Source organism: Procambarus clarkii, chromosome 14 (assembly GCF_040958095.1).
Source record: "Procambarus clarkii isolate CNS0578487 chromosome 14, FALCON_Pclarkii_2.0, whole genome shotgun sequence".
Taxonomy (NCBI): Eukaryota; Metazoa; Arthropoda; class Malacostraca; order Decapoda; family Cambaridae; genus Procambarus; species Procambarus clarkii.
In genome coordinates, this window is record NC_091163.1 from 43836063 (window position 1) to 43908151 (window position 72089).

General features: G+C 46.6%; 1 protein-coding gene across 1 annotated transcript; it reads right to left on the bottom strand.

Annotated features, from left to right (window-relative positions):
• Positions 1 to 44439: 44439 nt before the first annotated feature.
• Positions 44440 to 48718, bottom strand: LOC138364619 (baculoviral IAP repeat-containing protein 8-like). Its single transcript, XM_069324568.1, has 3 exons — positions 45686 to 48718; positions 45393 to 45557; positions 44440 to 45281 (listed from the first exon to the last, which is right to left on the bottom strand). Exons 1-3 carry the CDS (start codon positions 46050 to 46052, stop codon positions 44596 to 44598), a joined length of 1218 nt encoding a protein of 405 aa, XP_069180669.1. The 5' UTR covers positions 46053 to 48718; the 3' UTR covers positions 44440 to 44595.
• Positions 48719 to 72089: the final 23371 nt, after the last annotated feature.

Sequence of the window (72089 nt, forward strand, 5' to 3'; positions counted from 1 at the left end):
ACAACCACCACACACACACAACCACCACACACACACAACCACCACACACACAACCACCACACACACAACCACCACACACACACAACCATCACACACACAACCACCACACACACACAACCATCACACTCACAACCACCACACACACAACCATCACACACACAACCACCACACACACACAACCACCACACACACAACCACCACACACACACAACCACCACACACACAACCACCACACACACAACCACCACACACACAACCACCACACACACAACCACCACACTCACAACCACCACACACACAACCACCACACACACACAACCACCACACACAACCACCACACACACACAACCACCACACACACAACCACCACACACACAATCATCACACACACAACCACCACACACACAACCACCACACACACAACCACCACACACACAACCATCACACACACAACCATCACACACACAACCATCACACACACAACCATCACACACACAACCATCACACACACAACCACCACACACAACCACCACACACACACAACCACCACACACACAACCACCACACACACAATCATCACACACACAACCACCACACACACAACCACCACACACACAACCATCACACACACAACCATCACACACACAACCATCACACACACATCCACCACACACACAACCATCACACACACAACCACCACACACACACAACCACCACACACACACAACCACCACACACACACAACCACCACACACACACAACCACCACACACACAACCACCACACACACAATCATCACACACACAACCACCACACACACAACCACCACACACACAACCACCACACACACAACCATCACACATACAACCACCACACTCACAACCACCACACACACACAACCATCACACACACAACCACCACACACACAACCATCACACACAACCACCACACTCACAACCATCACACACACACAACCACCACACACACAACCATCACACACACAACCATCACACACACAACCACCACACACACAACCACCACACACACACAACCACCACACACACACAACCACCACACACACAACCATCACACACACAACCACCACACTCACAACCACCACACTCACAACCATCACACACACAACCACCACACACACCACCACCACACTCACAACCACCACACACACCATCACACACACCACCACACTCACAACCATCACACACACAACCACCACACTCACAACCACCACACACACAACCACCACACTCACAACCACCACACTCACAACCACCACACACACAACCACCACACTCACAACCATCACACACACAACCACCACACACACCACCACCACACTCACAACCACCACACACACCATCACACACACAACCACCACACTCACAACCATCACACACACAACCACCACACACACAACCATCACACACACAACCACCACACTCACAACCACCACACTCACAACCACCACACACACAACCACCACACTCACAACCATCACACACACAACCACGACACTCACAACCACGACACTCACAACCACCACACACACCACTACCACACACACCACCACACCACAACCACCACACACACAACCACTACCACACACACCACCACACCACAACCACCACACACACAACCACCACACACACACAACCACCACACTCACAACCACCACACACACACAACCTCCACACACACAACCTCCACACACACAACCTCCACACACACAACCACCACACTCACAACCACCACACTCACAACCTACACACTCACAACCACCACACAAAACCACCACACACACAACCACCACACTCACAACCACCACACTCACAACCACCACACACACAACCACCACACACACAACCACCACACACACAACCACCACACTCACAACCACCACACTCACAACCACCACACACACACACACACAACCACCACACACACAACCACCACACACACAACCACCACACTCACAACCACCACACTCACAACCAACACACACACCATACACACCACCACCGCACACACAACCTTCACACTCACAACCACCACACACACAACCACCACACACACACAACCACCACACACACACAACCACTACACTCACAACCACCACACACACAACCATCACATACACCACCACCACCACACACACCACCACCACCACACACACCACCACCACACACACCACCACCACACACACCACCACCACACTCACAACCATCACACTCACAACCACCACACACACCACCACCACACACACCACCACCACACTCACAACCACCACACTCACAACCACCACACACACCACTACCACACACACCCCCTTCCCCTTCATCCCATACCCTCCCTATCCCTCCTCCCCCCTCACCCCGTATCCTCCATGTCCCCCCTATCTCCTTAACCCACACCCTACCTGTCCCCCCTTCCATGAAACCCCCACCCCTCACCCCAAACTCCCCTGAAACCCTGCAAACCACCTCACAGATCATCTCACCCACTGAAAAGCTTCCCACACCAGCAGAATGCTCGCCAAGAAAGGGACAAGAAAATGAACTGAAGAAAGTGAGCTTCAAGGCTAACACTAACATAGATGGAATTACTAATAAAACAAGTGAACTCGGAGAATGGGCACTAGAAGAAAACCCAGACATAATAGCACTCACAGAAACAAAGCTAACAAACACCATAACAAACGCAGTGTTTCCACATTGCTACTATGTAGTGAGGAAAGAGAGAGAAGGGAGAGGAGGAGGTGGTGTAGCTTTGCTACTAAGAGAAGGTTGGAGTTTCGAAGAGATGGTAATTCAGAACTGTGAAGGTTTCAGTGACTACATATCAGGCACCATAGCAACTGGAGGACAGAAAATTATAGTAGTAGTCATATATAACCCCTCACCGAATGTCAGAAGACCCAGACAGGAATATGATAGAAACAACTTGGCCACCATCAATATAATAGAGAGAGCAGCTTCTGTGGCTAGCAGGAACGGATCCAGGCTACTAATCATGGGAGACTTCAACCATGGAAAGATAGATTGGGGGAACAGAGACCCACATGGAGGCCCAGACACATGGAGAGCTAAGATGCTGGATGTGGCAACAAGAAACTTTCTAAGTCAACACGTCAAGGGACCGACAAGAATGAGAGGAGGGGATGAACCAGCCTTGCTTGATCTGATATTTACCCTAAATGAGTCGGATATAAGGGAAGTTAAGTTGGAAGCCCCCTTGGGAATGAGTGATCATAGTGTATTGAGCTTTGAGTACCTGGTTGAGCTAGGAATTATCACCCCCAAAAAAGAACTGGGAAACAAAGGGCTGGCGTACCGAAAGGGAAACTATGAGATGAATAAATTCCTATGGGATATACATTGGGACACAGAACTCGGAACCAAGTCCATACAAGACATGATGGACTATGTCACCCAAAAATGTCAGGAGGCTGTAAGCAGGTTTGTCCCAGCCCAACAGGAAAAAACAGAGAAGCAAAGGAAGAATCCGTGGTTTAATAGGGAATGTATGAAAGCAAAGGAGCTGAACAAAAGGGCATGGAGGAACTTCCGTAATAACAGAACACCAGAAAGTAGAGAGAGATACCAGAGAACCAGGAACGAGTATGTTAGTGTGAGAAGAGCAGCTGAGAAAAGGTATGAAAATGATATAGCTAATAAAGCCAAGACCGAACCAAAGCTACTACACAGTCACATCAGGAGGAAGACAACAGTGAAGGAACAGGTGATGAAACTTAGGGTGGGCGAGGACAGGTACACAGAGAATGACAAAGAGGTGTGTGAAGAACTCAACAAAAGGTTCCAGGAAGTCTTTACAATAGAACAGGGAGAAGTCACGGTGCTAGGAGACGTGGCAGCAAACCAGGTGACCTTGGAAAGGTTCGAAATTACAAGAGATGAGGTCAAGAAGCACCTATTGGAGCTGGATGTGAGAAAAGCTGTTGGGCCGGATGGAATCTCACCATGGGTATTGAAAGAGTGTGCAGGAGCACTTAGCTTGCCACTCTCCATAGTGTATAGTAGGTCACTGGAAACGGGAGACCTACCAGAAGTATGGAAGACTGCTAATGTAGTACCAATATTTAAAAAGGGTGACAGACAAGAGGCACTGAACTACAGGCCAGTGTCCTTAACTTGTATACCATGCAAGGTGATGGAGAAGATTGTAAGAAAAAACCTAGTAACACATCTGGAGAGAAGAGACTTCGTGACAACCCATCAACATGGGTTCAGGGAAGGTAAATCTTGCCTTACAGGCTTGATAGAATTCTATGATCAGGTGACAAAGATTAAGCAAGAAAGAGAAGGATGGGCGGACTGCATTTTTTTGGACTGTCGGAAAGCCTTTGACACAGTACCCCATAAAAGGTTGATGCATAAGGTGGAGAAACAGGCAGGAGTAACTGGTAGGGCGCTCCAGTGGATAAGGAAGTACCTAAGCAATAGGAAGCAGAGAGTTCTAGTGAGGGGTGAGACCTCAGAATGGCGTGAAGTCACCAGTGGAGTACCACAGGGCTCTGTGCTTGGACCTATCCTGTTTCTGATATACGTAAATGATCTCCCAGAGGGTATAGACTCATTCCTCTCAATGTTTGCTGACGACGCCAAAATTATGAGAAGGATTAAGACAGAGGAGGACAGCTTGAGGCTTCAAGAAGACCTGGACAAGCTGCAGGAATGGTCGAACAAATGGATGTTAGAGTTTAACCCAAGCAAATGTAATGTAATGATGATAGGGGTAGGAAGCAGGAGACCAGATACAAGGTATCACTTGGGAGATGAAATACTTCAAGAGTCAGAGAGAGAGAAAGACCTGGGGGTTGATATCACGCCAGACCTGTCCCCTGAAGCTCATATCAAGAGGATAACATCAGCAGCATATGCCAGGTTGGCTAACATAAGAACGGCCTTTAGAAACTTGTGTAAGGAATCTTTCAGAACATTATATACCACATATGTCAGATCAATCCTGGAGTATGCGGCTCCAGCATGGAGTCCATATCTAGTCAAGCATAAGACTAAACTGGAAAAGATTTAAAGGTTTGCCACCAGACTAGTACACGAGCTGAGAGGTATGAGCTACGAGGAGAGACTACGGGAATTGAACCTCACTTCGTTGAAAGACAGAAGAGTTAGGGGGGACATGATCACCACATTCAAGATTCTCAAGGGAATCGACAGGGTTGAAAAAGATAGGCTATTTAACACAAGGGGCACACGCACTAGGGGACACAGGTGGAAACTGAGTGCCCAAATGAGCCACAGAGATATTAGAAAGAACTTTTTTAGTGTCGGATTGGTTGACAAATGGAATGCATTAGGAAGCAATGTGGTGGAGGCTGACTCCATACAGAGCTTCAAGTGTAGATATGATAGAGCCCAATAGGCTCAGGAACCTGTACACCTGTTGATTGACGGTTGAGAGGCGGGACCAAAGAGCCAGAGCTCAACCCCCGCAAGCACAACTAGGTGAGTACAACTAGGTGAGTACACACAACCACCCCACACACAACCACCACACTCACAACCACCACACACACACAACCACCACACTCACAACCACCACCACACACAACCACCACACACACACAACCACCACACACACACACAACCACCACCCACACAACTACCACACACACACAACCACCACACTCACAACCACCACACACACACAACCACCACACACACACACAACCACCACACACACACACACACACACACACACACAACCACCACACACACACACACACACAACCACCACACTCACAACCACCACACACACAACTACCACACACACAACCACCACACTCACAACCACCACACACACACAACCACCACACACACACACAACCACCTCACACACACACAAACACCACACTCACAACCACCACACCCAACCACCACACTCACAATCACTACACCCACCACCACCACACACACAACCACCACACACACACACAACCACCACACACACAACCATCACACACACAACCATCACACACGCACATCCACCACACACACAACCACCACACACATAATCACCACACACACAACCACCACACACTCAACCACCACACACACAACCACCACACACACACAACCACCACACACACAACCACCACACACACAACCATCACACACACAACCACCACACACACACATAACCACCACACACATACACACACAACCACCAAACACACATATAACCACCACACACACACACAACCACCACAGACAACCACACACTCACACAACCACCACACTCACACAACCACCACACACACACACAACCACCACACACACACAACCACCACACTCACACAACCACCACACTCACACAACCACCACACACACAACCACCAAACACACACAACCACCACACACACACACAACCACCACACACACAACCACCACACACACAACCACCATACACACAACCAACACACACACAACCACCACACACACACAACCACCACACTCACAACCACCATACACACAACCAACACACACACAACCACCACACACAACCACCACACACAACCACCACACAACCACCACACACACACAACCACCACATACACAACCACCACACACACAACCAACACACACACAACCACCACACACAACCACCACCACACACACAACCACCACACACACTACCACCACACTCAAAACCACCATACACACAACCACCACACACACAACCACCACACACACACAACCACCACACACACAACCAACACACACACAACCACCACACACAACCACCACACACACAACCACCACACACAACCACCACACACACAACCAACACACACACAACCACCACACACACACAACCACCACACACACAACCATCACACACAACCACCACACACACAACCACCATACACACAACCAACACACACACAACCACCACACAACCACCACACACACAACCACCACACACAACCACCACTGTCGTGACGCTGAACCCCGGTTCATTCCGAACACAGCGATTACACAACACATAACACCTTGCCTCAGCACCCGTTACTACCACCGTGTACTCCTACACACACCAGACCCTTGAGGCGTACCAATAGGTTTGTACTGGAACACAATGAATGAACATACGGAAGGTATTTAAAGTATTTACGGAAGGTATTTAAAGTATTAAAGGTATTTATAGCTGTCTGCTACACTTCGCTGCTGCCACAACCGGGGATCCAAAAGGACTTGCTCGTTCAACTTCCACAATCAGACTGCCTCCAGTCAGCCATCTCCCTCAACCATTTCACCCCACCTCTCAAGGAAGGTATAATCCGATTAACCTTATCCCTAGAGAGGTAATCTTGTTCCTAGAAGCCTGACGAAGAATAATTCCTCTTTCCAGGAATTAATCATTTGGCTAAACAGCTTCGGTCTTAATCCATTGACCTTTCTTAGATATGTGATCCATAGTCTGTCTACTTACATGTACTTCCAATCATCATTCGTTAAGTGTTGTAGTAATAATCCTCTAGCTAATAATTCCTACTAACTTGTGGATTACAACACCACTCCCCTCCTTAAACACGCATATGTCCCCATATGCATCCTTGCAATGGTTCCATTAGTGTAAGGACCTGGAGGATGCACCCACCATATGTGTACAACTAAAAAATCATCCAATAAGTTCATCATACACACGATGAACTAAATTAAAATTTTCCCCGACATGACTCACAACACTTCTCCAACATATACATTATATTCACATCATAGCACAGGTAAAATAGTCTGTAATAATTTTTCCCATCTCCAACAATGCACATATACCTAAACTGCCGACATATAATTACATACAAACATAACCATAAAATTACATGGACCAGAATGCTGGCACTTAAACAGAAATGACACTAGTCATTAATATATACACAACACATATATATCTAAGGTTCTTCATCCTTAGTAATTATAATTTAACATCTTGCCCTGTACTGTTGACATAAGGGCTTACAATGATCACACAATGTTTCACTGGCCTCCTCCACAATTGGCAGCATCACTTCTCTTGTCTTCGTGTCCCATGGTTGCTAGGTCATAGATCCTCCATGACCCAGACAAAACCCAGGCTGTCCAGCCTGGTGAATGTTGTCAATGTCCCATCGTTGCTCTGAGCTAACGTGATCCTGGCCTCCAGAGCAACGGAGATTCCTACCCCAGGGTCATGTTCCCTTGGGTCTGTGCTGACGTCTCGTTCCAGGGCACCAATCCCAGAACGCTGTAGATACCTCACAGCTCTCTGGTCTAGGCCCATCCGCCCAGAGTGTGTCCACCTGTATTCACACCTTCCCGACCGCTGTACCTGCAAAATATTCCCTCGGAGCCCCCTGGCTCGATCCCATTATTACATAACCCCCTCGGCTCCTTACTCTCTCCCCGTATATAGCCTGAGCGCAGCTGCAAAACCATTGCAGCTGGCCCTTATCCCTGCTTTGATGTCAGGGGGCGAATTTCGCCTATAACGTCACGTTGGCTTCACTTCCACCCCCCTTTTTTTTCTAGAATAACTGAGTGTAGCCTCATAGCTTCCCTTCTACTCTACCTGAAGCTCTGTGACATGATCCCGGGGGACCTTCTCAAGCCTAACACTCAGTAATGGTGCCGCTGAGGTAATATACAGTATATACATACACATACATTATCACAATAAATACCTCATTAAAATAATTTCACACTTATGTCACTAAAACATCATACTGCCACTGGCTCGCCTCTAGCGAGATTCCTGTAACAACTTAATAAGAAATTAGTATATCTACTTCGCTCGTCCACTGCAACCACCAACACCTGAAATTTTGAAATTCTACATTATAATCTTATCCATAAGACTTACCCACTCCGACACACCATCACCTCTGGTCAACCCAACCACTGATGACCTCATTATAACACCACACTCCATACCAGGCGTCCAAACGCCACAACACTACACCACCCACTACACATGCTACTCTACACCACACTCTACACACTACCCCACACTCTACAAAACTACCATGCCCATGCACCACTACTCACCACACTCTACACACTACCCCACACTCTACAAAAACTACCATGCCCATGCACCACTCAACACCACACTCTACACACTACCCCACACTCTACACACTACCCCACACTCTACAAAACTACCATGCCCATGCACCACTACTCACCACACTCTACACACTACCCCACACTCTACAAAAACTACCATGCCCATGCACCACTCAACACCACACTCTACACACTACCCCACACTCTACACACTACCCCACACTCTACACACTACCCCACACTCTACAAAAACTACCATGGCCATGCACTACTCTACAGTACATACTATGCTCCTTCTGTGTTCATGACCCCACGAGAGCGGGTCGGATAGCGATGTGTCACCGTCGCCTGTGGACCTTGTCCTCGGTCCTGCGAAGGCTGCTCTGTGTTATCTACCCTTGATTGCCAACTCCTCGTACCCCTACCTATGTTCTCAGCCGCTGGTGTGCTCTCCCCTGGCACACTCCCCGTAGGGTATGGCTCCTCACTTGCCTGACCGGTCAGTGTATAGACGCGGTCTGGGTGACAGGAGAACACGTGCCCTGTGTTTAGCACCTTAACCTTCACTTCTGCATTCTTTTTGCTAATTACCCGACATGGCCCCACAAACTTGGGTGCCAACTTACCTTCTGCCTGAGCGTGCATCTGCTTCACGAATACCCTATCACCTTCATTGATCACCTTTGCTTGGACCTTGTTCCGCGCATTATAATATGCCTCTGCTACCTCTGTCGACTTTCTTAAATGTAGTTTCACCAAGTCAAAGGCCTTGGTTGCTCGCCTACAGACAACACTTTTGAAGTCTAACGCATAGCATGGCGGTTGCTTGCTTGTGAACGTCGTGAACGGAAGTCGGGGATCGAACCCATGCAACAAAAAATGCGGGGTTTCTCCCACCGACCTATTGAACGCCGTGTTGAGCGCCGACTCCACCATCGACAAACTCTGATCCCATGCAAGCACATCATCAGCAGCCAAATGCCGCAGAATACTGATTACTTCAGCATTGTGTCTTTCAACCTAACCATTCGCCGATGGTCGATATGCCAGCACTGGAGTATGTTTGAATTGATACACACTCGCGATGCTTTGAAATACTTGATTGATAAACTCTGACCCTTGGTCTGACACAACTTGTTGAGGAGCCCCAAACCTGGTTAATACACTTTCCACCATGGCCTGGGTCACATCCTCTGCCGACTTAGAACGGAGTGCACTCACCACAGTGAACCGTGTGAGTGCATCCACTGCTACAAATATGTACCTCGCCCCTGAATGAGCTTGTGGTAGCGGCCCAATGAGATCTATGTGTACTCTCTCGAAGGGAGTACTCACCTCCGGCCACCTACGCAAAGGTTCCGCCCCCAACCTATGTGCCTTGTACCTCAGACAACTGTCACAAGAGGCTACATAGACCTTGATATCTTTACCCATGGATGGCCAATAGAACCTTTGACGTGCCCTCTGCAACGTCTTGGACTCCCCTCCATGGCCTGCTGCTGGGATGTTATGACACAGATACATTGCAGTCCTCTGGAACTCCGGTGTCAAGACTGCCTGGTATACTGGTTCAGACCGTATACCCGAAACCCTACCAAGATGATACAACACCTCATCTTCAACCACAAACTCATCCACTGGGGCTGGAAGTGACTTCCTCAACTCCGCACGCTGACCCCTCAAAAACTTCCTTACCTCCCCCCACAGGGGGTGACCTTCCTGACTCCGTATCAACTCCCTCACATTCCACGACACATCTTCCTCCCCCCTTTCACTCACCACTGCTACATTGTGACACCTTGACAACGCGTCAGCGACCACATTGCTTTTCCCTGGTACATGTTCAAAGTTTGTAATGTTAAACTCTGAGAGCGAGGTAACCCACCGTGCCAGCCGCTGACAAGGCTCTTTGGACTCGAACACATACTTAAGGGGTTTGTGATCGCTTCTGAGCCAAATTTCATGTCCAAGCAAGATGTACCGGTTTCGTTGTAATATGAATGTGATCGCTAGCGCTTCCCTCTCAATCGTACTATAGTTCCTTTCTGCAGGACATAGTACTCGTGAACAAAATGCAATGGGACGCTCCCGTCCTCGCTCATCCACCTGAGCTACCACACCACCTATCGCTGCGCCAGAAGCATCCGCATACACCAGAAACGGTTTGCTAAAATCTGGGTGCGCCAAGATACTGCGAGAGCTGACAGCAGCCCTCAGTACCTGGAACGCCTGCTGTTGTTCCTTCCCCCACACGAACTCTGCAAGTCCACTGATCTGATGTAATGGTCTTGCAATTTTTGAAAAATCTTTAATAAATCGCCGATAATAGCTAACCAACCCCAGGAAAGATTTGCACTCTTTCTTGTTCTGTGGAACTGGGAACTCTTGAATATCCCTGGTTTTATCTGGCAATGGACTGATACCCATCCGGCCCACTGTATGACCCAGGAATGTTACCGATTCTCCAAAAAAACTGCATTTTTCGAAATTCACTTTGAGGTTGTGTGACCTCAACCTTAGCAAGAGTTTCCTCAAATTATGCATGTGCTCCTCTAATGACTTTCCCAGCACGATTACGTCATCGAGGTACAGCAACGCTGTGGGACCTATCAACCCCGATAATACACTCATCATTAGCCTACTGAACACAGCAGGTGCTGACTTCAACCCGAAAGGAAGTCGTTTATATTGCCAGAGCTCGTTGCACGCACTAAACGCTGTGATTTCCCTCGACTCTTCCTCCAGCGGTATCTGGTGATACCCACTGAGCAGGTCTAATGTGGTAAAATATTGTGTACCCTTCAAGTGTGTCAATGTGTCCTGTATGTTAGGTAATGGGTATGCTTCGTCTTTCGTCAGCTTGTTTATTCTGCGGAAATCTACGCATAACCTCACTCCCCCATTCTTTTTCCTGACTACTACGAGAGGGCTGTGCCACGGTGAACTGGATGGTTCAATGATATCATGCTCCCTTAGCTGGCTTATCTCCTCTTTCACCTCCCTCTGGTGTGCCACTGGTATGCTATATGCTCTCGTATATACTGGATGTGCGCCCTCTACGTCAATTCTATGTGCTCCTTGAGTAATGCACCCTGGGGGTTCCCCTCTCAACGCAAAAACATCCGGGAACTCCCTGACTAAGCCCCTTAAGGCTGCCTTAACCTCCCTTTCCATGGACATCCTATCCACTATTCCCATTAATTTATCCATTCTATCCTCATCGCCCTCACTCTGACTTACTGACATGGCTGCAATAATCTCCTCCACAGGGTGCCCCCACGCTACCTGTGTATGCCTACTCAAGGTGACTGGCCACCGAGAGGGATTAAAAACCCTCAAACGAATTACCCCTTCATTTATGTCTTCAATAGTCTCCATTATCACCAACCCTGCTGGATTATCCAATGGCTCAATTTGCACAACGTCTACTCCCTTGGCTTTACATGCCATTTTAATCACTAAGGACGCTTCTCCCGGAATGGTGACATCCTTGGGTACCGTGACTGCCCACTGTATATTCTGGTCCCCAGCCGAGTTACCACAGTTACCCCTCACTACTGCTACTCCTTCTCTACTCCTCACCTTGTTAACGTCTACCGCTTGACCCCCACATACCAATTTATTCCCCCTTGCGCTGAACGCTATGGTACATGAGTATTTTTCGAGGAAATCAATTCCCAAGATAATGTTGGTATGTTTCAGCCCTATATCCTGTATTACTACAAAACTATGTTTAAACCATCTATCTTCTAGCTGGAAATCCACAGTTGTCTCACCCAACACCCGCAACGCATTATCCCCCACCGCCGTTAATCTCCTGTTGTTAGGTATCAGCCTGACGCCTGATCCTAACACGCTACGACTCATGATGGACACGGAAGCACCGGTGTCCACCAAGGCTGTATAGATAGTGCCCTTTAACCGTAAATGCACCTTTATGGGATGACCCGACCCGACGGTACACAACCACTGTCCGCCACCCCCTACTGTACACACTGGGTAATTAGGCGGAACAAAAAGCTTACACTGCCAGGCCAAGTGACCACCGTCACCACACAGCTTACACACTTTTGTCTGCTTAGGTCGTTCTGGCTCGTGTTTACCTGCAGTGTACCCCGTTCCCCGGGGATACCCTCTACCGGTACCCTGGTTCTGGTGGTACATTCCTGTTGCTCCCTGAGCAGGCGAGTATCGTGGTGGAGCAGGAGTGAACCTGCCTCCACGTGCCCCTTGATTATAGCCTCCTCGCTGCCCACGAGTACCCTGATGGGGTCCCCACGACACCCCACTCGTATTGTGTCCCTGGAACACCCTTGGCTCCCAGCCCTTATTATTGTTACGTCGAGGAGCACCTCGCCCCTTGCCTTTGGAATGTGTGACCCCCGCCGCGGGTCCATCCTCCACTGGCTGAGCTACTGGGGCCCAGAGCTGAGCCTGTCTCTCTTGCGTGTCTGCAAGATTTGCCTGTTCCTTAGGGGACACTTCTTTGAAAATGTCATCCTCTGTCAGTTTATGTGTCGGGCTATTCTCCGCCCAAAACACTGCATGTTTCACCGGTTCCTTAAAAGACTTAGCTTCCCTGCAGTGTAACGCACTTTCCCGCGGTAATGCACCGAAAAAAACACTCCGTTGCATAGAATCTCTTACTACCCCCGTGAACTGCGTTTCCGTCCGCTCAATCACATCACCCAAGAGTCTTATTCTATGGCCAAACGCCCTTAATTGTTCCCCTGGTTCTCGTTTAAGTGCAGCTAACTGAGCCTTTAGTTCTACTGCATCGTGCTGCACATCGTAATGATCTATCAGCTCCTGCTTAAACTCGCTATAACTATTTATTTCTCTAATTTCCGCCGAGTTGAGCAGGGTCTTTGCTTCCCCTTTCACCTTGGAATATGCCAATGCAATCTTGGCCTGATCCGACCATGACCCCACACTAGTCGCCTTCTCTAGAGCAAAGAAAAATGTTCTAATATCCGTCAGTAACTGACCTTTCGAATCCCGTTTGGCGCCCCAAAACGTGGGTATGTCTCCATATACCTTAGGTCCCGGTTCATTCCGAACACAGCGATTACACAACACATAACACCTTGCCTCAGCACCCGTTACTACCACCGTGTACTCCTACACACACCAGACCCTTGAGGCGTACCAATAGGTTTGTACTGGAACACAATGAATGAACATACGGAAGGTATTTAAAGGCCGTCGGATTTTGTCATTTAATTACAAAGAATAGACTCTGACAAATAATACTATATTAATTAACATACTCTATTAGGTCAATACACTTCCAATACCCATAGACCACTTGACCTCCGCGATCACCACCCACACTCGTAACTTCCGCCTAAGTCCCTAATACGGAATGATTACTACAACGCTCCACACCCGGTTAGTCTTACATTCAATACTCACATACTGCAGACTTAACTTGGTCACTAAGATCACAACAGGCTCTCGCATAGCTGTCTGCTACACTTCGCTGCTGCCACAACCGGGGATCCAAAAGGACTTGCTCGTTCAACTTCCACAATCAGACTGCCTCCAGTCAGCCATCTCCCTCAACCATTTCACCCCACCTCTCAAGGAAGGTATAATCCGATTAACCTTATCCCTAGAGAGGTAATCTTGTTCCTAGAAGCCTGACGAAGAATAATTCCTCTTTCCAGGAATTAATCATTTGGCTAAACAGCTTCGGTCTTAATCCATTGACCTTTCTTAGATATGTGATCCATAGTCTGTCTACTTACATGTACTTCCAATCATCATTCGTTAAGTGTTGTAGTAATAATCCTCTAGCTAATAATTCCTACTAACTTGTGGATTACAACACCACACACACACAACCAACACACACACAACCACCACACACAACCACCACACACACACAACCACCACACACACAACCACCACACACACAACCACCATACACACACAACCACCACACACACAAAACCACCACACACACAAAACCACCACACACACACACAACCACCACACTCACACAACCACAACACACACAACCACCACACTCACACAACCACCACACTCACACAACCACCACACTCACACAACCACCACACACACACACAACCACCACACACACAAGCACCACACTCACAACCACCACACTCACACAACCACCACACTCACACAACCACCACACACACACACAACCACCACACACACAACCACCACACACACAACCACCACACACACACAACCACCACACACACAACCACCACACACACAACCACTACACACAACCACCACACACAACCACCACACGCACAACCACCACACACACAACCACCATACACACCACCACCACACACACAACCACCACACACACCACCACTACACACACCACCACACACACTCACAACCACCACACTCACAACCACCACACTCACAACCATCACACTCACAACCACCACACACACACAACCACCACACACACACACACAACCACCACACACACACACACACAACCACCACACACAACCACCACACACAACCACCACACACACAACCACCACACGCATAACCACCACACTCACAACCACCACACTCAAAACCACCACAATCACAACCACCACACTCACAACCACCACACACACAACCACCACACACACAACCAGCACACTCACAACCACCACACACACAACCACCACACACACACACACACACAACCACCACACACACAACCATCACACTCACAACCACCACACACACAACCACCACACTCACAACCAGCACACACACAACCACCACACTCACAACCAGCACACACACAACCACCACACTCACAACCACCACACTCACAACCACCACACACACAACCACCACACTCACAACCACCACACACACACAACCACCACACTCACAACCACCACACACACACAACCACCACACACACACACAACCACCACCCACACAACTACCACACACACACAACCACCACACTCACAACCACCACACACACACAACCACCACACACACACACAACCACCACACACACACACACACACAACCACCACACACACACACACACACAACCACCACACTCACAACCACCACACACACAACTACCACACACACAACCACCACACTCACAACCACCACACACACACAACCACCACACACACACACAACCACCTCACACACACACAACCACCACACTCACAACCACCACACCCAACCACCACACTCACAATCACTACACCCACCACCACCACACACACAACCACCACACACACACACAACCACCACACACACAACCATCACACACACAACCATCACACACGCACATCCACCACACACACAACCACCACACACATAATCACCACACACACAACCACCACACACTCAACCACCACACACACAACCACCACACACACACAACCACCACACACACAACCACCACACACACAACCATCACACACACAACCACCACACACACACATAACCACCACACACATACACACACAACCACCAAACACACATATAACCACCACACACACACACAACCACCACAGACAACCACACACTCACACAACCACCACACTCACACAACCACCACACACACACACAACCACCACACACACACAACCACCACACTCACACAACCACCACACTCACACAACCACCACACACACACAACCACCAAACACACACAACCACCACACACACACACAACCACCACACACACAACCACCACACACACAACCACCATACACACAACCAACACACACACAACCACCACACACAACCACCACACTCACAACCACCATACACACAACCAACACACACACAACCACCACACACAACCACCACACACAACCACCACACACACACAACCACCACACACACAACCACCACACACACAACCAACACACACACAACCACCACACACAACCACCACATACACAACCACCACCACACACACAACCACCACCACACTCAAAACCACCATACACACAACCACCACACACACAACCACCACACACACACAACCACCACACACACAACCAACACACACACAACCACCACACACAACCACCACACACACAACCACCACACACAACCACCACACACACAACCAACACACACACAACCACCACACACACACAACCACCACACACACAACCATCACACACACAACCACCACACACACACAACCACCACACACACAACCAACACACACACAACCACCACACACAACCACCACACACACAACCACCACACACAACCACCACACACACAACCACCATACACACAACCACCACACACACAACCACCACACACACACAACCACCACACACACAACCAACACACACACAACCACCACACACAACCACCACACACACAACCACCACACACAACCACCACACACACAACCAACACACACACAACCACCACCACACACAACCACCACACACACAACCACCACACACAACCACCACACACACAACCAACACACACACAACCACCACACACACACAACCACCCCACACACAACCACCACACTCACAACCACCACACACACACAACCACCACACTCACAACCACCACCACACACAACCACCACACACACACAACCACCACACACACACACAACCACCACCCACACAACTACCACACACACACAACCACCACACTCACAACCACCACACACACACAACCACCACACACACACACAACCACCACACACACACACACACACACACACACAACCACCACACACACACACACACACAACCACCACACTCACAACCACCACACACACAACTACCACACACACAACCACCACACTCACAACCACCACACACACACAACCACCACACACACACACAACCACCTCACACACACACAAACACCACACTCACAACCACCACACCCAACCACCACACTCACAATCACTACACCCACCACCACCACACACACAACCACCACACACACACACAACCACCACACACACAACCATCACACACACAACCATCACACACGCACATCCACCACACACACAACCACCACACACATAATCACCACACACACAACCACCACACACTCAACCACCACACACACAACCACTACACACACACAACCACCACACACACAACCACCACACACACAACCATCACACACACAACCACCACACACACACATAACCACCACACACATACACACACAACCACCAAACACACATATAACCACCACACACACACACAACCACCACAGACAACCACACACTCACACAACCACCACACTCACACAACCACCACACACACACACAACCACCACACACACACAACCACCACACTCACACAACCACCACACTCACACAACCACCACACACACAACCACCAAACACACACAACCACCACACACACACACAACCACCACACACACAACCACCACACACACAACCACCATACACACAACCAACACACACACAACCACCACACACACACAACCACCACACTCACAACCACCATACACACAACCAACACACACACAACTACCACACACAACCACCACACACAACCACCACACAACCACCACACACACACAACCACCACATACACAACCACCACACACACAACCAACACACACACAACCACCACACACAACCACCACCACACACACAACCACCACACACACTACCACCACACTCAAAACCACCATACACACAACCACCACACACACAACCAACACACACACACAACCACCACACACACAACCAACACACACACAACCACCACACACAACCACCACACACACAACCACCACACACAACCACCACACACACAACCAACACACACACAACCACCACACACACACAACCACCACACACACAACCATCACACACAACCACCACACACACAACCACCATACACACAACCAACACACACACAACCACCACACAACCACCACACACACAACCACCACACACAACCACCACACACACACAACCAACACACACACAACCACCACACACAACCACCACACACACACAACCACCACACACACAACCACCACACACACAACCACCATACACACACAACCACCACACACACAAAACCACCACACACACAAAACCACCACACACACACACAACCACCACACTCACACAACCACCACACACACAACCACCACACTCACACAACCACCACACTCACACAACCACCACACACACACACAACCACCACACACACAAGCACCACACTCACAACCACCACACTCACACAACCACCACACTCACACAACCACCACACACACACACAACCACCACACACACAACCACCACACACACAACCACCACACACACACAACCACCACACACACAACCACCACACACACAACCACTACACACAACCACCACACACAACCACCACACGCACAACCACCACACACACAACCACCATACACACCACCACCACACACACAACCACCACACACACCACCACTACACACACCACCACACACACTCACAACCACCACACTCACAACCACCACACTCACAACCATCACACTCACAACCACCACACACACACAACCACCACACACACACACACAACCACCACACACACACACACACAACCACCACACACAACCACCACACACAACCACCACACACACAACCACCACACGCATAACCACCACACTCACAACCACCACACTCAAAACCACCACAATCACAACCACCACACTCACAACCACCACACACACAACCACCACACACACAACCAGCACACTCACAACCACCACACACACAACCACCACACACACACACACACACAACCACCACACACACAACCATCACACTCACAACCACCACACACACAACCACCACACTCACAACCAGCACACACACAACCACCACACTCACAACCAGCACACACACAACCACCACACTCACAACCACCACACTCACAACCACCACACACACAACCACCACACTCACAACCACCACACACACACAACCACCACACTCACAACCACCACACACACACAACCACCACACACACACACAACCACCACCCACACAACTACCACACACACACAACCACCACACTCACAACCACCACACACACACAACCACCACACACACACACAACCACCACACACACACACACACAACCACCACACACACACACACACACAACCACCACACTCACAACCACCACACACACAACTACCACACACACAACCACCACACTCACAACCACCACACACACACAACCACCACACACACACACAACCACCTCACACACACACAACCACCACACTCACAACCACCACACCCAACCACCACACTCACAATCACTACACCCACCACCACCACACACACAACCACCACACACACACACAACCACCACACACACAACCATCACACACACAACCATCACACACGCACATCCACCACACACACAACCACCACACACATAATCACCACACACACAACCACCACACACACAACCACCACACACACAACCACCACACACACACAACCACCACACACACAACCACCACACACACAACCATCACACACACAACCACCACACACACACATAACCACCACACACATACACACACAACCACCAAACACACATATAACCACCACACACACACACAACCACCACAGACAACCACACACTCACACAACCACCACACTCACACAACCACCACACACACACACAACCACCACACACACACAACCACCACACTCACACAACCACCACACTCACACAACCACCACACACACAACCACCACACACACACAACCACCAAACACACACAACCACCACACACACACACAACCACCACACACACAACCACCACACACACAACCACCATACACACAACCAACACACACACAACCACCACACACAACCACCACACTCACAACCACCATACACACAACCAACACACACACAACCACCACACACAACCACCACACACAACCACCACACAACCACCACACACACACAACCACCACACACACAACCACCACACACACAACCAACACACACACAACCACCACACACAACCACCACATACACAACCACCACCACACACACAACCACCACCACACTCAAAACCACCATACACACAACCACCACACACACAACCACCACACACACACAACCACCACACACACAACCAACACACACACAACCACCACACACAACCACCACACACACAACCACCACACACAACCACCACACACACAACCAACACACACACAACCACCACACACACACAACCACCACACACACAACCATCACACACAACCACCACACACACAACCACCATACACACAACCAACACACACACAACCACCACACACACAACCACCACACACAACCACCACACACACACAACCAACACACACACAACCACCACACACAACCACCACACACACACAACCACCACACACACAACCACCACACACACAACCACCATACACACACAACCACCACACACACACAACCACCACACACACAAAACCACCACACACACAAAACCACCACACACACACACAACCACCACACTCACACAACCACCACACACACAACCACCACACTCACACAACCACCACACTCACACAACCACCACACTCACACAACCACCACACACACACACAACCACCACACACACAAGCACCACACTCACAACCACCACACTCACACAACCACCACACTCACACAACCACCACACACACACACAACCACCACACTCACACACAACCACCACACACACAAGCACCACACTCACAAGCACCACACTCACAACCACCACACTCACACAACCACCACACTCACACAACCACCACACACACACACAACCACCACACTCACACAACCACCACACACACAATCACCACACACACACAACCACTGTCGGAAAATCCGACACCATTTAATATATCATACAGATAATAGCTGTGTTGTATAAACAAGTTACCCATAGAAAACGTAACTTGTAGTGGAATTACCGTCTAAAGAAAACGGGATATCATCACCACATACTATTATAATTCACCACCTATTATGGTGGGAATTATTCTTAAATACATTAGTCTTTGGACTTTACCATCATAAAAACATCTTATATAAATTAACTTAATTATCAATATTAAAGTAGAGTAAATGTGACCCTTCTATCACTTTCTGAAATCTGGACAATGTCAGCCAGGCGTCAGTGAGGAAGGAGGGGCAGCCATTGTTGTGTCACATCCGAGACGCGTGGAGCAAATTCGGCTCCTATCATATCTGGACAATGTCGGCCAGGCGTCAATAGTATGGAGTGTTAGACGCAGCCATTGTTGAGACTAGACCAGAGGCTCACACGGGAGCAAATTCGGCTCCTGTTAATTTACTTGGACGTAGTGTTATGGAAACCAGAAGTGTACCATTATCAACACGCTGTCTACAAATCAAGTTAAGTGTTCTTTCCGAAACCCATTATCTTTCATTTATGGCCATTAATGTCATTATATAGGGTGATCCGGTTAGAGCACGACATAGCCTCAAACTAAAGGTAATTAAGCCAGGTCTTTATTGTTCCATGTATAGTGTTTTCTCTGATATAGCTTGTCATATATAGAACCTGGCTTCACAGTTAGCGCCTTTTTGACAGGTCAAAACGAGGAAGACTTTGTGCACCAGTTACTGGGTGATGGAAGCTACCTCAAAGAGGATAATTTGGTGTCTACACCCTAGTTATACCTGGTGGACTAACCTGCTGTACTATAAGATAAGGAACCTCTTCAATGTATGTAGTTAATACTGTAGTTTGATTGGCTGCATATATATAAGTATAACCCCCCTAATGTGTAGAGGATCGATTTGTGAGATTATGAGATTATTGCAGAAATACAGTCCACTTAACATCATACAAATTGCTATCGAAGTATACAAATTAACGTAAATATAAATTCTATATATATTCATATAAATTAAATAAATATAAATCTCACAGGTCGGTTCCCACATTATTTGGTCCTTCGAACCGGATGACGGATTATTTGATCCTATGAACCCACATTTGGTCATCTTAGTACCGGATGAACCAGTTAACCAGTGGATTCATTAAATATACTAGTGCAGTGTTATTTAAACAAAAGCCAGCAGTCAAAGACGGCAGCGGCGTTACCTCGTGAGAGTTCACGAGCCCCGCTCAGTTCAGATCAGCTTCGTCAGCGGTTTCATGCACACCCACAGATATTTGGTGGCATGTTATTTCGTGAAATGACAGCGCTAATATAGAAGCCAGCCAAATTAGTGACTGTGTCTTCGCGATATTGTTCACGGATTTCGTGGTGTTACATTTCGCGAGAGATTATCTACGAATTTTGTGGAGTTTATTTCGCGAGGTCACTAATAATATTTAATACTTCTTGATAATATTAGAAGTTTCATAGAGGCTAATTAAGAGGCTATTATCAATAATTGTGTATATTATTTTTCCAAAATAGAGAATTATTTAATATATATTGCACTAGTGATCACAGTATAATATTTACTAATTGCCAACCCACAACAGGGTAGGATATGACTAGTTGAACTATTATTGCTCATCCTAGTCCCATTATTACCATAGTCAGTTGTACTATATTCAACAACCTAACACCATTAATGAATGGTCCAGACCCTATTTTGGGTGTAATTTTTATCAACTCGAATTGAGTTGTATATATAATAATTTACTTATGATCATTACACCTTTGAGTGATTAATTAGTGTCTCTACCATCCTGGGGTGATATAGAAGAGCTAACCTAAAGGTACTTCCAGTGACACTGGTTTATCACTCAAATCATTAGTGTGTATGATTGTATACATATAATGTGTATTAATTTTAAGTGCTAACCTCTAGTAGAGGTAGGATTATTGCCTAGTGAGTTCAGAATTTAACCCTAGGCTACCATTAGTACTTGCTCACAATTTATGAGCCAGTGGTGCCCAATTAACAAGTCACCATGACTAATCCACAGAAAGCAAAGCGTGCTTTAATAGCAAGCAAACGCCAACTAACAAGGGATCTCAACCAATATGAACAGTTGTTATATGAGCCTGTAATTAATTATCATCGGTTGAAAATACCACTGTTACAGATTCAAACCCAATTGCATATATTGAAAGCAAATAGGAAATCTTACCAAAATCAGGTCCACGACGACGACGACATAGTAGTTGAAGATGTGGAACCATTCCTGTCTGACCTAGCACAATATGAAGAAGAAACTCAAGGCAGGTTGGAACATTTACACAGGATAATTGAATCAGAACAATTAGCAAGTACATCAAATAAAGTAGATAATCTTATGGATGATCTGGATCTTTTTGAGAATAAATGTCAAGCCAGATTAGATCCTTTAATCAACAAGGATAAAGCTTCACCCAGTAAAGCTTCACCCACTACAGCTTCACCTAATATTATACCACCAGAAATTAAGCAGTTCTCAGACAATTTATCCACAGTCTCTGTGGATTCTGAAAACCCAATACCTGAGGCTACTAAGTTAACATGCCTCCAAGCTAGAGGTGAAGCTGAACCAGTAGTAGAAAATGTAAATGAAAATAGCGACAGCACTAATTTCCCAGTCCAGCCTCCTAGGAATAATGATGGCAATGAGAAAACTGTCATACATCTAGTACTACAATTGCTGGATTTACCTCAACCTGATCAGACTGCTGACTCATTACAATCCTTCAGCATGGAGTTTGAGTCACTACTAAGAATATTCAGTCTTAAGGTTGATATAACTACTAGTGAATGGATGACCAAAGTAGTCCTTCAACGAAAATTGTCCAGCGACATACTAGATGAATTATATGCACATCAACATAACACCATCCTGACAGTACAGGACATCACTGAAGGTTTACATTCCATCATAAACAAACGACGTGCAAATGAGGAAGTTAAAGCCTCATGCAAGCCTTCAGAAATAGAAAATAAGAGTCAATTAAAGGGTAAAACAACTACCCCAAATAAACATCAGTCAATTACTCAAACATCAAGTTGCAGAAAATCTGACAATGCAGCAGCAACCTCCAAGCCTACTGTTACTAGTTCACCCAAACCGGTAACTTCCAAACGTGCAGTAGGCTGGGGGACATGTATGTTCTGCAAAAAGAAACATTCAACATACCGTTGTGCTAAATATCCAACCAGAGACACTCGTATGGAGCGACTCCAGGAATTAGGGAGATGTGCAAGGTGTCTCAAGTCACACAACATAGACTATTGTGATACCCAATTCAACACCTGTAACAGGTGTAGAAGAGGTAGGCACCATGCAGCACTGTGCAAATATACGAAATTAACGTATTCAAGACCCAAGGTGGAAGATAGCATTCCCACCACAGTACAGTACTGCAAGGTGCAACCAACAAAGAGTGTCCAATCGGCAAAGTCTAAAGGTAATACGACTTTGCCTACTGCCCAAATTACCATCCTGAATAAGAGGGCCAAGGTCCATACCCGTGGGTTGTTTGACCAAGGATCCCAAAGAACATATGTCACTAAAAAGTTGGCAGATGAACTACAATTAAGGCCTGTAGCCCAGATGTCATTCAACATCTCAGGGTTTGTAACAGATGCAGGACCTCAAGTCTACCAGGTGGTACAACCATCAGTACGCTTAGGCAGGTACGTCTGTCGAGTACAAGCCATTGTGGTGGACAAAATACCAGTAGACCTACAAGTTCAAGGTCTGAGAGCAACAGCCAAATTCCTGAGAAATAGAGGAATAAAATTGGCAGATAATATAAAGTCTGATCACCTCACTGACTTCGGTCTCCTTGTTGGGACAGACTATTGTCATCGATTCATCGGTAGCCCTACTAAATATCAGGGTATAACCATGTTAAACTCTGCAGGAGGTAAATTACTCTCAGGCCCAGTAACAAGCCTGAGGAGACCTATGCCTGCAGATAAACAATACTAGTAGAAATCTAAATTTGTCAGCTGATTATATTTCTCCAGTAGCATTATACTAAGGAGATTACAGCTGACTATACCAACAGAGGTTGATGTTAGTATCATCATTTAAAGCTGGAGATGAGTTCATGAGGCCTCAATGGCAAATCAGTGAACAGTAGCCTAAAACAGCTACAAGTCACTGCGACCAATGTCACTGAACCCACTGCAGTCTCAGAACCATACTTTACTTTAATGATGAGCTATTCAATCTTCTGAATCAATTAACTAAATTAAACCCCAATAAATCTGATGACTGATTTGATACATTTATTATTTAATCAAAATGTATTCCATGGGCCTCAGTGTTTATATATCAGTGACCAGTTACCTGAAGAAACTTCAAGTTATATCTAATGTCACTGATCTCACTGCAGTCCCTGAATCATACTTGACTGTAGTACTTGATCACATTCAGTCTTCTGGGTTAAATAATATGTATAAGGCTTGAATATTAGCCTTTCAAGAGTTGACAGGGAAATGAAATCGCATTAGACTTCTAACCCCTGCAGCCGTACGGGACATCCGTCCTGTACGAACAGACACACAAATGTGTGATTACTAACTACTAACATCAAATTAATCTAATAATTCGAAGGAGGAGTATCGGTGTTCGTCTGTTCTAAATAGGACTTCGACCCGTGAGCAGCCCCTGGGGAATTATGTCGGAAAATCCGACACCATTTAATATATTATACAGATAATAGCTGTGTTGTATAAACAAGTTACCCATAGAAAACGTAACTTGTAGTGTAATTACCGTCTAAAGAAAACGGGATATCATCACCACATACTATTATAATTCACCACCTATTATGGTGGGAATTATTCTTAAATACATTAGTCTTTGGACTTTACCATCATAAAAACAACTTATATAAATTAACTTAATTATCAATATTAAAGTAGAGTAAATGTGACCCTTCTATCACTTTCTGAAATCTGGACAATGTCAGCCAGGCGTCAGTGAGGAAGGAGGGGCAGCCATTGTTGTGTCACATCCGAGACGCGTGGAAAAAATTCGGCTCCTATCATATCTGGACAATGTCGGCCAGGCGTCAATAGTATGGAGTGTTAGACGCAGCCATTGTTGAGACTAGACCAGAGGCTCACACGGGAGCAAATTCGGCTCCTGTTAATTTACTTGGACGTAGTGTTATGGAAACCAGAAGTGTACCATTATCAACACGCTGTCTACAAATGAAGTTAAGTGTTCTTTCCGAAACCCATTATCTTTCATTTATGGCCATTAATGTCATTTTATAGGGTGGTCCGGTTAGAGCACGACATAGCCTCAAACTAAAGGTAATTCAGCCAGGTCTTTATTGTTCCATGTATAGTGTTTTCTCTGATATAGCTTGTCATATATAGAACCTGGCTTCACAGTTAGCGCCTTTTTGACAGGTCAAGACGAGGAAGACTTTGTGCACCAGTTTCTGGGTGATGGAAGCTACCTCAAAGAGGATAATTTGGTGTCTACACCCTAGTTATACCTGGTGGACTAACCTGCTGTACTATAAGATAAGGAACCTCTTCAATGTATGTAGTTAATACTGTAGTTTGATTGGCTGCATATATATAAATATAACCCCCCTAATGTGTAGAGGATCGATTTGTGAGATTATGAGATTATTGCAAAAAATACAGTCCACTTAACATCATACAAATTGCTATCGAAGTATACAAATTAACGTAAATATAAATTCTATATATATTCATATAAATTAAATAAATATAAATCTCACAGGTCGGTTCCCACAACCACCACACACACAACCAACACACACACAACCACCACACACACAACCAACACACACACAACCAACACACACACAACCAACACACACACAACCACCACACACACAACCACCACACACAACCACCACACTCACAACCACCACACACACAACCACCACACACACAACCACCACACACACAACCAACAGACACACAATCACCACACACACAACCAACACACACACAACCACCACACACACAACCACCACACACACAACCACCACACACACAACCACCACACTCACAACCACCACACACACAACCACCACACACACAACCACCACACACACAACCAACACACACACAACCACCACACACACAACCAACACACACACAACCACCACACACACAACCACCACACACACAACCACCACACACACAACCAACAGACACACAACCACCACACACACAACCACCACACTCACAACCACCACACACACAACCACCACACACACAACCACCACACACACAACCAACAGACACACAACCACCACACACACAACCAACACACACACAACCACCACACACACAACCAACACACACACAACCACCACACACACAACCAACACACACACAACCAACACACACAACCACCACACACACAACCACCACACACACAACCAACACACACACAACCACCACACACACAACCACCACACACACAACCACCACACTCACAACCACCACACACAACCACCACACACAACCAACACACACACAACCACCACACACACAACCACCACACACACAACCAACAGACACACAACCACCACACACACAACCAACAGACACACAACCACCACACACACAACCACCACACGCACAACCAACAGACACACAACCAACACACACACAACCACCACACACACAACCAACACACACACAACCAACAGACACACAACCACCACACACACAACCACCACACGCACAACCACCACACACACAACCAACAGACACACAACCACCACACACACAACCACCACACACACAACCAACAGACACACAACCACCACACACACAACCACCACACACACAACCAACAGACACACAACCACCACACACACAACCACCACACACACAACCAACACACACACAACCACCACACACACAACCAACACACACACAACCACCACACACACAACCACCACACACACAACCACCACACACACAACCAACACACACACAACCACCACACACACAACCAACACACACACAACCACCACACACACAACCACCACACACACAACCACCACACACACAACCAACACACACACAACCACCACACACACAACCAACACACACACAACCACCACACACACAACCACCACACACACAACCAACACACACACAACCACCACACACACAACCAACAGACACACAACCAACAGACACACAACCACCACACACACAACCAACAGACACACAACCACCACACACACAACCAACAGACACACAACCAACACACACACAACCACCACACACACAACCACCACACACACAACCAACACACACAATCACCACACACACAACCAACACACACACAACCACCACACACACAACCAACACACACACAACCACCACCTTGAGGCTACCTTGAGGTGCTTCCGGGGCTTAGTGTCCCCGCGGCCCGGTCGTCGACCAGGCCTCCTGGTTGCTGGAATGATCAACCAGGCTGTTAGACGCGGCTGCTCGCAGCCTGACGTATGAGTCACAGCCTGGTTGATCAGGTATCCTTTGGAGGTGCTTATCCAGTTCTCTTGAACACTGTGAGGGGTCGGCCAGTTATGCCCCTTATGTGTGGCGGAAGCGTGTTGAACAGTCTCGGGCCTCTGATGTTGATAGAGTTCTCTCTCAGAGTACCTGTTGCACCTCTGCTTTTCAACGGGGGTATTCTGCACATCCTGCCATGTCTTGTGGTCTCATGTGATGTTATTTCTGTGTGCAGGTTTGGGACCAGTCCCTCAATTATTTTCCACGTGTAAATTATTATGTATCTCTCCCGCCTGCGCTCAAGGGAGTACAGATTTAGGCTCTTTAGTCGGTCCCAGTAATTTAGATGTTTTACTGAGTGGATTCTAGCAGTAAAGGATCTCTGCACGCTCTCTAGGTCAGCAATTTCTCCAGCTTTGAAAGGGGCTGTCATTGTGCAGCAGTACTCCACTCTAGATAGCACAAGCGTTTTGAAAAGTATCATCATCGGTATAGCATCTCTAGTGTGAAAAGTTCTTGTTATCCAACCTGTCATTTTTCTTGCAGTTGTGACGGCTACTTTATTGTGTTCTTTAAAGGTAAGGTCTTCCGACATGAGTACACCCAGATCCTTTACATTGCCTTTTCGTTCTATGTTATGATTTGCCTGCGTTTTGTACGTGGTTTCTGTTTTTATATTTTCAATTTTTCCGTAGCGCATGAGCTGAAACTTATCCTCGTTGAATACCATATTATTTTCTGTAGCCCATAGAAAGACCTGATCTACATCTGATTGGAGGTTTACCGTGTCCTCTATGTTGCCAACTCTCATGAAAATCCTAGTGTCACCTGCAAAGGATGATACAGTGCTATAGGTTGTGTTCTGGTCTATGTCCGATATGAGGATGAGAAAAAGTACTGGAGCAAGCACAGTACCCTGGGGGACTGAGCTCTTCACGGTTGATGGGCTGGATTTTATTTTGTTGACTATTACACATTGGGTTCTGTCAGTCAGGAAATTGTAGATCCATCTGCCTATTTTCCCGGTAATTCCTTTTGAACGCATTTTATGTGCAATAACACCATGGTCACATTTATCAAAAGCTTTTGCGAAATCTGTGTAAATTACATCAGCGTTTTGTTTGTCTTCCATAGCATCTAATGCCATATCATAGTGGTCCAGCAACTGCGACAGGAAAGAGCGCCCTGTTTTGAAACCATGTTGTCCGGGGTTATGGAGATGCTGTGATTCCATGTATTTTGTGATCTTACTTCTTAGCACTCTCTCAAAAATTTTTATGATGTGCGATGTTAGTGCTATCGGTCTGTAATTTTTTGCCTCTGCCTTATTTCCTCCTTTATGGAGTGGTGCTATCTCTGCTGTTTTTAGTATGTCAGGGATAACGCCAGTATCTAGGCTTTGTCTCCACAGAATGTGAAGGGCCTGCGATAGTGGTTTTTTACAGTTCTTGATGAATATGGAGTTCCAAGAATCCGGGCCTGGTGCAGAGTGCATAGGCATACTGTTTATGGCTTCTTCAAAATCTAGTGGGGATAGGGCGACGTCTGATATGTGATTTGATGTTGGTATCATATCCATTTCAAAATTCATTTTCACCACACACACAACCACCACACACACAACCAACAGACACACAATCACCACACACACAACCAACACACACACAACCAACACACACAACCACCACACACACAACCACCACACTCACAACCACCACACACACAACCACCACACACAACCACCACACTCACAACCAACACACACACAACCAACACACACACAACCACCACACACACAACCACCACACACACAACCACCACACTAACAACCACCACACACACAACCACCACACTCACACAACCACCACACACACACACAACCACCACACACACAATCACCACACACACACAACCACCACACTCACAACCACCACACTCACAACCACTATACACACAACCAACACACACACACAACCACCACACACACACAACCACCACACTCACACAACCACCACACTCACAACCACACCACTCACAACCACCACACTCACAACCACCATACACACAACCACCACACACACAACCACCACACACAACCACCACACACACACAACCACCACACACACACACAACCACCACACACACAACCACCACACACAACCACCACACACACAACCACCACACACAACCACCACACACACACAACCACCACACACACACAACCACCACACACACAACCACCACACACACAACCGCCACACACACACAACCACCACACACACACACAACCACCACACACACACAACCACCACACACACACACAACCACCACACACACACACAACCACCACACACACACACACAACCACACACACAATCACCACACACACACACAACCACCACACACAACCACCACACACACACACACAACCACCCCACACACAACCACTACACACACACACACACAACCACCACACACAACCACCACACACACAACCACCACACACAACCACCACACACACAACCACCACACACACAACCTCCACACACACACACACACAACCACCTCACACACACACACACACAACCACCACACACACACACACACACACAACCACCACACACACACACAACCACCACACACACACAACCACCACACTCACACAACCACAACACTCACACAACCACCACACACACACAACCACCACACACACAACCACCACACACACACACACAACCACCACACACAACCAACACACACACACACAACCACCACACACACACACACACACACACACACAACCACCACACACAAACACAACCACCACACACACACACAACAACAACTACACACACACACAACCACTACACACACAACCACCACACTCACAACCACCACACACACACACCACCACACACACACACAACAACAACTACACACACACACAACCACTACACACACAACCACCACACACACAACCACCACACACACACACAACCACCACACACACACACAACCACCACACACACACAACCACCACACACACACACACACCACACACACACAACCACCACACACACACAACCACACACACACACACCACACACACACACAACCACCACACACACACACAACCACCACACACACAACCACCACACTCACAACCACCACACACACACACCACCACACACAACCACCACACACACACAACCACCACACACACACAACCACCACACACACAACCACCATACTCAAAACCACCACACACAACCACCACACACAACCACCACACGCACAACCACCACACGCACAACCACCACACACAACCACTACACACACAACCACCACACACAACCACCACACGCACAACCACCACACGCACAACCACCACACACACATCCACCACACACAACCACCACATGCACAACCACCACACGCACAACCACCACACGCACAACCACCACACACACCACCACCATACACACCACCACCACACAAACAACCACCACACACACCACTACCACACACACCACCACTACACACAACCACCACACCACAACCACCACACACACACAACCACCACACTCACAACCACCACCACACACAACCACCACACTCATAACCACTACACTCACAACCACTACACGCACAACAATACACACAATCCCAATACTCAAAATCACCACAATCACAACCACCACACTCACAACCACCACACTCACAACCAGCACACACACAACCACCACACTCACAACCACCACATACACAACCACCACACTCATAACCACTACACTCACAACCACTACACGCACAACCACAACACACACAATCCCAATACTCAAAACCACCACACTCACAACCACCACACACACAACCACCACACTCACAACCACCACACTCAGAACCACCACACACACAACCACCACACACACAACCACTACACACAACCACCACACACACAACCACCACAAACTCCACCACCACACACACACCACCAACATACACACACACAACCACGACACTCACAACCACCACACACAACCACCACACTCACAACCACCACACACACAACCACTACACACAACCACCACACACACAACCACCACAAACTCAACCACCACACACAACCACCACACACACACCACCAACATACACACACACAACCACGACACTCACAACCACCACACTCACAACCACCACACACACACACACAACCACCACACACACAACCACCACACTCATAACCACCACACACACAACCACCACACTCACAACCACCACACACACAACCACCACACACACACAACCACCACACACAAAACCATCACACACACACACAACCACCACACACACACACAACCCCCACAGACACAACCACCACACTCACAACCACCACACACACAACCATCACACACACACATAACCACAACAGACACAACCACCACACTCACAACCACCACATTCACCACCACCACACACACAACCACCACACTCACAACCACCACACTCACAACCACCACACTCACAACCACCACACTCACAACCACCACACACACCACCACCACACACACCACCACACTCACAACCACCACACACACACACCACCACACACACAACCACCACACTCACAACCACCACACACACACAACCACCACACTCACAACCACCACACACACCACCACACACACAACCACCACACTCACAACCACCACACACACACAACCACCACACTCACAACCACCACACACACACAGCACCACACACACAACCACCACACTCACAACCACCACACTCACAACCACCACACTCACAACCACCACACACCCCCACCACACACTCAACCACCACACTCACAACCACCACACACACAACCTCCACACTCACAACCACCACACACACAACCACCACACTCACAACCACCACACACACAACCACCACACACACACAAGCACCACACACACAACCACCACACACACACACCACCACACACACAACCTCCACACTCACAACCACCACACACCCCCACCACACACACAACCACCACACTCACAACCACCACACACACAACCACCAAACTCACAACCACCACACACACAACCACCACACTCACAACCACCACACACACAACCACCACACACACACAAGCACCACACACACACTCACAACCACCAAACACTCACAACCACCAAACACTCACAACCACCTCACTCACAACCACCACACACACAACCACCACACTCACAACCACCACACTCACAACCACCACACTCACAACCACCACACTCACAACCACCACACTCACAACCACCACACACACACAACCACCACACACACTCACAACCACCAAACACTCACAACCACCACACACACAACCACCACACACTCACAACCACCACACACATACTCACAACCACCAAACACTCACAACCACCACACACACCACTACCATACACACAACCACCACACCACAACCACCACATTTACAACCATCACCACACACAACCACCACACTCACAACCACCACTCACAACCACCACACTCACAACCACCATACTCACAACCACCACACACAACCACAACACTCAAAACCACCACACTCACAATCACTACACTCACACACACAACCACCACACACTCACAACCACCACACTCACAACCACCACATACACAACCACCACTCATAACCACTACACTCACAACCACTACACGCACAACCACAACACACACAATCCCAATACTCAAAACCACCACACTCACAACCATCACACTCACAACCACCACATACACAACCACCACACTCACAACCACCACACTCACAACCACCACACACACAACCACCACACACAACCACCACACACACACACACACAACCACCACACTCACAACCACCACACACACAACTACCACACACACAGCCACCACACTCACAACCACCACATACACAACCACCACACTCAAAACCACCACACACACATAACCATCACACTCACAACCACCACATACACAACCACCACACACACACAACCACCACACACACACACAACCACCACACTCACAACCACCACACACACAACTACCACACACACACAACCACCACACTCACAACCACCACACACACACACACAACCACCACACACACACACACCCACAACCACCACACTCACAACCACCACACACACAACTACCACACACACAACCACCACACTCACAACCACCACACACACACAACCACCACACACACACACAACCACCACACTCACAACCACCACACTCACAACCACCACACTCCCAACCACCACACCCACAACCACCACACTCAACCACCACACTCACAATCACCACACCCACCACACACACAACCACCACACACACACACAACCACCACACACACAACCACCACACACACAACCATCACACACACAACAACCACACACACACACACAACCACCACACTCACAACCACCACACACACAACTACCACACACACAACCACCACACTCACAACCACCACACACACACAACCACCACACACACACACACAACCACCACACACACAACCACCACACACACAACCACCACACACACAACCACCACACTCACACAACCACCACACACACACACAACCACCACACACACAATCACCACACACACACAACCACCACACTCACAACCACCACACTCACAACCACTATACACACAACCAACACACACACACAACCACCACACACACACAACCACCACACTCACAACCACACCACTCACAACCACCATACACACAACCACCACACACAACCACCACACACACAACCACCACACACAACCACCACACACACAACCGCCACACACACACACAACCACCACACACACACACACACACCACACACACACAACCACCACACACACACAACCACACACACACACACCACACACACACACAACCACCACACACACACACAACCACCACACTCACAACCACCACACACACAACCACCACACACAACCACCACACACACAACCACCACACACAACCACCACACACACACAACCACCACACACACACAACCACCACACACACAACCACCACACACACAACCGCCACACACACACACAACCACCACACACACACACAACCACCACACACACACAACCACCACACACACACACAACCACCACACACACACACAACCACCACACACACACACACAACCACACACACAATTACTACACACACACACACACACAACCACCACACACAACCACCACACACACACACACAACCACCCCACACACAACCACTACACACACACACACACAACCACCACACACACAACCACCACACACAACCACCACACACACAACCACCACACACACAACCTCCACACACACACACACACACAACCACCTTACACACACACACACACACAACCACCACACACACACACACACACACAACCACCACACACACACACACACACACAACCACCACACACACACACAACCACCACACACACACAACCACCACACTCACACAACCACAACACTCACACAACCACCACACACACACAACCACCACACACACAACCACCACACACACACACACAACCACCACACACAACCAACACACACACACACAACCACCACACACACACACACACACACACACACAACCACCACACACAAACACAACCACCACACACACAACCACCACACACACACACAACAACAACTACACACACACACAACCACTACACACACAACCACCACACTCACAACCACCACACACACACACCACCACACACACACACAACAACAACTACACACACACACAACCACTACACACACAACCACCACACACACAACCACCACACACACACACAACCACCACACACACACACAACCACCACACACACACAACCACCACACACACACACACACCACACACACACAACCACCACACACACACAACCACACACACACACACAACCACCACACACACACACAACCACCACACACACAACCACCACACTCACAACCACCACACACACACACCACCACACACAACCACCACACACACACAACCACCACACACACACAACCACCACACACACAACCACCATACTCAAAACCACCACACACAACCACCACACACAACCACCACACGCACAACCACCACACGCACAACCACCACACACAACCACTACACACACAACCACCACACACAACCACCACACGCACAACCACCACACGCACAACCACCACACACACATCCACCACACACAACCACCACATGCACAACCACCACACGCACAACCACCACACGCACAACCACCACACACACCACCACCATACACACCACCACCACACAAACAACCACCACACACACCACTACCACACACACCACCACTACACACAACCACCACACCACAACCACCACACACACACAACCACCACACTCACAACCACCACCACACACAACCACCACACTCATAACCACTACACTCACAACCACTACACGCACAACAATACACACAATCCCAATACTCAAAATCACCACAATCACAACCACCACACTCACAACCACCACACTCACAACCAGCACACACACAACCACCACACTCACAACCACCACATACACAACCACCACACTCATAACCACTACACTCACAACCACTACACGCACAACCACAACACACACAATCCCAATACTCAAAACCACCACACTCACAACCACCACACACACAACCACCACACTCACAACCACCACACTCAGAACCACCACACACACAACCACCACACACACAACCACTACACACAACCACCACACACACAACCACCACAAACTCCACCACCACACACACACCACCAACATACACACACACAACCACGACACTCACAACCACCACACACAACCACCACACTCACAACCACCACACACACAACCACTACACACAACCACCACACACACAACCACCACAAACTCAACCACCACACACAACCACCACACACACACCACCAACATACACACACACAACCACGACACTCACAACCACCACACTCACAACCACCACACACACACACACAACCACCACACACACAACCACCACACTCATAACCACCACACACACAACCACCACACTCACAACCACCACACACACAACCACCACACACACACAACCACCACACACAAAACCATCACACACACACACAACCACCACACACACACACAACCCCCACAGACACAACCACCACACTCACAACCACCACACACACAACCATCACACACACACATAACCACCACAGACACAACCACCACACTCACAACCACCACATTCACCACCACCACACACACAACCACCACACTCACAACCACCACACTCACAACCACCACACTCACAACCACCACACACACCACCACCACACACACCACCACACTCACAACCACCACACACACACACCACCACACACACAACCACCACACTCACAACCACCACACACACACAACCACCACACTCACAACCACCACACACACCACCACACACACAACCACCACACTCACAACCACCACACACACACAACCACCACACTCACAACCACCACACACACACACCACCACACACACAACCACCACACTCACAACCACCACACTCACAACCACCACACTCACAACCACCACACACCCCCACCACACACACAACCACCACACTCACAACCACCACACACACAACCTCCACACTCACAACCACCACACACACAACCACCACACTCACAACCACCACACACACAACCACCACACACACACAAGCACCACACACACAACCACCACACACACACACCACCACACACACAACCTCCACACTCACAACCACCACACACCCCCACCACACACACAACCACCACACTCACAACCACCACACACACAACCACCACACTCACAACCACCACACACACAACCACCACACTCACAACCACCACACACACAACCACCACACACACACAAGCACCACACACACACTCACAACCACCAAACACTCACAACCACCTCACTCACAACCACCACACACACAACCACCACACTCACAACCACCACACTCACAACCACCACACTCACAACCACCACACTCACAACCACCACACTCACAACCACCACACACACACAACCACCACACACACTCACAACCACCAAACACTCACAACCACCACACACACAACCACCACACACTCACAACCACCACACACATACTCACAACCACCAAACACTCACAACCACCACACACACCACTACCATACACACAACCACCACACCACAACCACCACATTTACAACCATCACCACACACAACCACCACACTCACAACCACCACTCACAACCACCACACTCACAACCACCATACTCACAACCACCACACACAACCACAACACTCAAAACCACCACACTCACAATCACTACACTCACACACACAACCACCACACACTCACAACCACCACACTCACAACCACCACATACACAACCACCACTCATAACCACTACACTCACAACCACTACACGCACAACCACAACACACACAATCCCAATACTCAAAACCACCACACTCACAACCATCACACTCACAACCACCACATACACAACCACCACACTCACAACCACCACACTCACAACCATCACACACACAACCACCACACACACAACCACCACACACACACACACAACCACCACACTCACAACCACCACATACACAACTACCACACACACAGCCACCACACTCACAACCACCACATACACAACCACCACACTCAAAACCACCACACACACATAACCATCACACTCACAACCACCACATACACAACCACCACACACACACAACCACGACACACACACACAACCACCACACTCACAACCACCACACACACAACTACCACACACACACAACCACCACACTCACAACCACCACACACACACACACAACCACCACACACACACACACCCACAACCACCACACTCACAACCACCACACACACAACTACCACACACACAACCACCACACTCACAACCACCACACACACACAACCACCACACACACACACAACCACCACACTCACAACCACCACACTCACAACCACCACACTCCCAACCACCACACCCACAACCACCACACTCAACCACCACACTCACAATCACCACACCCACCACACACACAACCACCACACACACACACAACCACCACACACACAACCACCACACACACAACCATCACACACACAACAACCACACACACACACACAACCACCAAACACGCACAACCACCACACACACACACACACACACACACACAACCACCACACATACACACACACAACCACCACACACATACACACACACAACCATCACACATACACACACACAACCACCACAGACAACCACCACACTAGTAGTAGGGATGGCAACGCACAGACGATTTTTTTTGGGGGGGGGAAAAATCGTCTGTGTGAGCCATGGTTTTCAGGGTTTTCAGGTCAAAAATCCCCTGTGAGTCGTGGGGGTTTCAGGTGAATTTGGAAATTCCCCTGTGAGTCGTACGACTCACAGACGAATTTTTGTTTTCTTGGAAATTCATGTGTATCGCTTGGGGGTTTTCAGGTAAATTTTGTCAGTCACAGATTTTAGAAGTAAGGATTTCTTACGAGAAAAATAATTTCCGAGACTTAGAAGTTTGTTAAAGTTCTTATGAGAAAAATAATTTCCGAGACATAGAAGTTTGTTAAGGCCTTATGGGACAAATTCAAGTAACGTATGTAGCTCTTTAGGGCTTCCAGGAGAACTCTACGGACATGTTTTACATGTTTTCAACTTACAAAATCGTCTATGTAAGCCTTAGTTATTCATATAAATTTAGAAAATCACCTGTGTAAGTCATGGTTTTCAGGGTTTCGTACATCACACCCCCCTCCCTCCCCCCTTACCTCGCAATCTCTCGCGTCACCTTTATTTACCTTACGCCCGGCCAGCCAGACCTCTTATCTTATCTTCTCCATAATAATATCTGGACCGTCCCTCCTCTCTCTCTCTCCTTTCATTCAGTTCAACTATTTTCCAACATCGTATGTTTGCTCCTTTTCATTAAGCAAGTCAGTTTTACACAAATAAATCATGTTAGTAAGCATGTTCTAGCTCACGTTCCCCCACCTTAGTCCCCTGTCGTATAATGAATACTATCATTCCAATCCCTCTAAAATTTAAAAATAATCATATTTCAAACGTAGTTCAATACAGTAATTTAGTTACCAAGCTCCAGCGCTTGTCCTCCGCCTTAGCTCTCTCTCGTATCTTCGTTAGTATCAGTCCAATTTCCCTGAAATTTTTACCCTCTGTATTTCGGGCACCGTAAATAAGATCAAAACAGTTACCAAGCTCCAGCTCTTGTCCTCCGCCTTAGCTCTCTCTCGTATCTTCGTAAGTATCAGTCCAATTTCCCTGAAATTTCTACCCTCTGTATTTCAGGCACCGTAAATAAGATCAAAACAGTTACCAAGCTCCAGCGCTTGTCCTCCGCCTTAGTTCTCTTTCGTATCTTTGTAAATAAACCATCAATTTCCCTTAAATTGTTACCCTCTGTATTTCAGACACCGTAAATAAAATCAAGTCAGTTATCGAGCTCCAGCTCTCGTCCCCGCCTTAATTCTCTTTCGTATCTTTGTAAATAACCCATCAATTTCCCTAAAATTAAAAGCAGACATACTTCAAAGTTAGTAAATAAGATCAAGTCAGTTACTGAGCTCCAGCTCTCGTCCCCCACCCTCTTCCACCCTCAAGTCTTTGTAAATAAACCATCAATTTCCCTTAAATTGTTACCCTCTGTATTTCAGACACCGTAAATAAAATCAAGTCAGTTATCGAGCTCCAGCTCTCGTCCCCGCCTTAATTCTCTTTCGTATCTTTGTAAATAACCCATCAATTTCCCTAAAATTAAAAGCAGACATACTTCAAAGTTAGTAAATAAGATCAAGTCAGTTACTGAGCTCCAGCTCTCGTCCCCCACCCTCTTCCACCCTCAAGTCTTTGTAAATAAACCATCAATTTCCCTTAAATTTTTACCCTCTGTATTTCAGACACCGTAAATAAAATCAAGTCAGTTATCGAGCTCCAGCTCTCGTCCCCGCCTTAATTCTCTTTCGTATCTTTGTAAATAACCCATCAATTTCCCTAAAATTAAAAGCAGACATACTTCAAAGTTAGTAAATAAGATCAAGTCAGTTACTGAGCTCCAGCTCTCGTCCCCCACCCTCTTCCACCCTCAAGTCTTTGTAAATAAACCATCAATTTCCCCCGAAATTTTTACCCTCTGTATTTCAGACATAGTAAATATGATGAAAACAATTATAAAACTCTAGCTCTTGTCCTCTGTCCAAGTTCACTCCTGTAAATTCATTACTATCAATCCAAATCCCCCTGAGATTTAAACACCCAACTACATTTTCAGACATAGTAAATAAAAACCAGTTCAGTTATCAAGTTACAACTCTTGTGCCCCAGCTTAGTTCATTTGTGCAAGTTCTTTATTTTCCAACTAAATCACCCTGAGATTTAAGATCACCTTATTTTCTAACGTAGTAAAATTAATCTGGACATTAGCCTTAGATCATCAGACATAAATATATTCGATCAAGTCCGTCTCCAGCGTATCTCTTATCCGAGTATACACATAACCCCAACCTGTTTAATTATCTTTCACCCCCTCCCACCTTCCTCCATCTCATCCAAGTCTCATAAATTTAAATGTAGCTGTTAATTTGCGTTCTTTCCCCGTTCATAGCATATTCTCTGTAAGTTCAGATCTGTACTTAGTCTTACATATTCTCTACTTCTTTCCCATTTTATACAAGACTTAAACAACTATTACCGTCTCCTCTATCTTATTTAAACATGAGTCATATGTAAATATACCCGACTCTTTCCATCCATTACAAGTCCTAGCTTGTTCACCGCCCAACTCACTACGCTATTTCTACTCTACATGTTATAGCATGTTTTCCGCTCATCTTGGTACCAACCCTTACAATCTCTCTCTCATTCCTTTACATGTCTCAGCATGTTCGCCTCGCATCTTACTACGCTGTCTACTTTACATGTTGTAGCGTGTATTACTGTGTCCCATATCTTATTTAAACATGAGTCATATGTAAATATACCCGACTCCTTCCATCCATTACAAGTCCTAGCTTGTTCACCGCCCAACTCACTACACTGTCTACTTTACATGTTGTAGCATGTTTTCCGCACATCTTGATACCATCCCTTACAATCTCTCAATCCTTTACACATCCCAACTTTCAACCCTTTCTTACAATTTTCCTCCATCCCTCCGCTACATGTTCTTACCCGTTCATTACAGTCCACTACATATTCTCTAATCATCTCTGTACTAATTCTCAAAACTAGTTGTTTCTGTCATTTTAGTAAGTAAGTAAGTAGATCATCGTTATTAACAACGACAACAACAACAACAACAGTAACATTACTAATTCACAGTAAGTTACTACTGAGCATTTGGTAGTTATCCATTTTCAAATAAGGTCAATATAAATCATTCTAAGACATCTTCGTACAATTAAAGATACTTGCCTGTGCACTAAGTCATTACTTACAGTAGCATCTTAAGGCATTGTTTTCGTAACTCAGTTTTATTAAACATACACCTTCATTAGTCAAAGGAAAACTTTTCAAGTCATTGTATTCAATATTTCCGTTAAACTTACTACATCATGTCATTATTCTGTTTCATAATTAAGTACTTGTTTCAGTCCTCCAATGTAATAAGCAAATTATTCTATTAAGGATAAAGAAATCTTATTTAGAAGAGACATTAAGTTTATTACAACATTTAACGCATACAAGTGTTTTTAGTAGTTATACAGGTATTCAAGAAAATCATAAGTGTTCAAGAAGCAATCATATACAAGTGTTCTTAGTAGTTATACAGGTATTCAAGAAAATCATAAGTGTTCAAGAAGCAATTGGATTTATTATATATAAAATATTTCCTCTACAAATTGGACAGCATTTCAGAGCTAAAAGACAACCACTGCATGTCACCATATGTTTACATGGTAGTATTACAATATTTATATTTTTATCCATACAAACTCTGCATAAAATATCTTCTTCCCAAGATTGATCTGTACAGTCCTTGTTTTCAAAAGTGTTAGTACAAGTCTCCGGTAAAGTTTTCAATCCCAGATCTTCAAGCGTAACTTCTTGTTCCTTTTTATCATCAACTGCTTCATAAATTAAGTCCCGTACCCGTAAATAAATATCTGTTCCCTCTTGCATATACCTCAACACGATTTCTAGACATCTACTTTGTATAATAAAAGGCAACAAATCTCTGGATTCCTTAAGATACTCACTTAAAGCATATCTTATACTCTCCACAGGTATTAATTTTTGATGAATCAGATGTTTGAACTTATCCATACCCTCCATTAAGATATTAATTAAATCATTGTCTATAGGTTTTATAGGTAATGGCATTGTCAATCTAGCATTCTTAACAAATTCCTTGCCCCTTGCAAGAATAATGTAAGCACATTCTGGACTACATCTCGCATGTAAAGTCCAAGGATCATCTTCTGGTCTCCAATTTCGTATTCCACAGGCGCAGTGATAGCAGCAGACGTGGTCACTTATACCTGAAAACCATAAAACAATCCAGCATTATCTCGTTACTATCTTTTAACTAATATTCATTATTTCTTTACTTATAACTCTATTAAGTTTAAAATAGTTAAAACACTTCATACCACAGTAAAAAAAACCAGCTTCTGCCAGCTCATGAGAAGTTTGCTTGACGCTTCCAGGCCATGTCATATCAAATGTCTCTAGGCGACATTTATAAGTTACCAATCCTGGATTCAGCGATTTCCTAAATTTTATCAATCCCAGATCTTCCTTAGGAGGAGCACCACCTAAAAAAATATAACGTAGTTACGTAAATTATTCTTTAGAAGAATAAGAAGTATCTATTTAAGCAATCAAGTTTTGTACAGAGTATATAAGACTGGTATAAGAATACATCATAAGAATATATACTTACTACTACCACTTATTTTCTTATTTCCCAATTCTATTTTATGGGAAACAAATTCCAGTCCATATTTGAAAGCTATCTCAGACACCTCTAAAGAAACATTGTCACTCCTCTCGCCTCTAATAAAGGCACAGTCTTGATTAATGATCTTATGACGTCTTCTGGGGGTATCACCAACAATCCATGCACCTACTATACAATAACAAAATGCACACAAACAGTAATCACTATTGCGAAGGTAATAGAACCCATCTTCAACTAAGTCAATAGGGTTTAACCACTTAATGGGCCAATCCACAAATGTTTGTAGTCTAACTCCTGCACATTTAAGGCTTTCTATACTGTAAAACTTCCTGGCACACAAAGGATCCATCGTGTGAGGGCAGCACTAACTATTAGAGTAGGATAAGCAAGTATATATATCCCTAAAATAAGTATCGTACATCGCTACATATTTAACAGTTTCCTCATTTATAATAGACAGTAATCTCCTCTAAATACTTCTCTATTTAAAAATCCTTAAAGTTTCATAATTAAATAAAGCTCTTATATAAATACTTAGTAAACTACTTTCATTATTTATTAGACTTATTAGAAAAATACATCACTTTGGCAATCTCGCTAAAAGTATACTGTTACGTCATTATTCGTAGCTGCCGTACATAATGATAGATATATATATATAATTTAGTAGTAAATTCTTATTTAATCTAATTAAAATATATGCTTAAAGCATCTATATCCTAAAATGAAATATACTATTAGTTATAATGTAATATATAATATCACTCTAAGGTAACAAAAATCCTTATTAATATATTCAAATAAGTGGTAACTTTTACATTTCCCCCAATATAAGAGCGCGGACCTCACATTAGGGATATTATTACGACTATCTGGATCGTATCTACTACCTTACGAGGAAGAAAATTCACCATGGATACTGTTCTGACAACTTGTCAGGGTTATTTAACCGACGATTCATTTTGTAATAATGAAACCTGTATTGTGTACGGAGTGAACTGTATATCCTGTGTTCCCCGAGGAATGGCCCTAGACTTAGCCAAGAAATATTCTCATGCTGATGCTTATAATGTTCGCCGACCCTTGTACAGTCTTAAGAGATGTATCCCTGAAGATCGTCCAGTACCAGGAACAATTCATATCTCTAAAGGAGAAAATCTTCCGTATATTGTTGCTATAGCCACACAATACGGTATTGGATTACCTATAGAAAGTAATAACATTGCTCAGGGAATTATAGAAAACTCAAAAGACAGAAACATGCTCTCTGGATTAAACGAAGATACATCCATTAATCGTCTCGTCTACTTCAAGAATGGTATGAAAGATTTATTTAACTTTATCAAGGGCTCTCCTCAAATTATGAGAGTTATAATACCAACAGGAATTGGGATTACATGTGTTCGAAGAGATAAAGTTTGGGAAAATACTTATCTTCCTGTTATTGAAGATATGTATAAACAGTTAAAACCCTACGGAGTGGAAGTTAAATTACTGTTTAACGAGGAGATTATGCAGAGGAAGAGCAAGTAACACTTGGCAACCTTTTGTGTGCGCAGTGTTTCTACGCGCAGCCTAAAGATGTATATATGCTTCCCCCGGAGTGATCTCTTACGGTGTCCTCCTCTTCTTGGATGTCAGAATCTACTTCAAGCTTGGATATTCAAGGCTATGGAGATCAAGACTATTATTGGAGACTTTGCCTCCCTGTCCGTCTACAATAATCACGACTGTTTATTGTACGATCTTGATGCTACGAGTGTACAAATGTGTAAAATTGTGCAAGGATTGTGGGATCGTTACCCATATGCGAGATTACATCGTGAAAACTTTCCTTACAAAAACAGGGCTGTTGTATCTTATCGCAGTAACCCTGGCAGTATACATATTGGAGAACCACCTGAATTTAACAACAGGATGGATGAAGATCCCCATCTACCCCTTATTATTGGTTTAGTGACTCAGTTTGCTAGTAGACCTGCAACTTTACCAGCATATGAAAATCCTCCGTGTGAAGTACGAAGTTTAGATGAACATTTTTACGATGGACTTGAAAAAGATACAGAATATCAGAGATGGCGCTGGTTTGAAAATGCTCTGAAGGAAGCCCTTGTTTTCATTCTTAAAAGATGTGTTAAGAGAATTATTATTCCATATGGGTTTGGCATGTCAAGTTATTTGGACAACTGCGCAGTATGGGAAAGTAAATATTTGCCTATACTTGAGAAAATAGGACAAAAACTACGAAAACGAGGTATTGTACTCTTCATAGTACGTCCTGAAAACATCGTTCCTCCTCAGTCATCCACCCACGGCATCTTTGAAAATAAGATTCCATACATTGCTGTTCTTCAAAATGGACCCACAACTAATGCTACTGATGCTGCTAGGACACCTGAAGATGATGCTACGCCTGCTACCGCTGATGCTAGTTCACCTTCTATCAACACTAAGTTGTCTGATACAATTAATTCAACACCTGTTAATGTTACTACGTCTGTTGATACTAATGTTACAATGTGTGTTAGTAGTAGTTTTACAAATTTAGAAGAGAAGATGGATTGGGAATAATAATGTCTGTAAATAATTTATACTTTGTACATTTTTACAAATTAAATACATTGTACATTTTTACACATTAAATAACAAAATAGAAACTCGTGTGTTTATTTTCTCCCTTTTTAATGTCTAAATGTCAACTCTACTTTTCTGAGTATATAGGAAGAGGTACGAAACTTTTTCTGTCTTACTTCAAGATGGATTGTTCTATGTACATGCAAGTGAAGCTTAAGCGTTTGAATAAGTGTATTATAGATGCTGATTTTACTAGTGATGAAATTCTAAAACCTGGAGACTGTCTTGTCTACGATTCTCATAATTTATCTGGTGGATTTGCACAACTGTTATGGGAAAAATATCCTTACAGTAAAGTTTCCGAGTGTGAAGTGGTACAGAATAATATAACTCCTGGTGGTATAGTACTTGCTTTATCTCCAGAACCAGAAATAAAACCTCATATTATAGGACTTCAATACAGTAGCTCTAATGAAGATCTAGGATTACAGAAAGATATTATTAAACGTTGGAGTTTTAAATCTGCAATAAGACAAATTTGTTGTCAGGCAAGAAATAATAATTTAATCCAGCGTATAATTATTCCATATGGTATTGGGTTTAATGACGGAATAGGATGGAGTAAAGAAGAACAAGAAGAATGGGAGACACACTATTTTCCAGGACTAGCCCATTTAGCTTATGTTTTAAAGAATAATAAAAAAGAATTATTAATGGTTCGTATACCTCTTGGAGAAGATGTTACGGGGACTGGGAGAGAGAAGAAACAAGTAGAGGGTGGATCTAATAAACGGAAGAGAATGTCATAGTTAAACTAGTAGATCTAAAATAACACATATAACTAATTTGGAAACTACAGCTAAGAGAGAGGGGCGGAGCGTAACAATCTCCGATGTGATAAGCTAGGTCGGGATATATCTTGACATAAACTCCCCATCTCGGTCCAGCAGTGAGAAGACATACTCGGATCGATGGCTGCTGTATACAGTAAGTGCTTATTGTATGATGTACTTACAGTACTCGTTATATTTGTTGTGATATAATTTTGCTTATTATTGAATATCTTTTAGTTTTGAAATATTATGATTATTTAATATTCCCTGTGTTAAATATTGTATTTTTCTTTGTTTAAAGATCTACCCCATATGATGGATGTGAAGAGTCTACCAGGGTTTGGAAGCATGCCTGATCTTGTGTCAGAAACTATATGGCAAAGTCCAGCTTCGACTGTTTTGTGGAAGAATATGCCCCTGGCGGAAAAACAGACTTATAAAGTGATGACACATACTGATAAATGTACGCATGAGAACATTGTTCCAGCTCTAGCAAAGTTTATTAGCAAAAGTGAAAATGTTTTAATGATACTGATTGGTCGTGATTTTATAAAGTTGAAAGAAGAACTTCCATTGATAAAATGTGACATAGTCTTATTTAGCTTAAAAGAGAGTGTTACAGATGTACTCAAGAAACATGAGAATTGTCAAGTGTTGTTGCTGACGAAAATTCCTAGTAAGGCCGAGATGAAGAAAATTTCTTTGTTATTTAAAGGCGATAAAATAATTTGCACTTTTAGACCTAAACCCCGTTTTAAATACATATTTCCAGAATTTGAAGAAGTGCCTATAGGATGTAACTTAAAGGATAAATTTTTTATAAGAAAATTTGTGAATTGGTTCTCCAAATGCTGCAAACTGGTTTATTAATAAGTTGAGTTCTGAAGAACGAGAAGTGTATACTATAATGAGCCAGGATGAACTGAAACAGCAGGTAAATAGTAAGACTGTGAAAGAGCTTAGTATTATTCACCCTAAAACGGAAGAAGATGAACATTGGAGTTTAATTGATCATATGGAGGAGAGCTTTCCATCGTTTCCGTTAAATTTAATAAAGATGAGACCAGAAATAGGATATCATACCCCCCAAAAGATAGAAATAGAGGCAGTGATGAGATTTATAGGACAGGATCCTGTACTTGGTGTTTTCTCTGGTATGGCCTTTATTGAAAATCTTATTAGGATAAGACATACTAATGTGGTACGAGCTACAGATAATTACTCGAATATGGGTGAGAGTAAGTGGATGGAGGTTGAGCAAATGGATGCTGTAGAAGCAGTTAGGACTTATTGTAATGACAGAGAAGTACTTCTAATGTCCTGGCCTGAATTGATTTGTGATGATAATGTTTATAGCGATGCTTTCTATGTTTTAAAGGAATTTAAGGGACAAAAACTAATCTATTTTGGAGAAGGGGAAGGGGGATGCTGTGCATGTGATGGATTTTTTAACTTGCTGGATAGTGAGTTTCATTGTGTGAAATCAAATACATGTTTTACTTATAATTCTTTTATAAATTCAAATGTTTATTTCTATATAAGACTATAGTGTTTATGATTTCTTGAACACTTGTATAACTACTAAGAACACTTGTATATGATTGCTTCTTGAACACTTATGATTTCTTGAAATACCTGTATAACTACTAAGAACACTTGTATATGATTTTCTTGAACACTTGTAAAACTACTAAGAACACTTATGATTTCTTGAATACCTGTATAACTACTAAAAACACTTGTATGCGTTAAATGTTGTAATAAACTTAATGTCTCTTCTAAATAAGATTTCTTTATCCTTAATAGAATAATTTGCTTATTACATTGGAGGACTGAAACAAGTACTTAATTATGAAACCGAATAATGACATGAAGTAGTAAGTTTAACGGGAATATTGAATACAATGACTTGAAAAGTTTTCCTTTGACTAATGAAGGTGTATGTTTAATAAAACTGAGTTACGAAAACAATGCCTTAAGATGCTACTGTAAGTAATGACTTAGTGCACAGGCAAGTATCTTTAATTGTATGAAGATGTCTTAGAATGATTTATATTGACCTTATTTGAAAAAATGGATAACTGCTAAATGCTCAGTAGTAACTTACTGTGAATTAGTAATGTTACTGTTGTTGTTGTTGTTGTTGTTAGTAACGATGATCTACTTACTTACTTACTAAAATGACAGAAACAACTAGTTTTGAGAATTAGTACAGAGATGATTAGAGAATATGTAGTGGACTGTAATGAACGGGTAAGAACATGTAGCGGAGGGATGGAGGAAAATTGTAAGAAAGGGTTGAAAGTTGGGATGTGTAAAGGATTGAGAGATTGTAAGGGATGGTATCAAGATGTGCGGAAAACATGCTACAACATGTAAAGTAGACAGTGTAGTGAGTTGGGCGGTGAACAAGCTAGGACTTGTAATGGATGGAAGGAGTCGGGTATATTTACATATGACTCATGTTTAAATAAGATATGGGACACAGTAATACACGCTACAACATGTAAAGTAGACAGCGTAGTAAGATGCGAGGCGAACATGCTGAGACATGTAAAGGAATGAGAGAGAGATTGTAAGGGTTGGTACCAAGATGAGCGGAAAACATGCTATAACATGTAGAGTAGAAATAGCGTAGTGAGTTGGGCGGTGAACAAGCTAGGACTTGTAATGGATGGAAAGAGTCGGGTATATTTACATATGACTCATGTTTAAATAAGATAGAGGAGACGGTAATAGTTGTTTAAGTCTTGTATAAAATGGGAAAGAAGTAGAGAATATGTAAGACTAAGTACAGATCTGAACTTACAGAGAATATGCTATGAACGGGGAAAGAACGCAAATTAACAGCTACATTTAAATTTATGAGACTTGGATGAGATGGAGGAAGGTGGGAGGGGGTGAAAGATAATTAAACAGGTTGGGGTTATGTGTATACTCGGATAAGAGATAAGCTGGAGACGGACTTGATCGAATATATTTATGTCTGATGATCTAAGGCTAATGTCCAGATTAATTTTACTACGTTAGAAAATAAGGTGATCTTAAATCTCAGGGTGATTTAGTTGGAAAATAAAGAACTTGCACAAATGAACTAAGCTGGGGCACAAGAGTTGAAACTTGATAACTGAACTGGTTTTTATTTACTATGTCTGAAAATGTAGTTGGGTGTTTAAATCTCAGGGGGATTTGGATTGATAGTAATGAATTTACAGGAGTGAACTTGGACAGAGGACAAGAGCTAGAGTTTTATAATTGTTTTCATCATATTTACTATGTCTGAAATACAGAGGGTAAAAATTTCGGGTAAATTGATGGTTTATTTACAAAGACTTGAGGGCGGAAGAGGGTGGGGGACGAGAGCTGGAGCTCAGTAACTGACTTGATCTTATTTACTAACTTTGAAGTATGTCTGCTTTTAATTTTAGGGAAATTGATGGGTTATTTACAAAGATACGAAAGAGAATTAAGGCGGGGACGAGAGCTGGAGCTCGATAACTGACTTGATTTTATTTACGGTGTCTGAAATACAGAGGGTAAAAATTTAAGGGAACTTGATGGTTTATTTACAAAGATACGAAAGAGAACTAAGGCGGAGGACAAGCGCTGGAGCTTGGTAACTGTTTTGATCTTATTTACGGTGCCTGAAATACAGAGGGTAGAAATTTCAGGGAAATTGGACTGATACTAACGAAGATACGAGAGAGAGCTAAGGCGGAGGACAAGCGCTGGAGCTTGGTAACTAAATTACTGTATTGAACTACATTTGAAATATGATTATTTAAAATTTTAGAGGGATTGGAATGATAGTATTCATTATACGACAGGGGACTAAGGTGGGGGAACGTGAGCTAGAACATGCTTACTAACATGATTTATTTGTGTAAAACTGACTTGCTTAATGAAAAGGAGCAAACATACGATGTTGGAAAATAGTTGAACTGAATGAAAGGAGAGAGAGAGAGAGAGGAGGGACGGTTGAGATATTATTATGGAGAAGATAAGATAAGAGGTCTGGCTGGCCGGGCGTAAGGTAAATAAAGGTGACGCGAGAGATTGCGAGGTAAGGGGGGAGGGAGGGGGTGTGGTTCAATTACAGGTACACATAAACACACATAGCTTCACGTGTCTGTCGGTCTTGACAATAGTACACATGGATACGCACACAAAACAGTCCATACTCGTATGACATTATTTCATGATAAGACTTTAACAAACTTCTAAGTCTCGGAAATTATTTTTCTCATAAGAATTCCATACTTCTAAAAATCTGTGACTGACAAAATTTACCTGAAAACCCTGGCTCACACAGGTAACTTTTTCAGAAGTTGAAAACAGGCAAAATATGTCCGTAGAGTTCACCTGGAAATGCTGTGACACAAACACTATTTTTTCTAAAACTTTTCTTTAAGATTTTCCTACTTATTTTCATCATAAGAATGCTTAACAAACTTCTAAGATCTCGGAAATTATATTCCTCATAAGAATTCCTTACTTCCAAATCTGTGACTCCCCAAATTTGCCTGAAAACCCCCACGACTCACAGAGGATATTGGACCTCAAACAAAAAATCCCCTGTGAGTCGTACGACTCACAGGGGATCTCTGGCCTGAAAAAAAAAATCCCCTGTGAGTCGTACACCCTACTACTCACACTCACACAACCACCACACACACACACAACCACCACACTCACACAACCACCACACTCACACAACCACCACACACACACAACCACCACACACACAACCACCACACACACACATAACCACCACACACACAACCACCACACACACACAACCACCACACACACACACACAACTACCACACACACAACCACCACATTCACAACCACCACACACACAACCACCACACACACAACGACCACACTCACAACCACCATACACACAACCAACACACACACAACCACCACACTCACACAACCACCACACACACACAACCACCACACACACAACCACCACACACACAACCACCACACACACAACTACCACACACACAACCACCACACTCACAACCACCATACACACAACCAACACACACACAACCACCACACACAACCACCACACACACACAACCACCACACTCACAACCACCATACACACAACCAACACACACACAACCACCACACACACACAACCACCACACACACAACCACCACACACACAACCACCACACACACAACTACCACACACACAACCACCACACTCACAACCACCATACACACAACCAACACACACACAACCACCACACACACACAACCACCACACACACAACCACACACACACACAACCACCACACTCACAACCACCACACTCACACAACCACCACACTCACACAACCACCACACACACAAAACCACCACACACACACAACCAACACACACACAACCACCACACTCACACAACCACCACACACACACACAACCACCACACTCACAACCACCACACTCACACAACCACCACACTCACACAACCACCACACTCACACAACCACCACACACACACACAACCACCACACTCACACAACCACCACACACACAATCACCACACACACAACCACCACACACACAACCACCACACACACAACCAACACACACACAATCACCACACACACAACCACCACACTCACACAACCACCACACACACACACAACCACCACACACACACACAACCACCACACACACAATCACCACACACACACAACCACCACACTCACAACCACCACACTCACAACCACCATACACACAACCAACACACACACACAACCACCACACTCACACAACCACCACACTCACAACCAACACACTCACAACCACCATACACACAACCACTACACACACAACCACCACACACAACCACCACACACACACACAACCACCACACACAACCACCACACACACACACAACCACCACACTCACAACCACCACACACAGAACCACCACACACACAACCACCACACACACACACAACCACCACACACCACCACCACACACACACAACCACCACACACACACACACACAGCCACCACACACACACACAACCACACACACAATCACCACACACACACAACCACCACACACACACACACAGCCACCACACACACACACAACCACACACACAATCACCACACACACACAACCACCACACACACACAACCACCACACACACACACAACCACCACACACACAACCACCACACACACACACACATAACCACCACACACACACACACACAACCACCACACACACACACACATAACCACCACACACACACACACACACAACCACCACACACACACACACACACACACAACCACCACACACACACACAACCACCACACACACACAACCACCACACTCACACAACCACAACACTCACACAACCACCACACACACACAACCACCACACACACAACCACCACACACACACACAACCACCACACACACAACCACTACACACAACCCACACACACACACACACACACACACACACACACACACACACACACACACACACACACACACACACACACACACACACACACAACCACCACCCACACAACACCCACACACACACACACACACACACACACACACACACAACCACCACACACACAACACCCACACACACACACACACACACACACACACACACACACACACACACACACACACACACACACACACACACACACAACCACCACACACACAACACCCACACACACAACCACCACACACAAACACAACCACCACACACAAACACAACCACAACACACACAACCACCACACACACATACAACAACTACACACACACACAACCACTACACACACAACCACCACACTCACAACCACCACACACATACACACACACCACTACACACACACACCACCACACAAAACCACCGCACACACACAACCACTACACACACACATAACCACCACACACACAACCACCACACACACACAACCACCACACTCACACCACCACACACAACCACCACACACACACACAACCACCACACACACAACCACCACACATACAGCCACCACACACACACACAACCACCACACACACAACCACCACACACGCACACAACCACCACACACACAACCACCACGCACACAGCCACCACACACACACACAACCACCACACACACACACACAACCACCACACACACAACCACCACACACACAATTACCACACACACAACTACCACACACACAACCACCACACACACAACCACCACACACACAACCACCATACACACACACAACCACCACACACAACCAACACACACACAACCACCACACACAACCACCACACACACACAACCACCACACACACAACCACCACACAAACAACCACCATACACACAACCAACACACACACAACCACCACACACACAACCACTACACACACACACAACCACCACACACACACACAACCACCACACACACACAACCACCACACACACAACCACCACACACACACAACCACCATACACACAACCAACACACACACAACCACCACACGCACAACCACCACACACACACACACACACACACACACAACCACCACACATACACACACACAACCACCACACACATATACACACACAACCATCACACATACACACACACAACCACTACAGACAACCACCACACTCACACAACCACCACACACACACACAACCACCACACTCACACAACCACCACACTCACACAACCACCACACACACACAACCACCACACACACAACCACCACACACACACATAACCACCACACACACAACCACCACACACACACAACCACCACACACACACACAACCACCACACTCACACAACCACCACACACACAATCACCACACACACAACCACCACACACACAACCACCACACACACAACCAACACACACACAATCACCACACACACAACCACCACACTCACACAACCACCACACACACACACAACCACCACACACACACACAACCACCACACACACAATCACCACACACACACAACCACCACACTCACAACCACCACACTCACAACCACCATACACACAACCAACACACACACACAACCACCACACTCACACAACCACCACACTCACAACCAACACACTCACAACCACCATACACACAACCACTACACACACAACCACCACACACAACCACCACACACACACACAACCACCACACACAACCACCACACACACACACAACCACCACACTCACAACCACCACACACAGAACCACCACACACACAACCACCACACACACACACAACCACCACACACCACCACCACACACACACAACCACCACACACACACACACACAGCCACCACACACACACACAACCACACACACAATCACCACACACACACAACCACCACACACACACACACAGCCACCACACACACACACAACCACACACACAATCACCACACACACACAACCACCACACACACACAACCACCACACACACACACAACCACCACACACACAACCACCACACACACACACATATAACCACCACACACACACACACACAACCACCACACACACACACACATAACCACCACACACACACACACACACAACCACCACACACACACACACACACACACAACCACCACACACACACACAACCACCACACACACACAACCACCACACTCACACAACCACAACACTCACACAACCACCACACACACACAACCACCACACACACAACCACCACACACACACACAACCACCACACACACAACCACTACACACAACCCACACACACACACACACACACACACACACACACACACACACACACACACACACACACACACACACACACACACACAACCACCACCCACACAACACCCACACACACACACACACACACACACACACACACACACACAACCACCACACACACAACACCCACACACACACACACACACACACACACACACACACACACACACACACACACACACACACACAACCACCACACACACAACACCCACACACACAACCACCACACACAAACACAACCACCACACACAAACACAACCACAACACACACAACCACCACACACACATACAACAACTACACACACACACAACCACTACACACACAACCACCACACTCACAACCACCACACACATACACACACACCACTACACACACACACCACCACACAAAACCACCGCACACACACAACCACTACACACACACATAACCACCACACACACAACCACCACACACACACAACCACCACACTCACACCACCACACACAACCACCACACACACACACAACCACCACACACACAACCACCACACATACAGCCACCACACACACACACAACCACCACACACACAACCACCACACACGCACACAACCACCACACACACAACCACCACACACACAGCCACCACACACACACACAACCACCACACACACACACACAACCACCACACACACAACCACCACACACACAATTACCACACACACAACTACCACACACACAACCACCACACACACAACCACCACACACACAACCACCATACACACACACAACCACCACACACAACCAACACACACACAACCACCACACACAACCACCACACACACACAACCACCACACACACAACCACCACACAAACAACCACCATACACACAACCAACACACACACAACCACCACACACACAACCACTACACACACACACAACCACCACACACACACACAACCACCACACACACACAACCACCACACACACAACCACCACACACACACAACCACCATACACACAACCAACACACACACAACCACCACACGCACAACCACCACACACACACACACACACACACACACAACCACCACACATACACACACACAACCACCACACACATATACACACACAACCATCACACATACACACACACAACCACTACAGACAACCACCACACTCACACAACCACCACACACACACACAACCACCACACTCACACAACCACCACACTCACACAACCACCACACACACACAACCACCACACACACAACCACCACACACACACATAACCACCACACACACAACCACCACACACACACAACCACCACACACACACACACAACTACCACACACACAACCACCACATTCACAACCACCACACACACAACCACCACACACACAACGACCACACTCACAACCACCATACACACAACCAACACACACACAACCACCACACTCACACAACCACCACACACACACAACCACCACACTCACAACCACCATACACACAACCAACACACACACAACCACCACACACAACCACCACACACACACAACCACCACACTCACAACCACCATACACACAACCAACACACACACAACCACCACACACACACAACCACCACACACACAACCACCACACACACAACCACCACACACACAACTACCACACACACAACCACCACACTCACAACCACCATACACACAACCAACACACACACAACCACCACACACACACAACCACCACACACACAACCACACACACACACAACCACCACACTCACAACCACCACACTCACACAACCACCACACTCACACAACCACCACACTCACACAACCACCACACACACAAAACCACCACACACACACAACCAACACACACACAACCACCACACTCACACAACCACCACACACACACACAACCACCACACTCACAACCACCACACTCACACAACCACCACACTCACACAACCACCACACTCACACAACCACCACACACACACACAACCACCACACTCACACAACCACCACACACACAATCACCACACACACAACCACCACACACACAACCACCACACACACAACCAACACACACACAATCACCACACACACAACCACCACACTCACACAACCACCACACACACACACAACCACCACACACACACACAACCACCACACACACAATCACCACACACACACAACCACCACACTCACAACCACCACACTCACAACCACCATACACACAACCAACACACACACACAACCACCACACTCACACAACCACCACACTCACAACCAACACACTCACAACCACCATACACACAACCACTACACACACAACCACCACACACAACCACCACACACACACACAACCACCACACACAACCACCACACACACACACAACCACCACACTCACAACCACCACACACAGAACCACCACACACAACCACCACACACACAACCACCACACACACACACAACCACCACACACCACCACCACACACACACAACCACCACACACACACACACAGCCACCACACACACACACAACCACACACACAATCACCACACACACACAACCACCACACACACACAACCACCACACACACACACAACCACCACACACACAACCACCACACACACACACACACACACAACCACCACACACACACACACATAACCACCACACACACACACACACACAACCACCACACACACACACACATAACCACCACACACACACACACACACAACCACCACACACACACACACACACACACAACCACCACACACACACACAACCACCACACACACACAACCACCACACTCACACAACCACAACACTCACACAACCACCACACACACACAACCACCACACACACAACCACCACACACACAACCACCACACACACACACAACCACCACACACACAACCACTACACACAACCCACACACACACACACACACACACACACACACACACACACACACACACACACACACACACACACACACACACACAACCACCACCCACACAACACCCACACACACACACACACACACACACACACACACACACACACACACACACACACACACACACACACACACAACCACCACACACACAACACCCACACACACACACACACACACACACACACACACACACACACACACACAACCACCACACACACAACACCCACACACACAACCACCACACACAAACACAACCACCACACACAAACACAACCACAACACACACAACCACCACACACACACATACAACAACTACACACACACACAACCACTACACACACAACCACCACACTCACAACCACCACACACATACACACACACCACTACACACACACACCACCACACAAAACCACCGCACACACACAACCACTACACACACACATAACCACCACACACACAACCACCACACACACACAACCACCACACTCACACCACCACACACAACCACCACACACACACACAACCACCACACACACAACCACCACACATACAGCCACCACACACACACACAACCACCACACACACAACCACCACACACGCACACAACCACCACACACACAACCACCACACACACAGCCACCACACACACACACAACCACCACACACACACACACAACCACCACACACACAACCACCACACACACAATTACCACACACACAACTACCACACACACAACCACCACACACACAACCACCACACACACAACCACCATACACACACACAACCACCACACACAACCAACACACACACAACCACCACACACAACCACCACACACACACAACCACCACACACACAACCACCACACAAACAACCACCATACACACAACCAACACACACACAACCACCACACACACAACCACTACACACACACACAACCACCACACACACACACAACCACCACACACACACAACCACCACACACACAACCACCACACACACACAACCACCATACACACAACCAACACACACACAACCACCACACTCACACACCACCACACACACAACCACAACACACACACACAACCACCACACACACAGCCACCACACTCACAACCACCACACACACAACCACCACACACACAACCATCACACACACAACCACCACACACACAACCATCACACACACAACCACCACACACACAGCCACCACACTCACAACCATCACACACACAACCACCACACACACAACCACCACACACACAACCACCACACTCACACACCACCACACACACACACCACCACACACACAACCACCACACACACAACCACCACACTCACACACCACCACACACACACCACCACACACACAACCACCACACACACAACCATCACACACACAACCACCACACTCACAACCACCACACACACAACCACCACACTCACACACCACCACACACACACACCACCACACACAACCACCACACACACACACAACCACCACACACACAGCCACCACACACAACCACCACACACACACACAACCACCACACACACAACCACCACACACAAAACCACCACACACACAACCACCATACACACAACCACCACACACAACCACCACACACACACAACCACCACACGCACAACCACTACACACACACAACCACCACACACACACAACCACCACACACACAACCACTACACACACACAACCACCACACACACACAACCACCACACACACAACCACCACACACACACACAACCACCACACACACAACCACCACACACAACCACCACACACACAACCACCACACACACAACCACCATACACACAACCACCACACACACAACCACTACACACACACACAACCACCACACACACAACCACCACACACACACAACCACCACACACACAACCACCACACATAAAACCACCACACACACAACCACCACACTCACAACCACCACACACACAACCATCACACACACAACCACCACACACACACACACAACCACCAAACACACACAACCACCACACACACACAACCACCACACTCACAACCACCACACACACAACTACCACACACACAACCACCACACTCACAACCACCACACTCACAACCACCACACTCACAACCACCACACTCACAACCACCACACTCACAACCACAACACACACAATCCCAATACTCAAAACCACCACAATCACAACCACCACACACACAACCACCACACATACATAACCATCACACTCACAACCACCACATACACAACCACCACACACACACAACCACCACACACACAACCACCACACACACACAACTACCACACACACACAACCACCACACTCACAACCACCACACACACACAACTACCACACACACACACAACCACCACACACACACACACAACCACCACACTCACAACCACCACACACAACTACCACACACACAACCACCACACTCACAACCACCACACACACACAACCACCACACTAACCACCACCACACTCACAACCACCACACTCACAACCACCACACTCACAACCACACTCCCAACCACCACACCCACAACCACCACACTCAACCACCACACTCACAATCACCACACCCACGACCACCACACACACAACCACCACACACACAACCACCACACACACAACCACCACACACATAATCACCACACCCACAACCACCACACACACAACCACCACACACTCAACCACCACACACACACAATCACCACACACACACAACCACCACACTCACAACCACACTCCCAACCACCACACCCACAACCACCACACACACAACCACCACACACACAACCACCACACATACAACCACCACACCCACACACAACCACCACACTCACACATAACCTCCATACACACAACCATCACACACACAACCACCACACTCACAATCACCACACCCACGACCACCACACACACAACCACCACACACACAACCATCACACACACAACCACCACACACACAACCACCACACACACACAACCACCACACACACAACCATCACACACACAACCACCACACACACACACACACACACACACACAACCACCAAACACACACAACCACACACACACACACACACACACACACACACACACACACACACACACACACACACACAACCACCACACTCACACATAACCACCACACACACAACCACCACACACATAACCACCACACACACACAACCACCACACACACACACAACCACCACACATACTACCAGCACAATAACAACACCCACAACACACCTACCACAACCAGCACATTAACAACCACCACAACACACCTACACAACCAGCACATTAACAACCACCACAACACACCTACCACAACCAGCACATTAACAACCACCACAACACACCTACACAACCAGCATATTAACAACCACCACAACACACCTACCAACCCAGCATATTAACAACCACCACAACACACCTACCACAACCAGCACATTAACAACCACCACAACACACCTACCAACCCAGCATATTAACAACCACCACAACACATCTACTACAACCAGCACATTAACAACCACCACAGCACTCCTACCACAACCAGCACATCAATAACCCCCACAACACACCTACCACAACCAGCACATTAACAACCACCACAACACACCTACACAACCAGCACATTAACAACCACCACCACACACCTTCCACAACCAGCACATTAACAACCACCACAACACACCTACCACAACCAGCACATTAACAACCACCACAACACACCTACACAACCAGCACATTAACAACCACCACAACACACCTACAACAACCAGCACATTAACAACAACCACAACACACCTACACAACCAGCACATTAACAACCACCACAACACACCTACCACAACCAGCACGTTAACAACCACCACAACACACCTACCACAACCAGCACGTTAACAACCACCACAACACACCTACCACAACCAGCACATTAACAACCACCACAACACACCTACCACAACCAGCACATTAACAACCACCACAACACACCTGTGCTCATCATGGGGGACTTTAATCATGGAAGGATAGACTAGGAAAACATAGAACCACACGGAGGGGAGGAAACATAGAGAGCGAAACTGCTAGAGGTGACGACTAGAAACGTTTTAAGTCAGCATGTCAAGGGTCCCACGAGAATGAGAGGCAACGATGAACCAGCAAGACTCGACCTAGTATTCACTCTGAACGATTCAGATATAAGGGAAATCGGTCTTGAAGCCCCCGTGGGTATGAGTGATAACAGTGTACTGTTGTTTGAGTATCTGGTCGAAGAAGGGTTAATGTACTCAAGGAAGGGACCAGAAAACAAGAGGCCGGCATTCTGGAAGGAAAACTATGAAAAGATGAGAAAATTCCTAACTGAAATAGCTTGGGAAATACAGCTCAGATGAAAGACGGTTCAAGACATGATAGACAACATCATACAGAAGTGTAAGGAGGCAGCAGACAAGTACGTCCCAGTCCAAAATGAAAAAAAATGAAATGGAAATGAGAAACCCATGGCTTAATCAGAGTTGCAAGCTAGCAAAGCAGCTAAGTAAAAGGGCATGGAGAAACTATAGAAACAACAGAACACTAGAGAGCAGAAAAAGATACCAGAGCGCCAGGGATGAATACATCAGAGTGAGAAGAGAGGTAGAGAGGCAATATGAAAATGACATAGCGAGCATGGCAAAGACTCAACCCAAACTGCTGCATAGCCACATCAGGAGGAAAACAACAGAGAAGGAACAGGTAATGAAATTGAGGATGTGGGCAGAAAGATTCACTACAAACAACAAGGAAGTGTGCGAGGAACTCAATAAGAAATTCCAGGAAGTCTTCACCTCAGAGCAAGAAGTCCCAGAGATAAGGGAGGGAACACCAACCCAGACACCACTAGAGGAGTTTGAGATAACAGTGGGGAGGTGAAGAAGCATCTGCTAGATTTGGACGTGACAAAGGCTATAGGCCCGGATGGAATCTCACCATGGATCCTTAAGGAAGGAGCAGAGGCTCTGTGCCTACCACTCTCCATAGTGTACAACAAATCACTGGTAACAGGCGAACTGCCAAAAATTTGGAAGACAGCCAATGTAGTCCCAATATACAAGAAGGGAGATAGGCAGGAGGGACTGAACTACAGGCCAGTGTCCCTAACTTGCATTCCATGCAAGATGATGGAAAAGATAGTGCGAAAAAAGCTAGTGGAACATCTGGAGCAAAAGAACTTTGTAACACAACATCAACATGGGTTCAGAGATGGCAAATCATGCCTAACAGGATTAATTGAGTTCTATGACCAGGCAACAAAAGTCAGGCAAGAGAGAGAGAGGGCTGGGCAGACTGCATATTTCTGGACTGCCAGAAAGCTTTTGACACAGTACCACATAAGAGACTAGTGCACAAACTGGAGATGCAGGCAGGAGTGAAAGGGAAGGTACTCCACTGGATAAGAGAGTACCTAAGCAAGAGGACACAGCGAGTCACTGTGAGAGGTGAGGTCTTGGAGTGGCGGGGAGTGACCAGTGGATTCCCACAGGGATCAGTCCTTGGACCTATACTGTTTCTGATATACTAAATGATCTTCCAGAAGGAATTGACTCGTTCCTCTCGATGTTTGCTGATGACGCAAAAATTATGAGGAGGATCAGGACAGAGGAGGATAGTATGAGGCTACAAGATGACCTAGACAAACTGAAGGAATGGTCCGACAAATGGCTACTAAAGTTCAACCCAAGAACATGTAAGGTAATGAAACTAGGAGGAACTAGGAGGCCAGTCACTGGATACCGAATGGGAGATGAAGTCCTTCACGAAACGGACAGAGAGAAAGACCTGGGAGTTGATATCACGCCAAACCTGTCTCCTGAAGCCAACATTAAAAGAATAACTTCAGCAGCCTATGCGAGGCTGGCTAATATCAGAACTGCTTTCAGAAACCTGTGCAAGGAATCCTTCAGAACCTTGTATGCCACATATGTAAGACCAATCCTGGAGTATGCAGCCCCAGCATGGAGTCCGTACCTAGTCAAGCACAAAACGAAGCTGGAAAAAGTTCAGAGGTATGCCACTAGGTTAGTCCCAGAACTAAGAGGCATGAGTTATGAGGACAGACTATGTGAACTGCACCTCACGTCGCTGGAAGACAGAAGAGCTACGGGAGACATGACCACCACATACAAAATTCTCAAAAGAATTGATAGGGTGGACAAGGATGGATTATTTAACACAGGTGGCACACGCACAAGGGGACACAGGTGGAAGCCAAGTACCCAAATGAGCCACAGAGACATTAGAAAGAACTTTTTCAGTGTCAGAGTAGTTAGTAAATGGAATGCATTAGGAAGTGATGTAGTGGAGGCTGACTCCATACACAGTTTCAAATGTAGATATGATAGAGCCCAGTAGGCTCAGGAATCTGTACACCAGTTGATTGATGGTTGAGAGGCGGGACCAAAGAGCCAGAGCTCAACCCATGCAAACACAACTAGGTAAGTACAACTAGGTGAGTACACCTACCACAAACAGCACATTAACAACCACCACAACACACCTACCACAACCAGCACATTAACAACCACCACAACACATCTACCACAACCAGCACATTAACAACCACCACAACACATCTACCACAACCAGCACATTAACAACCACCACAACACACCTACTACAACCAGCACATTAACAACCACCACAACACATCTACTACAACCAGCACATTAACAACCATCACAACACACCTACTACAACCAGCACATTAACAACCACCACAACACACCTACCACAACCAGCACATTAACAACCACCACAACACACCTACTACAACCAGCACATTAACAACCACCACAACACTCCTACCACAACCAGTACATTAACAACCACCACAACACACCTACTACAACCAGCACATTAACAACCACCACAACACACCTACACAAAACCTCGACCAGTATTGAACCATTAATTACAAATGAAGGTACGTACACAGAGGACAACAAAGAGATTAGTGACATTCTAATAAGCCAGTATGAGGCTATGTTTAGCACACCAATAAACAACATGAAAGTTGATGACCCAGACAGCTTCTTTATGAATGACATTCAAGCTGCAGATAATATAACGGATATTACCACAAACTCGGAAGACTTTGAAAGAGAAATTGACAATATGCCTATGCACTCAGCTCCTGGGCCTGACTCATGGAATTCAATATTCATAAAGAAATGTAAAGTACCAGTAGCGCGAGCACTCAGCGTATTAGGGAGAAAGAGCCTGGATGCAGGGGAGATACCAGCAGCACTTAAATCTGCAGATAAAGCTCCGTTGCACGAGGGGGGAGTAAAGCCTTGGCAAAAAATTATAGGCCAGTTGCACTAACATCACACATAATAAAAGTGTTTGAAAGAGTGATTAGGAATCAAATTTCTAGTTTTATGGAAAACAATGAATTGCACAATCCAGGACAACATGGATTTAGAGCGGGAAGATCCTGTCTGTCACAGTTACTCAACCACTATGACAAAATCACAGAAGCCCTAGAAGAAAGGCAAAATGCAGATGTTGTATACAAAGACTTTGCAAAGGCGTTCGACAAATGTGACCATGGGGTGATAGCTCACAAAATGAGGTCAATGGGAATAACTGGAAAAGTCGGACTCTGGATACTCAATTTCCTGTCGAACAGAACACAAAGAGTAACAGTCAATCAGATAAAATCGTGTCTAAGCGATGTTAAAAGCTCTGTACCTCAAGGTACAGTCCTTGCACACTACTGTTCCTTATTCTCATATCTGATATAGACAAAAATACACGTCACAGCTTTGTGTCATCCTTCGCAGATGACACAAAAATCAGCATGAAAATTAACTTTGCTGAAGACATTGAAAAACTACAAGCAGATGTCAACAAAGTTTTCGATTGGTAGCAGAAAATAACATGACGTTTAACAGTGATAAATTTCAGGTACTCAGGAACGGCAAAAATGAGGATCTGAAACATAATACAGGGTACAAAACACAATCGAATCTTCCCATAGTAGAAAAACAGCATGTCAAGGATTTGGGAATAATGATGTCCGACGATCTAACGTTTAGGGAGCATAACCAAGCAAATATCGTGTCAGCCAGAAAAATGATCGGATGGATTACGAGAACTTTCAAATCCAGGGATCCCATCACAATGGTTGTACTCTTCCAAGTCACTTGTGTTGTCCCATCTCGAGTACTGCTCAGTACTCACTTCCCCCTTCAGAGCAGGAGAGATTGCTGAAATAGAGAGAATACAGAAAACATATATGGCAAGCATAGACGAGATAAAACACCTAAATTATTGGGATCGTCTCAAAGCTCTCCAAATGTACTCTAGAAAGGAGAAGAGAGATACCAAATAATATACACATGGAAAATACTGGAGGGCCAGGTCCCAAATCTACACAGTAAAATAACAACGTACTATCTTCTTGAGGTTATCTTGAGATGATTTCGGGGCTTTTTAGTGTTCCCGCGGCCCGGTCCTCAACCAGGCCTCCACCCCCAGGAAGCAGCCCGTGACAGCTGACTAACACCCAGGTACCTATTTTACTGTTAGGTAACAGGGGCATAGGGTGAAAGAAACTCTGCCCATTGTTTCTCGCCGGCGCCTGGGATCGAACCCAGGACCACAGGATCACAAGTCCCGCGTGCTGTCCGCTCGGCCGACCAGCTCCCTACTACAGTGAACGATATGGATGAAAATGCAAGATTGAACCAGTGAAGAGCAGAGGTGCCATAGGCACAATCAGAGAGCACTGTATAAACATCAGAAGTCCGCAGTTGTTCAACATCCTCCCAGCGACTAAGAAATATTGCCGGAACAACTGTGGACATCTTCAAGAGAAAACTGGACGGTTTTCTAAGAGAAGTTCCGGATCAGCCGGGCTGTGGTGGGTAAGAGGCCCTGCGGGCCGCTACAAGCAACAGCCTGGTGGACCAAACTCTCACAAGTCGAGCCTGACCTCGGGCCTGGCTTGGGGAGTAGAAGAACTCCCAGAACCCCATCACACGGGTATCAAACAGGAACCTGCACATTAACAACCACCACAACACACCTACCACAACCAGCACTTTAACAACCACCACAACACACCTACCCCAACCAGCACATTAACAACCACCACAACACACCTACCACAACCAGCACATTAACAACCACCACAACACACCTACCACAACCAGCACATTAACAACCACCACAACACACCTACAACAACCAGCACATTAACAACCACCACAACTAGCACATTTACAACAACCACAACACACCTACTACAACCAACCCCCTGTCACAACCAACCCCCTGACAGGGGGGTTGGTGCTGGACCTGTAGCTCCAGCCTCCCTCTACTGGCAGGGGGTTGGTGCTGGTCCTGTAGCTCCAGCCCCCTCTACTGGCAGGGGGTTGGTGCTGGACCTGTAGCTCCAGCCCCCCTCTACTGGCAGGGGGTTGGTGCTGGACCTGTAGCTCCAGCCCCCCTCTACTGGCTGGGGGTTGGTGCTGGACCTGTAGCTCCAGCCCCCCTCTACTGGCAGGGGGTTGGTGCTGGTCCTGTAGCTCCAGCCCCCCTCTACTGGCAGGGGGTTGGTGCTGGACCTGTAGCTCCAGCCCCCCTCTACTGGCAGGGGGTTGGTGCTGGACCTGTAGCTCCAGCCCCCCTCTACTGGCAGGGGGTTGGTGCTGGACCTGTAGCTCCAGCCCCCCTCTACTGGCAGGGGGTTGGTGCTGGACTTGTAGCTCCAGCCCCCCTCTACTGGCAGGGGGTTGGTGCTGGACCTGTAGCTCCAGCCCCCCTCTACTGGCAGGGGGTTGGTGCTGGACCTGTAGCTCCAGCCCCCCTCTACTGGCAGGGGGTTGGTGCTGGTCCTGTAGCTCCAGCCCCCCCTCTACTGGCAGGGGGTTGGTGCTGGACCTGTAGCTCCAGCCCCCCTCTACTGGCAGGGGGTTGGAGCTGGACCTGTAGCTCCAGCCCCCCTCTACTGGCAGGGGGTTGGTGCTGGTCCTGTAGCTCCAGCCCCCCCTCCACTGGCAGGGGGTTGGAGCTGGACCTGTAGCTCCAGTCCCCCTCTACTGGCAGGGGGTTGGTGCTGGACCTGTAGCTCCAGCCCCCCTCTACTGGCAGGGGGTTGGAGCTGGACCTGTAGCTCCAGCCCCCCTCTACTGGCAGGGGGTTGGTGCTGGACCTGTAGCTCCAGCCCTCCCTCTACTGGCAGGGGGTTGGTGCTGGACCTGTAGCTCCAGCCCCCCTCTACTGGCAGGGGGTTGGTGCTGGACCTGTAGCTCCAGCCCCCCTCTACTGGCAGGGGGTTGGTGCTGGTCCTGTAGCTCCAGCCCCCCTCTACTGGCAGGGGGTTGGTGCTGGACCTGTAGGTCCAGCCCCCCTCTACTGGCAGGGGGTTGGTGCTGGTCCTGTAGCTCCAGCCCCCCTCTACTGGCAGGGGGTTGGTGCTGGTCCTGTAGCTCCAGCCCCCCCTCTACTGGCAGGGGGTTGGAGCTGGACCTGTAGCTCCAGCCCCCCTCTACTGGCAGGGGGTTGGTGCTGGACCTGTAGCTCCAGCCCCCCTCTACTGGCAGGGGGTTGGTGCTGGTCCTGTAGCTCCAGCCCCCCCTCTACTGGCAGGGGGTTGGTGCTGGACCTGTAGCTCCAGCCCCCCTCTACTGGCAGGGGGTTGGTGCTGGACCTGTAGCTCCAGCCCTCCCTCTACTGGCAGGGGGTTGGTGCTGGACTTGTAGCTCCAGCCCCCTCTACTGGCAGGGGGTTGGTGCTGGACCTGTAGCTCCAGCCCCCTTCTACTGGCAGGGGGTTGGTGTTGGACCTGTAGCTCCAGCCCCCCTCTACTGGCAGGGGGTTGGTGCTGGACCTGTAGCTCCAGCCCCCCTCTACTGGCAGGGGGTTAGTGCTGGTCCTGTAGCTGAAATAGTTCACATGTTTCCTTTCATCTGATGCCTCTGTTCACCTATCAGTAAATATTTATCCATTAGTTAGGCTGGATTGCAGATTGTATGTTGAGGAAAGTCAGTAGTTGACTTAGGCAAACTTCAATAAACCTAAGAACAGTCTTCCGGTCTTCAAAATGGAACTTAATATATTGTGATATGACCTATGAGAGAAAATAAAA

Bases quoted from the DNA above. Each gene is read 5' to 3' on its own strand.
- LOC138364619 (XM_069324568.1), bottom strand. From the start codon at position 46,052: ATGGATCCTTTGTGTGCCAGGAAGTTTTACAGTATAGAAAGCCTTAAA. The intron at 45,558-45,685 runs GTAAGTATATAT...ATATTTTTTTAG, and splicing joins TAAGAAAATAAGTGGTAGTA to GTGGTGCTCCTCCTAAGGAA. The intron at 45,282-45,392 runs GTATGAAGTGTT...TATGGTTTTCAG, and splicing joins AGCTGGTTTTTTTTACTGTG to GTATAAGTGACCACGTCTGC.